Below are 72,089 nucleotides of genomic sequence, written 5' to 3' on the forward strand. Positions count from 1 at the left end.
GGCGGACGAGCAGCTGCATATGTACACGTCATCACCTAAGCTCTCCAACTCAAGGATGGTCCAGCTTCCTCTTGCCTTTACCTGCACCACATAGCACCCGTGAGCCGAAGCCCAGCAAGAAAACACAACATAACATGATATAATATCAACAATAATAATATTAGCCATTCAGGACCAACGGTCCAAAAATGATAGGTGACAATAGCCAAAAGTCACAGAAGTGGGTACAGCTTCCTCTAGCCATGTGACGATAGGGTCACCAGGGCTTATTTGATAAGTGGTTCCTTCATAAGCTTGGTTAGGATAGGTGCATGGTGATTAGTCACCAACATAACCATCCTCTCGACTCTAGAGTCGTAACTAAGGACAGCGTCCCCCAGCCATGTGACAAACAGTCACCGGGGTCATATACCTTGGCTGATGATCATCTGGTCTTAGACCAGGCAAGCGCTTATAGTTCTCATTGACCTTCCGGTCGGTCCAGCATTAATACCCCATATGAGTCATTCAATGCCAACCTCGATTAGATCTAATCTTTATTTGGCCCGGCGTTCACAACGCACTGCCACTTCTAACCCTTGGGTTAGTGAAACACTACCAGTGCCCAGCCCGTTGTGAACTTAACTAATAAGTCACAGCTTCACAGACGGATCTGACACCATTGTCGATTCTGACTAATAAGTCAGCGCCATACACAGGTAAGCCATGCCACCAAACATATATCACATGTCCAATATCCATAACCAAGGTATTCATCATGCTTACTTAAGAGGTATTAGAACAATTAGGACTATGCGTAAACACAGAGGCTCAAGCTCTGAACGATATCATACACAGTATACAAGCATGTCCTAATCACATGTTTCTCATGCATCATATGCATAATATTCCACAATCCAACATGCACCAATAATAACCATGCATGTCACGTTCAACATTCAACCAACATGCATCAAGAATAGCCACGCATGTCACATGTACATAGGGTGCAGTTTTCTTACCTCAAAGTCGAGCTAGAATGATTTAAAGAACGACCCTTGAGAACGATCAACTTTTAGTCCTTTAGCGGTCACCTAGTCATAACCAAATATAGGATATCATCAATAAAAATGGTCAACATAAGTTCCCCAACCAATATCCAGCCTCCGGGACATCTATCCCCACTTAACCGGGTACTAGGTTCAACCCCGAGGCCTATGGCAAGCATCCTTAAGTCAAAAACCCTATTCTGGCCAAATCTACCTCTATGGGCCGCGGCTCACCCTCCTGACAGAACCAAACCCTTCACAAAAACGCACGTAGGCCGCGGCTCACCACAGCCGTGCCGCGGCCCATTACCAAAACCAGCAAGCACCAGCTTGCTTTCCCCTGCGTTTTTCCCCGGAACCAACCCTTCAAACCAGTTCTAAACCTCAACCTAACACCCAATTTAACCACTAAATATTATCAACAACTCACCCACATCAAAACCCAAGTTAAACATCAACTAAACTTCCATTAATTCCAACTATTTACCATGAAATCACAAGCTGAAAGTTTAAACCCAAAACATAGAATAAACCAGAAACTCATGGCTGAACTTACCTCAAATCCAAGTTTGAACCTCCTTCAATGGCTGAACCAAATTCCTAAGCTTCCACCTTTGATTTCCTAGCTCAACTCCTCAATTTGGGCTCTCAAAATTCAAAGAGAAGTAAAGGAAGAAGCTTGTACGGGAAGAGAGGGAGAGATGAGGATGGGGCTCTCTGTTTTTGTTCTGTTTCTACAGCCTTCCAAACCCCAAAACTGATATAAATCCTTAAGGTCAAAAGACCATAATGCCCTTAAGCCAAATAAACCCCTTTAAAGGCTTCCAAGGGTAAAACCGTCCTTTCCTGCCTATCTCGTTAATTATAATTAACGCTCTCCAATTCCTGCTAGTCTCAATATTCCCAAATACCAATAAATCATATCCCATTACCCTTTAATTCCCAGTAATGCTCTAATCATTATATTCACCCCGAGACTCACCCTGAGCCCCGGACTTAAACCCGTTATGACTAGACCGAACACTTACATCTCATGATCGTCTCATGTCGAAAAGCTTGAACCAATCCACCTTATAATGTGGCTATATTAATTAACCACAATCACGCACCCAAAATATACAATTACGCCCATAGTGGCCAAATTACCAAAATACCCTTATAATATTAAATACTCCCGTATGCATGCATTCACCATCATATAATAATATAATTCACGTAAACATGCATATAATCATTAGATACTATAATAAACCAATTATGGCCCTTTCTGCCTCCTAATCAAGGTCCTAAACCTTATTAGGACATTTGGGGCATTACAACCATCCCCTCCTTACAGAAATTTCGTCCTCGAAATTTACTCAATAACTCGGAACCAGAATTCCACTCACTTGACATAAATTTTCCTTAAGTCATTCCTTGATTCAGTATTTCGATAGCCTTACCTCAACCCAAGGTACATTCTGCTCAATAGAACCTCATTACTTATGTCACAATCTGAACCGGCTATTCCTTACCGGAATACTTAACCTAACCTTTAGATCCTCATAACTCAACTCATAAGTTCCTTCGGCCCATGCCCACTACATGGAAGCACATAACTCGCTGTTACAACTGCCAGTGCCAAAAGAAGAGGCTGATCCAAAATCAACCTAACCAACCTATCCAGAATCCAACTGCTGAGACATACTAGGGCTTAACTTGTCTTAATTCCTCATTCCTTTCCCCATAGTGATACTTTAGAGAAGATACATTCTCCTACCTGGAATTCCACATTCCTACTGTCCAGTTCAACAATATTTCCCATTTATTCCAAGAAATGATCATCCAAGATTCAAGCTCCAGAAATCTCATAACTCCCCTGAACCACCTCAGGATCCAGACACATATATATATATATATATTTCCTCACTCATCTTATAAGATGTTCCTCCAATAATAATTGGATAACCCTCTCTCTCTGATTTACCACCAGTCTGAGAGTGATAAACTATACTGAGTTCCATTTATATATTCATCGCCTTTCTATTCCTTCCAGAACCTGGAAGTCACAATAAAGTCTTTATCTGATAAGATAGACCTTGAGTTCATGAAGGCTCTCTATCCTTCTCACAAGGAGACTCAAATATTGATCAGCTGTACTATTCACCTATCCTTACTGATGTAATAACTCACTTGGACTACCAGTCCACCATGAGTTAATGCCAATTCATACCGATCCATCAACCTGGGAACCCCACCGCGAAACTCATCACGATGCCCTCTTATTCCCACTATGAAATACCCAAAGGCTGTAATGGCCTTACTGTTTCCTGATATTCTGTCTTGACCTGATAACAGGTTAAGAACTTTACACGCATCTCAATATATCCCTTTTCATCTCAGTCCATCACTATAACGCTTCCATATCCCATTATCTTTCCACGATGCCTGAATGAAGCAAATAAGAGAATTGCATGAGATTCATCCAGAATCTCTCAGTTAATTTCAATGTCTATCGGATCCCAAACCCGATCTTTTATATCACAGTAAATCCACATCTGTCACTGTACAACTCCTAGCTAATCCAACTATAGTTTCCATTAAATCTTTCCTATTTGTGGCTCACTTAACCATCTTTCCTTTTATCCTTCTTGAGATAATAACCTCAACAATGAACTGGCCACCTGGCCCACCAGAAACTCTATTCCAGTCCTGGTCAGATTCCTTAGTCAACATGTTGCATAGGTAACCACTTTTCTCAATTACTGGGATGCCATAACAATCCACCAATTAAACCTGGTCTATAAAATACCCAGCACACTTTCCCAAGGCACCTGAAATATCTTTACCATCCATGGACACTCCTGTCCCCAAGGCACTCTTCACTCTTGGCGATTCTCCATAAAGAAAACACCACTATACCATCGTCCAAGACGATCATAAATCCCATTCAAGTCTACCCTTGAATACACTATTCATCTGATTCACAAACACTTAGCATCAAACCAATTCTCAAGATATGCTCGGCACTCGCAGTGCTCTAATCTGATGCCAGCACAATCTTTTACTCAACTTCCTCTTTTTGATCTCTAACTGGTCTTAACCAGATCCAAGATCCACCTTAAAGGATTCCATCTTACTCAACAACTAATCCGTTAATTCTTATAACCCCACTGAGCCACTCAAAACATTACTTATATCTGATTCTATTTCTGGAACTAAACCAATCACCATTCTAGTCTCTTTTCATAAAAAAAGAGCCCTAGCAAACCACCTGGGAACACATTCAGAACCCATAGACTAATCCAGTCTGTCCTGATCTCACTAACACAATCTAAGTGGTATCCACCACACTGGCTAAGAGTTCCATGCACCTCCCTGCACAAACTCCAGCTCTCACATCCGGTATCATAAACATATCAAATCCATGCACAGTGCCATTTGTCACAAGACTTTCCACTCACAAGCTCAAGAATTACTACACTTTCCTTGCCATTCAAGACTGCTCTTTAATTACTTAACCAATCCAAACTTGGATCAAACCAAAGCCAGTCATAACCGGCTTTATCAGAATCCCTGACGAGTCCTTGCCATAACTCAACTTATCTCTTAAGTTGCCAATACCGTATTACATTTCCCATCACAACGTAACCATGTGATCTACATATACCATCAGTATACCCTTCTCTATATACATACCAACAAAAGAATAGCATGGCGCCAAAGCCAAACGGCATAATTCAAAACTCAAGGCTAGTAAACTGACCTGTCATCCCCGAGGAACTAGTCTCGGTCTCAGACTCCGATTGCCCTAGAATAAACACTCGAGTTGAAATCGAGCTATCTATCCCCTTTTGCTCATTCTTTTTCTGCATTGGGCAATTCTTCTTACGATGTCCAAACATCCTGCATGAGAAACATGTCCTTGCTCGGCATACTCCAAGGTGATGCCTCTTGCACCAAGTGCATATCGGATATGTCTTCCGACCTTCCTTGTTACTTGTTCCAGTAAGTGGAGGTACCACTATCTGAGCTCCATGCTCTCCAGCACCCTGCTGCCCAACTACTATATTCTCAACAGCAAGAGCCTTCTTTACCACCTGAGCATAGGTAGAGACTTCATACACTGGGGCAACTCTAATGCCCTGAGCTATTCCAGGATTCAACCCCTGAATAAACCTTTCTTTCCGAGCTATATCTGTGGGTACCATTTCTAAGGCAAACTTGGCCAACCCATCAAATTCAGTAACATACTCGGTCACTGATGCATTACCTTGAACAAGATTCAGAAACTCATTCATCTTGGCAGTCTTAGCTACATCACAATAATACTTCTCATTAAAAAGTTGCATAAATTCTTTCCAGTCCATCACAGCTGTGTCTCGTGTCTGGGATACTACCTTCCACCATGTCCGGGCATCATCCTGCAGTACACATGTAGCACAGATCACCCTATCGGGACCTACCAGTCCCATACTGTCAAGAATGGAGCTGATCATGCCCATCCATTGCTCAGCTCTGAATGGATCTAGGCCTCCCTCAAAGATTGGAGGATAAAAATTCAGGAATCTTCCATAGAGAAATTCCCATCTGTTCTCAACCCTAGGCTGAGCTGAAACTGATGCCACCCCTGGCATAGGAGAGGAAGAGGTACTACCCAACAGACTCTGCTGTTGCTTCAAATACATGATCTCTTCTTCCTGCCTCTGCAATCTTAATTGCAAATCTGCAAGAGTCTGCTGAACATTCAAAGATGCAGACGAAGAACTGATACCCTGGCTGTAACTCCCAGCCCCTGTATAACTATCACCAGGCCTCATAATCTGCCTTGAATATAAACCTGCTGATTCAATCTGCAGTCAATAACTTGACCCATTAATCACAATAACCATGTCAAGGGATTTCCCCCACGGAATAAATCTTACCACACCACTTGCAGTGCTACAAACATGCCCATGGAACTCATACATACTCATAATCCCTGCTCTTCCACTACTCAAACCATGCCTCCAACCCCAGCATGCAAATAACACAATCATATATATATATTGACAGAGCAGGCAATCATATGATCACAGTCATATAAATATTCACGAAGCATATAATCATATAGTCAAGAGCCAGGCTCTATCAGAAGCTCGTGCTCCCTAATACAACGTGCAGGTAAAGCATTCACATTTTATTCAAACAGTTATGCACTTAGCTACAGAAATAGTTACCATTCCTTGAGTGAAGCTATCTTCAGTGATGAGTGTACATGCCCAGCTTGTCTTCAGGAACCATAAACCTTGGCTCGCTCTGATACCAAGTTGTAACGCCCCAAACACCAGGGACCGTTACGGTGTGCCTTGTAAACAGTGCTGAACTTGCTAAACGAGTCATTTGGCCAAAAACGTGTAACTAAGTATGATTAGCGGTTTAGGGATTAAACATTTAGGTTAGGGTGTAACGTTTCACTAAAACGTTTAATATATACATTGGGATCCCGAAAACAAAGTTTCAGAGTTTATTACAGAAAATATTTACAACAGGCCGTTCTAAGCAGCAAAACAGGGTTCAATCCTAGTTCCACTTTAAACCTCGGCCGTGGCGGACGAGCAGCTGCATATGTACACGTCATCACCTAAGCTCTCCAACTCAAGGATGGTCCAGCTTCCTCTTGCCTTTACCTGCACCACATAGCACCCGTGAGCCGAAGCCCAGCAAGAAAACACAACATAACATGATATAATATCAACAATAATAATATTAGCCATTCAGGACCAACGGTCCAAAAATGATAGGTGACAATAGCCAAAAGTCACAGAAGTGGGTACAGCTTCCTCTAGCCATGTGACGATAGGGTCACCAGGGCTTATTTGATAAGTGGTTCCTTCATAAGCTTGGTTAGGATAGGTGCATGGTGATTAGTCACCAACATAACCATCCTCTCGACTCTAGAGTCGTAACTAAGGACAGCGTCCCCCAGCCATGTGACAAACAGTCACCGGGGTCATATACCTTGGCTGATGATCATCTGGTCTTAGACCAGGCAAGCGCTTATAGTTCTCATTGACCTTCCGGTCGGTCCAGCATTAATACCCCATATGAGTCATTCAATGCCAACCTCGATTAGATCTAATCTTTATTTGGCCCGGCGTTCACAACGCACTGCCACTTCTAACCCTTGGGTTAGTGAAACACTACCAGTGCCCAGCCCGTTGTGAACTTAACTAATAAGTCACAGCTTCACAGACGGATCTGACACCATTGTCGATTCTGACTAATAAGTCAGCGCCATACACAGGTAAGCCATGCCACCAAACATATATCACATGTCCAATATCCATAACCAAGGTATTCATCATGCTTACTTAAGAGGTATTAGAACAATTAGGACTATGCGTAAACACAGAGGCTCAAGCTCTGAACGATATCATACACAGTATACAAGCATGTCCTAATCACATGTTTCTCATGCATCATATGCATAATATTCCACAATCCAACATGCACCAATAATAACCATGCATGTCACGTTCAACATTCAACCAACATGCATCAAGAATAGCCACGCATGTCACATGTACATAGGGTGCAGTTTTCTTACCTCAAAGTCGAGCTAGAATGATTTAAAGAACGACCCTTGAGAACGATCAACTTTTAGTCCTTTAGCGGTCACCTAGTCATAACCAAATATAGGATATCATCAATAAAAATGGTCAACATAAGTTCCCCAACCAATATCCAGCCTCCGGGACATCTATCCCCACTTAACCGGGTACTAGGTTCAACCCCGAGGCCTATGGCAAGCATCCTTAAGTCAAAAACCCTATTCTGGCCAAATCTACCTCTATGGGCCGCGGCTCACCCTCCTGACAGAACCAAACCCTTCACAAAAACGCACGTAGGCCGCGGCTCACCACAGCCGTGCCGCGGCCCATTACCAAAACCAGCAAGCACCAGCTTGCTTTCCCCTGCGTTTTTCCCCGGAACCAACCCTTCAAACCGGTTCCAAACCTCAACCTAACACCCAATTTAACCACTAAACATTATCAACAACTCACCCACATCAAAACCCAAGTTAAACATCAACTAAACTTCCATTAATTCCAACTATTTACCATGAAATCACAAGCTGAAAGTTTAAACCCAAAACAGAGTATAAACCAGAAACTCATGGCTGAACTTACCTCAAATCCGAGTTTGAACCTCCTTCAATGGCTGAACCAAATTCCTAAGCTTCCACCTTTGATTTCCTAGCTCAACTCCTCAATTTGGGCTCTCAAAATTCAACGAGAAGTGAAGGAAGAAGCTTGTACAGGAAGAGAGGGAGAGATGAGGATGGGGCTCTCTATTTTTGTTCTGTTTCTACAGCCTTCCAAACCCCAAAACTGATATAAATCCTTAAGGTCAAAAGACCATAATGCCCTTAAGCCAAATAAACCCCTTTAAAGGCTTCCAAGGGTAAAACCGTCCTTTCCCGCCTATCTCGTTAATTATAATTAACGCTCTCCAATTCCCGCTAGTCTCAATATTCCCAAATTCCAATAAATCATATCCCATTACCCTTTAATTCCCGATAATGCTCTAATCATTATATTCACCCCGAGACTCAACCCGAGCCCCGGAGTTAAACCCGTTATGACTAGACCGAACACTTACATCTCATGATCGTCTCATGTCGAAAAGCTCGAACCAATCCACCTTATAATGTGGCTATATTAATTAATCACAATCACGCACCCAAAATATACAATTACGCCCACAGTGGCCAAATTACCAAAATACCCTTATAATATTAAATACTCCCTTATGCATGCATTCACCATCATATAATAATATAATTCACGTAAACATGCATATAATCATTAGATACTATAATAAATCAATTATGGCCCTCTCGGCCTCCTAATCAAGGTCCTAAACCTTATTAGGAAATTTGGAGCATTACATACACCCTCCGCACAGGACGCGGCTCGGCCACTGAAAGTTGAGGTCAATTAAATAATCACTGAGCTCGACCTAAGCGAGTCGAAGTCAGTGGGTTAAATAGAGGGTACCCTGAGTATTGTATGATGAATATGATATGTTTATTATTGTTAATCTGACGTTTATGGCTTGTTGAATACCTGGACGATAAATTGATGATTCCTTGATTGTCATCACTGATTATGTGTATACTATGGCCTGCTAAATATTTGATTTATGTCTTGTGAATTATTTGATTGTCGTTGTTGTTTATGCTATGATGTTATGGTTTTCTTGCTGGGCCTCGGCTCACGGGTGCTACGTGGTGCAGGTAATGACAAGGATAAGATGGTTCAACCATGAGTTGGAGAGCTCTGGGGGCGAGGTGTACATTGTCAGCTACTCGTCTGCCACGGTCGAGGGATTTTACAGGAACAAAAACCAAAAATGCGTATTTTTCCATTATAATGTCCTTGATTGTATATAACTCTTGGAATTTTGTAAATTTATCCTTTAAACCCTGTTTTTGGGATCCCATGTATTAAATATTTATTTAAATGAAAGTTATCCGTTTATGACCAAAATATTTTAAACCTAACTTGTTTATGACAATAGGATCACATTTTCATTAAAATGACTTGATTAGCAAGCCTTACGCTATTTTAAACACACAGTGTAACGGTCTTGGTTATCCAGGGTGTTACACTTACGTGACGACTCAAGTGATTCTTTGGGTTGGGCTCTGAAACGAAGTCCATTGCGAACTTCATTACTTAGTAACCGCACTTAATGTCATCATCCTTCTGTCGGCACTACTAAACATAACAAAACAAATTTAAATTATATATATATAAATATATGTTTAAAGATAATTTGAAAACTTCTAAGTTGTGATTAAAAATTTATTACCAAAGGGTGGCAAAGTTTTGCAAATAGAGTATATAGGTTTATCAGCATCTTCCAAGTTGTTTTCAAATTTTTCTGAATCCACACGGGATTCATATTGTGCATCATCAATCATTTATGTAATGTAATCCTCTTCATAATATAAATCAACATTTTTATCCTTCTTAGAGGTTCCTTCATCCCTAAGATTATTTTTTCTACATGAAAAAACCAAACCTTATAACTCTTGTCTATCATGTTCCTGAGTAAGTGTTCCTGTAATAAGCTTAATCTTCACAACATTACCACAATTAAGACACAGATATGGAACAAATCTAGATTTTCTAAATTTCTTGCACTAAACTGCAAGAAATACTCAACACCTTCCCTATATATCATTGATAGCATATCAAAAGATAACCAATCTCTATCCATTGTCAATTTTCTAAGAAACAAAACAAACTAGCCAAAAAAATTCAAATTTTTGCAAATACTAGATTTACTATATTAAAAAATAATTGGGTAGCATCTCCCCTATTTTTACAGCACATCCCAAATTCATATAGTACATATAGAAATTACATAATACACGAAAATCAAACAATCAATCAACATGCATAAGTATCAATCAATATCAAACATGCATAACTATCAATGTAATTATCTTGAAAAAAATTATACATCATTTCCCCTATTTCTACAACATTTCCCAATTTAAAAAAGAACTTATACACAACATATAATACACAAATATCAAACTATCAATCAACATGCATAATTCCAACCTTATATCACTGCAACACACATTCCCAGAACATATCTTCACTAACTTTTCATCCTAAATTCCACTAAATTTAATATACTATATCTTTCAATGTATATATATACCATTAAAGTTTCAGTGAATTACCTCATCCAATAAATGCTTAGTCGTCAAATAGCATCACCACCACATCCAATCAATTGCAACAAAAAAAAAAAGTCAAACCTAACCACTATTTTACAATTTTAATATTATATAATTAAAATAAAACTATTAAAATTAACTTAACCAAATTTAAAAAAAAATAAAAAATTAACCTCACCTTTGTGGAGGTGGTGAGGGGCGGAGGCTCAGAGCTATCCACAAATGGGATCACCACAACAAAAAGCATCAAATTAACCACAATTAAAAATTTATAATTAACAATTAAAACTAATTATATTACAAAAATAAATTAAATTATTCAAATAAATTATAACAAAAACTTTCAATTAATTTAACCTAATTAAAAATATTTTTAATTTAAATTTAAACTAAAACTAAACTAAATATTATCTTCTTTATAATCCCTATACAATAAAATTTATAATCCTAATTCTAAAATCATAATCCTAATTCTAAAATCAATTTACTAACACTAAAATTAACATATAACTATAAATCTATACTTATATATATATTGATGAAAAAAATAATGAAATTACCATTGGAGGTCTCGGATTTGGTACAAGGCAGCGAAGACTCATGGGGGAGGGCGAAGCCGCGGGGGAGGGGCTCTCGGAATTGAGCCGAGAAGGCCGGAGACGGTGGGTAACCTCAGAATGGGAAGGGCGGCGGTTACTCATGGGAAGGGCGAAGCCGTGGGAATGAGGGGTTCTCGGGGGTGACAGAGGGGTGGAGTTCTAAGGTCGGGAAGGGCTCACGAGGGATTGGGTTTGCAGTCGCGATGAACACCTATGCAATTTTTGTTTTAGGGCATCAGGAGGGAATGAAGGAGACGATCCAAAATTTTGCCCTATATCGAGCTTAACGTCAGTTTAAAACCAACGCTATTGAGCATAAACTGACATCGTTCAGCTCAGATGCATCGGTTCTTAACCGATGCTATCGTTACAAATAATGAAACGTAGTGTTTCATTTTAACAGAAGTGTCTGTAATGAACCGATACTATTGAGTTTTCTGTACAACATCAGTTTAGTAATCGACACTAGTCATTAACAGTAGAGTCGGTTGTAAATCGACCCTGTTGACACCGTAGGCACTATTTGGCGTAGTGATAAATAAATATACTTCGAATTCCTTTATATCCAAGTAATATTCTAGTTCTTGATTTTTTTTAAACATCAAATCCATAAACTTTGTAAATTATTGGGATTAAGTCAATTTCTCGATCGATGCTATATAATATACTATACTTCGATATATATATATATATTACGATTGATATATATATATATATTTATATTACGATTGATCGAGTAGGATTTTCACAAACTTGTTATATATTAGTGATCTTCTAGTCCTAAACAATTGTTAATAAAAAGAAAAGGAAAATCTATATATATTTCCATAAATAGATAATAGAGGCATAGTAATCCATAATATACTTATTGTGTGTCCAAATAATATATAGTGAAGACAGGGTAATATACTTGTGATCCTTCTCCTTTGGGAATGGATGAGTGTCTTCCACATTGAGAGTGGCGGCCTTTTCAAGTGGGGAGCGCTGTGGGGGGTGGTGGTGCTATATCTATGTGATGGCCACTTGAGCTGATCCCACTTTTTCATTCCTAATTAACTCTTTACTCTTTAGGGCACACTCAGCATACATATCCATTATAATTAGATAATTAAGTATAGGGTTTATTATTCAGATCCTGTGTTTTATTTTATTATCTGTTTGTACCATGTGTTTTAAAAAATTCATTTTTAAACCTTATATTTTATAAAATAGTTCAAATAGACCCCTAAACTCAATTTTAATAAAGAAAAAATTGAATATAATAATATAATTTTTAAGCAGAATGATTTTATTTTTGTTCTGAATTGTTAGTTTGATGAATTATTTGTGATTTCAGTTGAAAAATCTTTGACCAAAATCGGGTTTCGAGTTCTATTTGAACAATTTTACAAAACATAGGGTCAAAAAACTAATTTGTCAAAACACAGAGTCCAAATAGCTAATGAGATAAAATACATGGTCCAAAAAAGTATAAACCCTTAAATATATATATCTTCTATATTAAAAGTGTATAGATACGACTTTTTTTATTGAAATGTTTGTTTCGTTAAATTTAACATAATATTTTAAATATTTAATAGAATATACCTTTAAAATTAATTAAAATATATATTTATTAATTATATTAATTTAAATTCAAATATTATAAAAAAAAATATCATTATTATAATAATATATAATACAAAATTAGATATTTTATAATTATATTAATATAAATTTAATTGATATAAAATATTATATATATTTTATAAACAAGAATGTTATAATATTATGATAATAATATATCATCCTAATTTTTTTTTACTAATTATACTAATATGAATTCAAATATTATAAAATAGTATTATTATAATAATAGTTAATACAAGAATAAATATTTAATACTTATCTTAATATAAATTTAAATATTATAAAATATCATTATAATAATATATAATACATAATCTTAATTTTTATTAAAAAAATTATCTTTAAAAATGTTATCATATTATATGTGTATTAAAAAAATCATAAATAATATTTTGGTTTAATTTTTCATTTAATATATTTATGTCATTCTTTTATATATAATATTATTTATTTATTTGAAATTTATGTGACAATAATACAAATTTAATAAACATAATTAATAAATTCTATAAATAAAACTAAGCAAATATGTATTGTAATTAATTAAACAATATTTTAATTAATTTAATCAAAATTTTAACTAATTAAAATTAAAATTTAGATATTAATTAAAAAAATATATAAGTTTTTCATGCACGTGGCCCACCTAGTATGTAAATAAGACCCTTCAAGTTCAACCACAACAATCTCAAGTATCGGAATGCATGTGTCCCTTTGTCACCGAACCTTAGTATTAATGTCTCCAGTTTTCAAGGGCAACAATCCAAGTGGTGTCCTAATCAGCCTTTTGTCTTGACAAAATGCGGGTTACATACATTTCCCACGGAGATAACTAATATATAAAAAGGTTAACAAAAAACTTTGTTATGGCAAGTGCCAGCAAAATCTAATTAATTACTATAATCAACAACCACTCTATTAATTACTTTATTGTTTTTATCTAGTACGTATATATTTTGGTCTTTTCTTATTTGGCCCCATTTTTGTGGTATGATGTTGCCAAAGTTACTACTTTTTTAACCATCAATCAACATATATTATATGGGGTATTATAAACGTTGATAAAACAGTTGCCTTTTTACAAATTAAACTAATATCTAATTTAATTAAACTAGTATCAATAATCACATATCTAATGATCTCCTTATTTAAAACCATTAATTCTTTATAATTTGGATTTATCCTCCTAGGCCGACTTCTGTTTGGTACTGTGTATCTCTTACAAATAAAATAAAGATATTTTTTCTTAAATATACATTTTTTTTTGTTTTTGTTTTTTTACTTTTTCACGGTTTTTTTTCTCAAAAATACGCACTCAAATTTTCAAGAATACGATTTTCAAAGTTTCATAATTACAAAAATATAGTTTTTAGGAAAAAAAACTTGAAAACACTCACTAGACTAACTAAATATCAGCAACAACAACAAAAACTTAAAAACAACGTGAAAACAACACACACAAAAAAATACAAAACGTAAAAATATAAAAATTTCCTTAAAATCGTAAAATTGAAAAAAAAAAAAAAAAACATATGTCTGGTCATAAAAATGTAATTTTTTAGTGAAAATTAGTATTTTATGTAATTTTCCCTAAAATAAACCGCTTAATATGATAGTAGTAGCTCTCGAAATATAATCAATTGGATTTATATATGGTATCATTATTTTTTTTAAAATTGCACCCTACTAATTTGTTATTTATAAGATAGTGTTTGGTTAGTGAAATGAAATTAGAATGGTAATAGAATGAAATAAAAATAGTAATGAGAATAATATTATCATATTTGGTTTAGTTTTGGAATGAACATTAGATTTAGAATTCTTTTGTAGTGTAGGAATGAAATAGAACAAGTGTTGTTATTGACAAAGATATCGCTATTTTACTTTTTCTTAATATTCAATAAAATGATTTGCAACAAAATGATCATTTCACTTTTTTTTTCCTAATATTATTTTGGAAATGTTTCATTTCCAATAGTTTGGGATTGGAATGAAAATTCCACTAAATATGTGAATTATTATTCTTGTGACATTCCATTGCCAAATTTCAAACTCTAAACCAAATATAAAAATATGAATCTTCATTCCATTTTGTTATCCCTAAAAATTCCAGGGTAGACGTGACGAATGAAAAAGCGACACGTGACATCACAAATTAGGAAAAAACGACGAAGTATTGAAAAAAGACCGATAAGCAAAAAAATAGGTCCATGACCTATAAGAAGTCGACCAGGCCTAAACCTCCTAGTGGTGGTCGGCCTAACATTGGCCCCTAGGGGTGGTCGGCCTAAGCATGCCAAAGAAACCCTTGGGTGGTCAGCCCACCCTATTCTTCATAGGGTGGTCGACCTACACTCCCAAAGACACTTCACTAGGTAAAACTTACGCTCGTTCAAACTGAGATCATCAGGCCTAGCACCTAGGTGGTCATCAGTCCTAGCACCTAGAAGATCAATAGGCCTAGCACCCAGAGGGTCATCAGGCCTAGTACCCAGAAGATCAGCAGGCCTAGCACCTGAGCTCTAAAGGGTCATCGGGCCTAGCACCTAAGTCTCATAGACCAACCAAGACTTAACATTTTCCCAAAGGTTTCAATTGTGCATCGTCAACCACGATCCAGAGAAATAAAGAGAAGACCCGACGATCTCATAATCATGGGGAGGTGGACACGTATCTCCACTCGCAATGATCGTGTACCAAACCACGATCTCCAGTACTACTGATCATGTAACAACCCCTGGGTACTATAAATAAAGGACCCAGGGCTTCATAAAGAGGAATTTTTGGGGACTATTTTCCCTATGGACTCTTTTTCTAGACTTTTTGGATCGATCTTTTGACGAACTTGTGAGGTGTGAACTCTGAGCTGATCTTTGTAATTGTCTATCGAGTGATTCAATACTAAATACTAAGTGACTTAGGTTTATACTGTTCAGAAGAACAGGGCTGAACTACTATAAATTCATGTGTATTTTTATTTAGATATTTGTACTCTGCCGTATATTAATTTCATTCCGTTCAAAAGGTATCGTATATTGTACACATGAACGTTGGCCAATTTCACAGGTCAACATTTTGGTGCTTTCATTGAGAGTGTGAAATCAAGAAACACACTTTCATCAGTTTTACGATGCCTCCAAAATCCAGTTAGACAAACAAGACGACTCTCAGGGATTCCACCACTACGGATCCCATCAATCCCATTAACGAACCTTAGGTGGAGGTTGGAGACCAACTTGATGTAGAAGATCCACAGGATGCTCACCAGGAGGAGATGGTGCAATTTCTTGCGAGGTAGGAGGCCTTTGCTGCAGAAATTGCCCTCCAGAGGGCGACTATGGAACGAAAACCATGGGAGATAGATGAGCAGGTCCAGAGGATGATCCAGAGGGAGCAAGAAGCTGACCGGAGGCACCAGGAGGCTGTTGTGGCCATAGAGGCGGCTAGCCAGTTAGCCTGAGCTAACACTGAAGCTGTTGCTCAGGCAGTAAGGGAGGCTCAGGGCAAAGCAGCAGGGATGCGAGACAGCAGTAACAGGGAGTCCCAGGGGAGGAGTCGAACCCCAATTATGCTCTCAGAGCCACTTTCCTAGAGATAGGTTGAAGAGGCCAAGTCCAAGACTGCCTCCTCCATGACTAAGAAGAATAACACTATATCTCAGAGTAAGAGTGTTACCAACCCGAAGCCCCCTCCCAGGGGGACATATGAAACGACACAGGAGAGGAAGGTCAAACATCTGAAAGGCATGACAGTAATGGAAATGGCCACTCAAAGTCTCAAAGTCATGTAGGAGGAGAGGCTCGGGGGAAAGGTCGCACTGGCAAGGGCAAGGTGGACCTACCACCCTTCACCCTCAGTCTTGGAAGGGAAAGGAACCGATGAACAACACCAATACCGTGTTCGATAGACTCAGGAAAGATGCACAACCTCAAGATCTGAGGGAGGTCATCAATAGGAGGACCAGCGCTCAGGAGGGGGTACCAAGGATGTCTGCCCCACTGGAGCAGCGATCCCACCAGCAGTGCAAGCTTAAATAGATGCACTTGTCATGGCTGTCCAGGGTCTGACAAAGAAACCTTCTGATATCGAGCTGGTTCATAGAAGTGGGAGTCCCTTCAGTGCCAAGATCCAAGCTGCTCAACCACCACCGAAATACAAGACCCTGAAACTTCCAACATACACTGGGAAGGAGGACCCAGTACAACACATTGGAAAGTTCGAGGATCAGATGGAGTTACTCGGTGTAGAGCATGATTATAGGTGCAAGGTATTCCCTACCACTCTCTCTGACTCAGCTCAGGAATGGTATTGGAAATTCAAACTTGGATCCATCACTTCCTGGGAGTAGTTCAGGAAGGAATTTTGCAAGGTCTTCAATGCCGGACGGATTCAACCAGTTTACGCCAATCAGCTAGCTGGCATCAAGCAAGGGAAGGATGAATCCCTAAAGGACTACATCCAAAGATTCATGAGAGAGGCAAACCGAGCGTCCACAATAGGAGATGAGGGGAAGTTCATTGCCATCTCGGTAGGAATAATTTATCATAGTCCCTTATGGGATAGCATACATAGGTACCCCATCAACACCTTGCAGGAGTTCCTGGACCAAGCAGATAAATACATGAAGCTAGATGACGCTATCATGAAGGAAGAAATATTCATAAACCATCCGACCACTATCAAGATAGACAAGAACGGTGCAAACCCTCGGGGTGGCAATGGGGGCAATGGTAGAACGAGGAGTACCTCAGGAGCCGAGCAAGGTGGAGAAAAGAAATTTAAGTGAGCACCAGCCGACAAACAGCCTAAGCATCAGCCCTACTAGCCCAGGTTCACCAATTATACCATCCTAACTACATCAAGGGTTGAGATTTACTTGGCAACATACTAGGAGGTACCATACGAAAATCCACCACCCTTGCATTCAGAAGGAAAGAGGGACAAAAATAATTTTTGTCGTTTCCACAATGATTAGGAGCACGACACAAACGAATGCAAATAGTTGAAGGATGAGATAGAGTTTCTCCTCTAATTAGGAAAACTCTCGAGGTATCGAGTCTATACCGAAACCCCGAGCAGGAATCTAGAGTTCAAAAGGCAGAGGAGTCCACCACTGGAGCCAGCGGCCATAGACTTCACATTGGATACCATATGTGGGGGGGGGGGGGGGGGGCACATAGCAGGCAATAGTAACAATGCTTGTGAGTGATATGCAAGGACCCTAAGACATGAGGTAGGGGAGTCTTCCCAGTGCATGGCAGTCGAGGAGTGGTCTCCAAAAAATATGAAGTATGAAAGTAAAACTCTAACTTTACGGAGGATGATGCCAGGCACGTGAGGTAGCCCCACAATGACCCTCTGGTCCTTACCATTCAAATTGCCCCGAGTGAAGAGATGCTTGGTGAATATGGGAAGCTCAATAGATATCATCTACAAATCATCCCCTAGAAGATGAAGCTCACGGTCAAGGACCTGAAACCATGTTCCCAAGTGATATATGGTTTCACAGGAGAATGCCTAGTACCAGCAGGAATCATCAAACTACTGGTCACGGTAAGGGATGCCCCCAGGCACGAGACTGTGATGAAAGAGTTCCTGGTGGTAGATTTCTCATCGGCTTACAATGTAGTGCTCGGGAGACCCCTCCTGATGGCATTACACGCAGCAGTGTCTATCTGACATCTATCTTTGAAGTTCCCCACAAGCGCAGGGCAAGGATGCGTACATGGTAACCAAATTGAGGCAAGAGAATGATATAGTGCGCCAGTGGTCAAGGCAAAGAAAGGACCATGCGTAAACAACATGGTAGTAACCTGCTGTGAAGAGAATGAAGGAACCAATGAGGTCGTCAACATGGAAGTTGACGTTGAAAGAAACATTTTACTAGAGTTGGGGGGATCCTTTTAACGAAGATTTGTTATTATAGCAAGTTTCCTAAAGCGAGGGAAACGACATCGATCCTTGCTTTGGGGATGACGTCATGGGGGTATGACTAGTCGAAGATCTTGGCGAAGTCCTACTAGATGAGGAGGACCCAACTAGAGTAATTAAAGTCGAGAATGAGCTAAAGGTAGAAATTAAGGCATGGTTGGTAGAATTTTTGAAGAAGAACCAGGACGTCTTTTCCTAGTCACATAAGGACATGGTTGGAATTTCTCCATCCGTGATAGGCCATGTCCTCAATGTGGACAAGAACTACCCACCAGTCCAATAAAAGAGAGAACTTCTTGATAATGATCGATCTCAAGCCCTGAAGGAAGAGGTCGAGCAGCTCAAGGAAAATAGTTTTATAAGGGAGGCCTACTACCTAGATTGGGTATCAAACCCCGTGATAGTCCCAAATCCAAACGGGAAGTGGATAACAGGCGTGAACTTCATAGATCTAAACAAGGCCTGCCCCAAAGACTGCTTCCCACTACCCAGAATAGACCAACTGGTCGATTCAACTGCAGTACATGAAATACTCTCATTCATGGATGCATATTCTGAGTATTCAAATAATTATGCACCCTCCCGATGAGGAACATACCAGCTTCCAGACAGACAAGAGATTGTACTGTTATAAGGTGATGCCATTCGGCTTGAAGAACGCAGGAGCCACATACCAGCGTTTAGTGAATGACATGTTCCAAGACTTGATCGAAAAAAATATGGAGGTATACGTCGATGACATGTTGGTCAAGTCCAAAGAAACTGGAGGGGATGTTTGAGACTTGGAGGAATGTTTTGCAATACTTAGAAAGTATAGCATAAAGTTAAACTGTAACGCCCTGGTTAGCCAAGACCGTCACACTGTGTACTTTAAATAGTGTTTAACTTGCTAAACGAGTCATTAGGTCATAAACGTGAATCTAAGTGTTATAGGCCAGGGTGAAAACCTCGGTCAAAAGGAACAGATATATTTTACTTAAAACATTAAACTGTATATGGGATCCAATAAAAGTGTTTACAAAGTTGTTTACAATCCAAAATGGTCATTACAATTCAAAAGTTACAATCGGCCGACCTAAGTGGCAAAAATAGGGTTAAACCCTAGTTCTCCTGAGAAACACCTTGGCTGTGGTGGTCAAGCGGCCGCATATGTACAGATCGCCACCTAACCTCTCCACTCAAGGCTGTGTGAGCTTTTCTTTTCCTTTACCTGCACCACATAGCACCCGTGAGCAAAGGCTCAACAAGAAAACTTATTACTGCATGTATTCAATATAAATAAATGATCATGTAATCATTATGCGGCTTCATCCCTAATCAGATGATGACTAGTAAGTCAATCATGGGGTCCTGTGCCCTAAATAGTTAAATAATGAATCATTTTGGGGTCCTGCACCTTGAATAGATGACTAATAAGTCTCTCTGGGGTCCTGCGCCCTAAGCCATGTAACTATCAAGTCACCTGGTCCTTTTGGGTCCTGGCTCTAAGTAACTAGTCATAGACTAGCCAAGCGCTTAGTTTTCTTCGACCAATTGGTCAGTCAAGCATTTAATGCTCATGTTGATTAAATCTAATCATTTCGCCCTGCAGTCAGAATGCTAATGCTGCTCTTGACTCATAAGTCAATTCTATACGACCAGCGCTCAGTATTATTGCCGATCATGACTGATAAGTCGGAACTTCCCGACCAATACTAAAGACCATTGTTGTTTCTGACTAATAATTCAGTGCCATTCACAAATAAGCAACCCTTCCAGGCATTTACAATGCAACTAGTATCCAAATATAGAGCACTCAACATGCCTCATCAATGATCATGTATGTCACATACTAGGTGCAGTTTTCTTACCTCAGGTTCGAGCGTAAAATAAATAAAGAACGACCCTTGAGAACGATCTTGTCCTTAATCCCTTAGCGGTCACCTAATCATAACCAAATATGAAAATCCCATCAATAAAATAAGTAATAAAAGGTTCATGAACTAAAACCTAGCTCCCGGGACCTCGAATCATACTAAAACAGTTAGTAGATTTGATTCTGAGCTAAGAGAATAAAAAAAAAACCCGCGCTTAAAACTTGTTAAAACCCAACCTGGCACAAAGAAGACAGGCGAGCCGCGACCTGCCCCCCATGGGCCCTGCCGCGCCCCCAAGACAGGAAGCTCCTTGTCTGGGTGCCAGGGTCGGGCCGCGACTTGACCCTGAGGGTTGCGGCGCGCCTACCAGACAAAGCCCAGGGGATGCTCTAGGGTTCATTCAAGTCGCGACTTGCATGAACTCGGTCACAACTTGACCCCGCGAACCTAGCTCCCCTACATTTTCTTCAATTCTAACTCAGCCAAATCTTCAACCAAACAATCCCAAAATCACAACCAAACCTTAATACAACATTATCACCATTCTAACATTTAAACCCAAGCTTTAAACCACTTGAAACATCACCAAATACACAATTCCAAAATCAAACCATCAAGCTAAAAGAATAACCTTAAAACAGAGTAAAACCATATATTCAAACTGAAAATCCTTACCTCAATTCTTGAATTAACACCTTCAGTTATTGCAATCCAATCCTAAACTCTCAAGCCTTAAATCCTTAAGCTTCAATTCTTAATTTGCTTCAAAACTCCAAACCGAGTGAGAGAGAGAAAAGGAATTGAGAGAGAGAAGAAGAACACTTTGTTTTTTCCTTAGTCCTTCTACAACCATCTTAACTTCAGCCTATCTTATAGCCAAAATGACAGAAATGCCCCTAAGCCATACTAATCCTTCAAAGCCACCCCAAGGGCATAATTGTCATTTTCACCTACCCCGTTAATCATAATTAACATCCTCAAATTCCCATTATTCCTAATATCCTCAAATAGTTATTAAATCATATCCCATTACCCACTCATTCCCGGTAATGTACTAAACATCAAATTACCCCTAGGCTCGCCCCGAGCCCAGTAATTAATCCCATTATGACCAAACCGCTAACTTGCTTCCTAGGATCGTCTCATGTTGAATAGCTCAAACATATCCACATAATAATGTGGTCTCACCCATATATCACATACATGCACATAAATATACAAATATGCCCTTAACGGGCCAAAATTTTGAAAATGCCCTTCTAATAAGAAGTGGGCCCACATGCATGCAATTATCATCATATAATAATATAATTCACATAATCATGCATATAATCACATAATCACATATTAAATCAATTATGGCCCTCCTGGCCCCCTAATCCAGGCACTAAGCCACATTAGGGAATTTGAGACATTACACAAACCCTCTTAAGTGCTCGTTTGGAGTTGGTTTTGGTAAGTTTCTAGGATACATAGTCAATTCATGTGGAATCGAGTCTAACCCCAAGAAGATCAAAGCATTGATCGACATGAAGTCTCCTACCACAATCAAAGAAGTGCAAAGCTTAACAAGGAGAGTAGCTACATTAAGTAGGTTCATATCGAAGTCAATAGACAAGTGTGTCCCCTTCTTTAACCTACTGAGGGGCAGCAAGAAGATCCAATGGACCGAGGATTGTGAGAAAGCTTTCCAAGCCTTGAAGGAGCATCTCGCTCAACCTCCCGTCCTAGCGAAGCCAATATATGGTGAAGTACTATTCATCTATTTGGCAATCATCGAGCATGCAATCAGCGTTGCTTTGGTAAAAGAAGAGAACAGGGTACAACACCTTGTGTACTATATCAGTAAAAGGCTAGTAGGTGCAGAGTCTAGGTATCCCCCTCTTGAAAAGCTAGCCTACTATTTAGTGATCGCCTCTCAAAATTTGCATCCATAATTCCAAGCTCACTCGATCCGAGTCCTGATCAATCAAACGCTGAGACAAGTTCTTCAGAAACCAGAGGCCTCGGGATGATTACTCAAGTGGGCTGTAGAACTAGGATAGTTTGATATCACTTATCATTCGAGGACGACAATAAAAGGACAAGCATTGGCAGACTTCATAGTCGAAGGCACCAACCTTGAAGACCCTTCCTACCAATCGGAGAATGAAGATACCGAGAAGGAAGGAGATACTCCCGTATGGAAGCTATATGTTGATGGAGCATCCAATGAACGCAACTCAGGCGCAGAAATCATACTGATCACCCCAAAGAATCATCGAATTCGCTGCGCTCTCAGATTTGGATTCAACGCTTCAAACAACGAGGCTAAGTACGAGGCATTATTAGTAGGATTACGCTTATCTCGGGATGTGCATGCACTGTAACACCCTGGTTACTCTAAGACAGTTACTGTGAACTTTGAACCGTGCTTAACTTGCTAATCAAGTTCTTTGGTTATAAACATGCATTTAGGTGATATTAATAGGTTAAGGTGTAAAACCAATCAAAAGGAAAGGATATATTTTATTTAAAACATAAAACTTTTAGTGGGCCCATAAAAACATTTACAAGTTATTTACAATACAAAATGGTCATTATAGTGTAAAATTTACAACCCTCCGACCTAAGCGGCAAAATAGGGTTAACCCCTAGTCCCTCTGAGAAAGTCCTTGGCCGTGGTGGTCAAGCGGCCGCATATGTACACATCGCCACCTAAGCTCTCCACTCAAGGCTGGGTGAGCTTTTCTTTCCCTTTACCTGCACCACATAGCACCCATGAGCCAAAGCCCAGTAAGAAAACTCAATATTGCATGTATATAATATCAAATGATGATCATGATAATCATCCAGGACTTATAGCCCTAAACAGAGGAGTGACAGTTGTAAAAGTCACTAATGTGGGTTCCGTACCTTTTACAAATAAGTGATTGAGTCACTATCTTAAACAGGATAAGTGACTGATGAGCAAGTCACCAATGTAAACCAACTGAGTGACCATGGAGTCACTAATGTGGGTTCCATACCCTTAGCCATGTGACGATACGGTCACCTGGGCATTTTGGCCCCAACTCTGAGTAACTAGTCATGGAACTAGGCAAGCACTTTTAGTTTTCATCGAACTTGGGGTCGATCCGGGACTAATGCTCATGATGAGTCATTCAATGCTGATGTCGATTAGATCTAATCTTTATTGGCTCTACATTCATGACACTTATGTCGCTCCTGACTCATAGATCAGTAACATACAACCAGTGCTCAGTACCATTGTAACGACCCAAAATCGCTAATAAGGCTTAAGGGCCTTGATTAGTGTGCCAGGAGGGCATTAATGGAATAATTGTGATTTAAATGAGTAATTATATGTTTAGTAATGTTTATATGATAATTGATGATATTATGTGGTAATGTGATATGTATATATATGTGATAAATGTGAGAACCACATTATTATGTGGTAGGTTTGTAGGGCACGACTCCAGACGATCCTAGGGTCAGATAGCGGGGGAAGAGTCACAACGGGGCTTAAGATGTGACTTTGGACAAGTCAGGGGTATTTTAGGTATCAGGTAGTGAATTGGAGTATCAGGTAATGAAAATAAATATATGGAGATATATTTGAGGTTAGGATGTCTAGGAGGGAATATTGGGGGATTTTTTCCATTTTGGCCTCGGGGACGATTCCGGCACCCCGAGCCTCGGGATTAACTTAACGAGTAAGATAGACATAAGGAAGCCTTTAGAAAATATAAACCGACCTTATTTTCTCAGCCTTACCTCTTTATTCTCTCTCAAGGAAAACAAGGGGAAGAAACACAAAAACTTAAAGAGAACTTGCTAGAATTCAGCTGGAGTTTGGAGGATTGAAGGGGGGGGGGGGGTGATTTGGAGGCTTAGCTAAGGAGTAAATCAAGAACTAAAATAGGGTTAAGGTAAGCTTTTAATCTTCTTCTCTGTGGTTAGAATTCTGGGTTTTGGTTAAGTTTTGAAGCAAACATGGTTTTGATGTCTTAAGGCAGAATTGAGGAGGAAACTTGGGGACTTAGCTTGGCTTTGGCTTGGTGAAGTGGTTCATCAGAAGAGGTAAGTTTCAACTCATGGTTTAGAAGTTTTAAACTGGATTTGAATGGCTGGTTTGAGTGTTTATAGCTCTTGAGTTTCAGAAATTGAAAAGAGAAGATTAATGTGTGTTAGGCTGTGTTTTCTGTGGAATTATGTTGTTTAAGTCATGCTAAAGGAGTTGGGATTAATTGGTTATGAGTTGGGGAGCTTTGGGATGGTTTAAGGTGAGGTTTCAAGCTTAGAAATGATGGGTATTTTGGGCACGAAGGGTAGGGCCACGGCTATGTTCTAGAGCGTTGCGGCCCTTGGATGAAAAAGGGCCAAGGAGGCTTGGCCATGGGAGGGCGCCGTGGCGCCCAAGGCAAGGGCCGCAGCGCGTGTCTTGTTCAGGATGGGCTTGGTTCTGTTTTGAGGCTAGGGCCGCGGCTAAGCTTCAAGGGCCTCATCCCTTGGTTGCACACATGAGTTTTTTAGGGTTTTAGGCACGGGAAAGTGGTCTAGTATGCTCGGGATTGGTTTCACCACCATGCTTGGTGAAATTCGGATTCCTGGGAGTTAGTTTTGTAACCGGAAACCTATATTTGAGTATTAATGGAACCCTATACTTTGGTTGTGACTAGGTGATAAAGTCTTAGGCTTGGGAACGGATCGTGCTTGAGGGGCATTGCTTGTAATTCAATAACCGTACAGACTAAAGGTAAGAAAACTGCACCTGGTTGAATATATGTGACAGGACTAAGGGCTCCCTATTGTAAACGCTTGACAAGATGGTATTGTGCCATGCAAGCCATTAAGTGAACCAAAGGCCTAAGGGTGCCAAGGGTTTCACTAACGCACAGGCGCGGCTTGGCCACTGGTAGCCGAGGACAGCTTATTATGCACTGAGCTCGATTTAAGCGGGCCGGAGTCAGTGGGTTAAACAAAGGGTGCGGTTTAAGTCGTCGGCCCTGAATATTATGTGATATAAGTGTAATATGTGATAGATTGTATCTTGAATCTGAATGTATGTGCTGAATGTCTGTTGTGGATTATCTGATGGGAGTACATGCCTAATGAGTTAATTGTCTGTTTTCATTGATTGAATTGTATAAGATGTTTTCTTGATGGGCCTTGGCTCACGGGTGCTACGTGGTGCAGGTAAAGGCAAGGGCAAGTTAGATTAGCCTTGATTGGAGAGCTCAGCGAGCAGAATGTACATAGCCAGGTGCCCGGCCACCACGGTTGAGGTTTAGGCAGGGACGTGAGACCTGAAGACTGTCTTTTTTGCCTTAATATGGCTAGTGACTACTCATGTACTTTTGGGAGTCTATAAACTTATTTCAACTCCGTTTTCTTATGGGATCCCGTGTTTATAATAGTTTAAATCTATGAAATGAGTCTTTTGAGACCAAAACCTTTTTAACCCTAGCTCTTACATGTTTAGTGACACGTTTTTAAAATAATGACTTGATTAGCAAGTCTTGCACCTTTATAAGTACACAGTGTAGCGGTCTTGGCTATCCAGGGCGTTACAACCGTTGTCGAATTTGACTAGTAAGTCACAGCTTCACAGACGGATCTGACACCATTGCTAATTCTGACTAGTAAGTCAGTGCCATTCACAAGTAAGCAAGATTTGCTAAGCATTTGATATGAAATCAATGTCCATATTTAAACACTCATTATGCCTCAATTATAACCATGCATGTAACATATAGGGTGCAGTTTTCTTACCTCTAGTTCGAGCGAGAAATAGTAAAAGAATGACCCTTGAGAACGATCAACCTTTTAGTTCCTTGACGGTCACCTGGTCATAATCAATTATGGGATTCCATCAATAAAATGAATCACAAAAGGTTCTCGGACCAAAACCTAGCCTCCAAGACATCGAATCCTACCAAACCAGGTAGTAAGAATGATCCTGAGGCCTAAGGTTTGATTCCCCAAGCCAAAATCTCAATTTTGGCCAAAATGTCACTAAGGGCTGTGGCCCTACCTCACCATGCCGCGGCCCACCTCCTTAACCAGAAGCGGCCGTACATCCTTTCCCCAACACAGGTCACGGTCTTCCTTCTCCATGCCGCGGCCCAACAGCTTCTCCCTTCCTCTTCCTCAAGCTTGGGCCGCAACGCTCTAGAACAGAGCCGTGACCCCACCTGAAACCCAGCCAAAAACCCCTATTTTTCCCCTTCGAACTCATTTCAAAACCTCATTAAGACTCTCCCAATATCACCAAGAAAAACCACCAACTATTACCACAACTTATCTACCATATAAGCATCAAAACCCAAGCCTTACACTAATCAAAACTTGACAAAATTCCCATTTCCATGATCAAAACTCCAAACCTTAAAACCAGCACAAAAACAGGGCAAGGAACTATAAAATGGAACTAAAACCTTACCTTAAGCTTAGGTTGAATCCTCTTCAATGGATGAATACTAGTCTAAGACCTCAAGCTTCAATCTCCAAGCTTGAATCCCCAAACTTGCTTCAAAATTCAAAGGAAGGAGAAGAGAAAGATGATGATCGAGAGAAGGAAAGAGAAGGCTCTATTTTGGTTTCAGTTTCTACAGCTTGAATGGTTAATATATATCTTAGGGGTGAAAAGACTATTTTTCCCCTAGGTCATTTAAAGTCTTCTAAAGGCTCCCAAGGGTAAATATGTCATTTCCTGCCTATTTCGTTAATCATAATTAACACCCTCCAATTCCCGCTATTCTCAAATACTAATAAAATCATATCCCATTACCCTTTAATTCCCAGTAATGCTCTAATCATCAAATCACCCTGAGACTCACCCCAAGCCCCGAATTCAAACCTGTTATGACCAAACTGATAATTTGTATTCAAAGATCGTCTCATGCCGAATAGCTCAAACAAATCCACATTATAATGTGGCCTCAACAATAGTTCATCGACATGCATACAAATATACAATTGTACCCTCAACGGGCCAAATTACCAAAATGCCCCTATAATGAAATGCGGACCCACATGCATACATTTAACATCATATTATAATATAATTCACATAAACGAGCACGTAATCATTTAAGGGTATAATAAACCAATTATGGCCCTCCACACCTACTAATCCAACCATTAACCTCATTAGGGATTTCAGAGCATTACATGCACAGTCCCTGGAGATATTCAATGATTCCCAGCTAGTGGTGTACCAGGTACTGGGGGAGTATCAAGCCAAGAGACTTAGGATGGTGCAGTACCTGAACAAGGTGAAGGACTTGTTGACATAGTTCAAGAGATACTCAATTACACAAGTCCCGAGGGAGCGGAATGTCAATGTTGATGCCTTAGCCAAGATTGCTAGTGCCAAAGACGCGGACACCCTGAATGTCGTTCTTGTTGAATACTTGGCGGAAAGAAGCATAGCCGAGTAGGAGGCAAATGTATTATTTTTGAATTATCTATGTAATAGCCATTGTGCTTCAATGAATGAATGAGTTTAACTTATTAAGTTTCACTTAATTCTTTAAATTATGTTCAACAAGAGATAGGTTCTAGGACCTTGTTGTCAAATCATTGGATAATGTTCGATTCTGGTCCTTGAGGGACCTATCGACCCATACGATCCAAAAGAGAGACATGTTTGAGGACCTTGTCACTAAATTATTTGATCATGTTTGATCTTGGTTCTTGAGGAACCTATCGACCCACACGATCAACAAGAGAGACAGGTCCAAGGACCTTGTTGTCAAATTATGGATCATGTTCGATCTTGGTTCTTGAGGAGCCTATCGACCCATAAGTTCCAAATGAGAGACTGATCTGAGGACCTTGTCGCCAAATTAATGGATCGTATTTGATCTTGGTTCTTGAGGAGCCTATCGACCCATACGATCCAAAAAAGAGATAGGTCCTAGGACTTTGTTGCCAAACTATTTGATCATGTTCGATCCTAGTTCTTAATGAACCTATCGACCCACACGATCAACAAGAGACAGGTCCTACGACCTTGTCATCAAGTTATGGATCATGTTTGATCTTGGTTCTTGAGGAGCCTATCGACCCATACAATCTAAACAAGAGACAGGTCCTAGGGCCTTGTCACCAAATTAATAGATCATGTTCGATCTTGGTTCTTGAGGAACCTATCAACCTATACGATCCAAAAAAGAAACAGGTCCTAGGACCTTGTTGCCAAACTATTTGATCATGTTCGATTCTGGTTCTTGAGGAACCTATCGAACCACATGATCAACAAGAGAGACAGATCCTAGGACCTTGTCGTCAAATTATGGATCATGTTTGATCTTGGTTCTTGAGAAGCCTATCGACCCATACAATCCAAACAAGAGACTGGTCTGAGGACCTTGTCGCCAATTTATTTGATCATGTTCAATCTTGGTTCTTGAGGAACTTATCGACCTATACAATCAACAAAAAAGACTAGTTTGAGGACCAATCGACATTATTTGTTCACGTTCGATCCTGGTTCTAGAGGAACCTATCGACCCATATGATAAAAAAAGAGACTAGTTCGAAGACCAGTCGCCATCATCAGATCATAATAGAATATGGTCCTTGAGGGACCGATCAATAATTTGATCTAAGAGTTGTTACAGGCTCGATTAGCCCATCTAGACCCGGTTGGTCCAACTTAGACACTTATATCTACAATCATTATAACGAGTACACGAGAGATTACGTAGATTGTGATTGACACTTGCTACATAACTTGGATCTGTGTATAGATATTATTACTACCGAGTATGAAACCATCACCTGACTACCAATGAGGGACAAGCATTTGCTGCTTGCATCATTGGGTGAAAAGGATACTACTATGTCTCTAAACGCTCGAAGCAAGGCATGGTCAAGTAGCAAGTGACCAATGCTTTTAAACCCACGATCACTTGGGGGCATATATTACATACTGAATGGGATATACACAAGCAATGAGGGTGTGACCTTAAGTACTAAGCAAGTTCAACTTTTTCTAGGACATTTGTTCAACATATGTTCCGAAAGTGCAAAATACAAAAACAAAAAAGGCATTGGTGAGGAGACTCCTAGCCATGTCTGTTATAGGGTGGTCGACCAATCCATCAACCCTATAGGGTGGTCAGCCTATCACCCATGGGGTGGTCGACCTGACCTGTTTTGTTCATGGTACTTGGTGAAGTATCATACTACTCACATTACCATGGTTATTAGCATGAAAAACATAAAAGAGTAAGGTTAGTATGGCACGTGAAATACATGTGTTCAGAGTATACTGATACCTAAACCAATGAAGGTTGTTAGTTGATATACTTAGTAAGCATTGGAAATAAAAAATTTCAATCGATACACTGAGTACTCATAACAAAAAAAGCATAAAGGCATAAAATGTCATATGTAAAAATTGTCAAGTGCAAGGTGCCCCACCAATGGCATGAAAGGAAAGACAGAGTAAAAGACCAAAAGAAGACTAATTAGGGTGAGGCCTAAGCTCTTTCGCTCGCATCTTCTCGGGAAGGAAATGCAAGTTCAGATCTTTGTTGGACTTCCAAATCAAGTAGAAGCAAGAGAAAGCAATCTTTGAATACTCCTCTCGAGCCTTGTCTCAGACAGCCTTGGCCTCTTGCTCATTCTCAACAAGAGCATCCTTCCACAGTTGGTCCATGTCAGCAATCAGCTTCTCTTCCTTAGCTTCAGACTGCTGGAGTTGATCGGCAAGTTTCCCCTCCATCTGGGTTATCCTGAGAGTCAACTCGGTCACTTCCTACTGTTTGAGCTCCACGGTACAATAGAAAGTGTTAATATGTTCATCTTTCAAAGCAATGTCCATATCCCTAGAGCCAAGAACTCTCCTAAGGTCCAACACCTCATGGCAGATAGTTTCAAGCTCAGAACGAAAGTTGGACCAAAATAATCTGACACGCTCTGGAAGTATGGATGAAGAGGAAGTAGGGCACCAGACTTGATGGCAGAGCGTGTCCACCGGAACCTGTGAATAGAACGCTCCTGAGGATGAGTAGCCTGGCAATGAGAGCCCTTGGAATGTTCTCGCTGAGAAGAAGAGTGATGGGGATCCTGACTGGTATCCCAATGCAAAGGGCGTTGCAAGGAGTCTCGCTGACTGGGCAGACTCCACTGAGAAGAATGACTTCATTGGGATGTGCCCTGAGAGCCACGGGAAGTACTATGCTGAGAAGAGATCTGAGAAGAGTCAGGCGAAGAGCCTTGCATGATGTGTCAAGCAATAAGAGGATTATCTTCAGAAGCTTTCCGAATGTTTGTTTTACTCTCGCCATTGGGCTACACCTTTTCAAGAAATCTTCCACACTGAACAAATATAAAGCGGAGCGAGGGAAAATCCTTTTCACCCTTTCCAAGAACGCCTGTAGAGTATGCTTACTTACAAACTTATCTGAAGAAGAGGAGCTGAACATCTGCAACGAAGGAAAAATAAAGAGTAAAGTTAGTACATCAACATAACGAAGGTCCCTACCACGGACCAGATAAGCCAATAGTTGGGGGCATATCCATTAACTAAGAAGCAAAAACGAAGAAATCAGGGGAAAAATATGTATAGGGGGTCGGCCCAGTGAGACTAAGCTCAGGCCGACCACCATAGGACTCCCCTAGACTTGGAAAAATTGATCAAAGTCACAAAGAAGGGTTAACCTAGGCCCTAAGCTTACAAAACGTGAAAGAAAGGGCATAGGTGGTCAGCCTACCACCCTAGAGATGCAAACCTAAGAAAAATACCAGAGGACTAAGGTTCAAGTCTCCAATAAATTGTACAGTACAAGGAAGACCCCAAAGAGATCAGTAAAGGAGGAGAGAAATTTTTTTTAGGGTCCCAAGTGGTCAGCTTATGCTTGGGTCGACCACCCTAGACCCTAGATCCCTGAAAATCGCCCAGGGAGTGTGGTGGTTGGCCCACTATGTAAATCCTAAGGTGTTCGACCCATGATGGGGTATGTAAGCCTAAAAGTCGCATAAGGCAAGGAAAATGCAAGGGAAGTCCTAGAGGTGGTCGACCCATGATGGAAACCCTAGGGGTGGTAGGCCCATGATGGAATTTACATCCCTAGAAATTGCCTACGCCTGGATCTGAAACCCTGAAAATTGCCCAACCCTAATGTTTATAAGCCTGGAAATCACCAGGCCAAGGGAACTTAAGGATGGTCGGCCTAGGGTTTTACAAGCCTGAAAATTGCCAGACCAAGGGAACCTAAGAGTGGTCAGCCTAGGTCAGAGTTTTACAAGCCTGAAATCGCCTATGGCTAGATGGGGAGCCCTGAAAATCGCCCAACCCTAATTTCCTAAGCCTGGAAATCACCCAAGCCAATGAATCTAAAGGGTGGTCAGCCTATAGGCTAAGAATCATGCAAAAAGAGGCAAGGAACAAGCCAATTTTTTATTAAGAACAATTTTTTATTCAAACAAGTCAATTATTTTGAATCAAAGTAGAGTAAAGTAAGGAGATTTAAAAAGATTCATCAAAGACGTAAATATTGGGAAAGAATACTAACCAAAGAGGGGATACGCAGAGTTGATGAAGAATTGGAGAATTCCACAACTCATAACTTCCTGAAGGAGGCACATGGGTCAGGAGTCTGATAAGCGAGGCCCTACTTATAGCCTATCAAGCTAACCATATTTTTAGGAATTCAAAATCCCTGAAAAATATCTGGTTAAAAATTCAAATTCCTTGAAAAATATCTTATATTTTTAGGAATTCAAATTCCTTGAAAAATATTTTGTATTTTTAGGAAATAATATCCTTGAAAAATATATTATGTTTTTAGGACTTCAAAACTCCTTGAAAAATATATTATACTTTTAGGACTTCAAATTTCCTTGAAAAATATACTATAATTTTAAGAAATTAATTTTCCTTGAAAAATCTAATTATTTTTAGGAATTACAAATTATCCTTGAAAAATTTGTACTGAGCAAATTATCGATAGTTGATAAAAGTACTACGTAATGTCCCGAGGGACTTTGTTGTTAAAGTACTGCTACAATATGTTTCTAGGGCTAGATCAAGCTTACTGTAATGTTGAACACATTACGATGAACTTGGGGGGAAAATGTTATCCCTCAAAAATCCAGGGATGATGTGGCGAATGAGAAAGCAGCACGTGGCATCACAAATCAGGGAAAAACGACGAAGTATTGAAGAAAGACCGATGAGCAAAAAGGATAGGTCCAGAACCTATAGGAAGTCGACCAGGCCTAAAACCCCTAGGGGTAGTCGGCCTGACATTGGCCCTTAGGGTTGTCGGCCTGACCCCAACCCCTAGGGGTGGTCGGCTCACCCTATCCTTCATAGGGTGGTCGACCTACACTACCAAAGACATTTCACTGGGTAATATTCACATTCGAGATCAATAGGCCAAGCACCCAGATGGTCATCAGGCCTACCACCCAGAAGATTAACAGGCCTAGTACCCAGAGGGTCATTAGGCCTAGCACCCAGAAGATCAGTAGGCATAGTACCCAAGCTCTAAAGGGTCGTCGAGCCTAGCACCTAAGTCTCATAGACCAACAAAGACTTAGCGTTTTCCCAAAGGTTTCAATCGTACATCGTCAACTACAATCCAGAGAAACAAAGAGAAGACCCCACGATCTCATAATCAAGGGGAGGTGGACACGTATCTCCACTCACAATGATTGTGTACCAAACCACGATCTCCAGTACTACTGATCTTGTAACAGCCCCTGTGTACTATAAATAAAGGACCCGGAGCTTCATAAAAAGGACTTTTTGGGGACTCTTTTTCTGAAATTTTTAGATCAATCTTTTGGACGAACTTGTGAGGAGTGAACTTTGATTCGATCTTTGTAATTGTCTATCGAGCAATTCAATACTAAATACTAAGTGGATTAGGTTATTACTGTTTAGAAGAACAGGGCTGAACCACTATAAATTCTTGTGTGTTTTTGTTTAGATATTTGTACTCTGTCATATATTAGATTCATTCTGTTCAAAAGGTGTCGTATATTGTACATACGACTGTTGGCCAATTTCACAGATCAACACATTTCAATCACTTTTCATGCAAACCAAACATTGCAAGAATAACCCATTTGACAAGTATTTGGATATGAACAATTAGTTATTTTGCCCCCTAACTTTTGTAGGCAGTATGCATTTGCCCCCTCACTTTTGACATTGTCTTCAAATGCCCCCTAAATGGAAAAGTTAGTATTATTTTACCTCCTCACTATTAATCTTAATATGAATGTACCCTCTAAACTTTATTTGTCATTAAATATCACATAGATTGATAAAGTTGTTTCATTTTTACCCTCAAATTTGACTTTTTTATCTATTAAATTTTTAGTCTTAATTTATTATATTCAAGTATTATTTAAATATTAAGATTTTTTTTATTTTTCAACCCTAAACAACATGATATTAGAAAATATTTATGTGAATATATATTTACTTATGTAACAATATATGATTAAGTAAAATTGATTAAAAATACGGAACATATTAAACTACTTATAATTTTATCAACCATCATAAAAGTAAATAATTTACCTTGGAAAATTAAATTAATGAATAACCAAATAAATAATATAAAATTTTTTAATTTTTTTAATTCTTATTTTCATCATTTTTTATTTCTTATTTTCATCAACTAATAATATATTTGTTTTGGAAAAAAATAAATATTTTAACAAACTTTAATTTAATTGATGGGATAGATTTTTAATACTTTTTAGTCTTAGTTTTATTATTATTATTTTATATTTTTAGTTCCTTTTATGTGTGGTTGTTGTATTTTTCAAGTTGTCATTTGTTAAATGGATATTTGAGAAATATTTCAAAATTTATTTGAAATATTATCTTCAATCAAGAGAAAAACAATAAAAATATATTTAATTGAATTAATTGGAGAAGATAAAGGAAAATTCAAACTTAAATTGTTGGAAAAATCTGAGATATTTTGATTCCGAGATAGTTTCGGTATTTTGACCATATCTCTCGACTCACTTATTTGATTTACGTGTTCGTGATGGTGTTAGAAAGCTGATTCAAAGACCTACGAAAGTTTGTTTCAAAACAAAAGTCAAATTCGGACGTTTACATGGTGATATTCGACCTACAAGATTACCCAAGCTAGAGCTAAGAGATTTGAAATTCAAATAAAGATATTTTGGAGCATTATCAAGTAACAAATGGAAACACCTAGAAAACTCTTTTCACAATCTTATCACTATAAAAAGAATGCTTTAGACTATTTTAGATATCTCTTTCTTCTTGACCTCTCTCTATTTTCTCTCTTTCTTCTTTTTCTATTCTTTTCCATGAACTAACTTTCTTATATAGGGTTTAATGTAGTCACTTGGATTTCTATTTAATGTTATTGTGATGTTCTATTGATTCTTCTTTTTTTATTCTAATTTATATAATGTTTGCTTAATGCTAGTAAATACTTGATCAATATTTTCTTGATTTATGATTTTGATTCAAAATTCGAAAGATGAGAATTGAATATGATATTGTTATATAGACATAGGTTACATATTGGACGAAACTACCTGTATTGCTTGTGTAGTAATTAGGTTTCTATGCTTAATGTCTGCTATATGTTTAAGTTTATCACAGAGATGTAGAAAACATACATATATGTTGAGATCTTATATCTTGAAAATAATAGGAATCAATTTTTGTTAACTTGCTATTAGAATAGGAATAAAGAAATTTAGAACTGATTAATAAAATTAATAAAATGGAAAGTTGATGAAGTTAACACCCTAGGCTTTTAATTATTGAATCAATCTTTATTCTTGCAAAGTTTATTTTAATTTTAAGTCTTAGTTTAAAAATCACTCTATTTTTGACAGCCAAATAAAAATTTAAAAGCATTTATTGGTAATTGGTTGATAGCCATTGTGAGAATGATACTTTATTTATTATCTATATTACTTGAATCGATTACGTATACTTGTGTATCATATTTCCACGATCATTAATGTTATTAAAACAAATAACACAAAACCATAACAAAACTATATAAATTTAGGCATTTTCCCAATTTTTTAAAATTATAGCTAACAAATATATTAATAACATTATTATAAATAATTTATCTTTATTTAATTTTTTTCTAACCATTTAATTAATTATATAATCCAATAAAAAACTACACATTCAACTCCTATAAATTATTAGTAAAAACTAAATAATTTTTTTTCTAAAAACAACTCCATGGTCAAATTTATAATAAAAATAAACTTTGAGGGTAAAATTGAAATCACTTTATTATGTGTGTGATATTTAATGATGGACAAAATTTTTTGGGATAAATTCATAGTAAGAGAAATAGTTGGTGGGTAAAAAAATATTAATTTTGTCATTTAGGGGTATTTAAATATCAAAAGTAAAAGGTAAAATCACTAATTATTCTTTGATATATATTTTCACCATTAATAAAACAAAAAAAATACAAAACAGTATATTCTTTAAGAATCTATAATATATATAATACTACTCCCCGAATTAGGGTAATGTATTAAATCATATTAAAAGCAAAAATTATGATTACAATTATTCACTATCGATTATTTAAATTTTTTTAAATGCATTTTCTTTTACTTTTATATTATAAATATATATAGGAGAGAGAGAGCTAACACATAATTCCTCGAACTGTTTAGATAAAATAATAAAATAAATACCATAATTGTTCCACTAACTAGAATACAACTGATTTTCTTTTCTTTTTAAACGTGCACCTAAATGGATCATCACAATCATTAGGGCCAGTACCCAAAAAGTAATATCACGTAACGCCATTTCCTTATATTTGAATCAAATCCAATCCAAGTGAGTGTGACACACTCACACGTATATACATACGTATTTAAAAATTCAGATATCCTTATCACAATGAATAGTTAACCCACGTGCGCAAGAATCCATGATTTCACCAAGCCAAACTCACTTAATTTGGTATTAACTAACAACTTCCCTTCCAACTGTCTTAACTTATTCTAATTAATTATTAGCTAATAAACCATGGTTTAGTTATTAAGTCTTTGTGGCCTAGCCAGGCTCCTCCTCCTCCTACCAGTATTCCTGGCCACCGCTAGGTGCTACTTCTCAGTCAACCGTCTACTGTGCTATTAACAGTCGGACCGACCAGGATTACTTTAATAATTACCTTTTTTTCTGATTTATTTATTTAAATAAATACATGATACTTATAAGGACTCGCGCAGAAGCGCACGTGACAAGCGGCAGACCCGTGAGCAGCTTATACGTATGGGGCTGGCATGGCAGTCACGCACGTAACACGTGCGCCTCATGAACGTCTTATTCTATTATTATTTTTATTTTGATAAGGTCACAATTAATATTAATATTATGGGAAGTATCATATATATATCTATGTCGGTTTTCAAGAGAGGGAAGAGTCACTGCCAGCTCATCATCCACGTCAGAAAAAGCTGAAAGGTAAGGCTGTTGCAGCGGTGTCGTGTGATTCTGATAATAATAATATTAATAATAAAAACAACAAACAGTCTTTCATTTTATCAAACACAGCCAAAATGTTACACATAAATATAATAATATTTTTTAACGTTATTTATCAAATCCTAAACTTAGACTTACTAGATTAGTATAATATTGTTAATAAAAAAGTAAATATATACATTATTTATTTATGAAGTCAATATAACCAAATCAAAAAAATTATAGCTAATAACAATCTTAAAAAATTTCAAACTTAAACGCAAACACAAAAGTCTAGGTTGTAACATAAATAGTAATGTTCTAATATCTCAAAATAACTATTAGGCATCATTTTGCAACATATTCATAATATATTGCATTTTCACCTCATCTGACATTGCATAAAACACTCGCATCAATGAGGGCTTTTCTGCTAACATGTTGGTGACTTTAATACATTGTATTGCAGTTAGGCTGTCAATCTTGCTTATTTCTGTATATAAATTGGCTTGCATATCAGCCACTTCTTTATCATTTGATAATGCATTGATCAGTCCTTGAAGCTTGGGGACGATTTCTGATACAGATTCTGCTAATGCACCAATATTAGCTGACATACCATCCATTACCTTTGACCTTTTCTTTTTATTACGTTGTTGGGCACTAGTAGTACTCTCAGTGGATCTACAACGCATATTACTAGGGTGTTGAGTATTTGAGACACCATCAAACTCATCTATTTCTTCATCATCCCCTCCATCAGCTATATTATCATCAACTCCAAAATCCACACCAATTGTATCCTCTTGTCGTATTTCCTCTTCATCATCATCAGCATTACCAGCATTTGTTCCAGTAGCACGATCTCGACCATATATTTCTGCTAGCTTGTAATAATAAGGAAATGGTTTTCCATATAATCCACTTGCATATTTACGTTTCTGTGTATTCACAAAACAATGCAATCACATGTTATCATAAATAACAGACATTAATATATATATTATTATATATAAATATATGTCAAACTATATTGTATTTACCTTCACCCACTCATCAAATGCACTTTTTTCACATAATAACATCATATGCTCATTGTCCCAACCAAAACCACTTAAAGACAACAATTCAGTCAAGCAACAATACTTTCCCTTCAAAGTTTTAATACGAGATTCAATATGAGGTGAGGCCTTCAATCCAGAACGCTGTAATTTTGTTTCTAACATAATCTCTATTTGTTGCAAATATCCATTTTTAAATCCACAATTAGCTCGCCATGTAGGATTTTGGCTTAACTCTAGAAGACAGTCGATCAAAGCATTGTCTTCCATTGGAGTCCAGTAATGTTTATTTTGACCTCTCCCTCTTTGACCTACATTAGAGTTAGAACTCATCCTGTACATTCATATAAGACTTCTCATGAGTATAAAAACAAAACTCAGAAGAATTAAGTACTCATAAATCAATATGAATGAAATTAAACTCAAACAACTTGGACAAAAAGTACGAACATTTCAAATTAATGTATATATGTCGTTAATACATCAAAATATGATCAAAGTGCTCAAATACAAATAGTAGAATAATAAATACTAAAAAAAATTATCCTAAACCTCTATTTGCTCGCCATGTATTCCACATTTCTTCTGCCAAATTTTGTCTCCATGTGGTCCAAGAATTTGAAGACTCAACACTATTTATATAATTATAATTTGTTGTAGTATGATTTTCTGGAAAATTATTCATCTCATTTTCCACTGGATCAATGTTCATCTCTTTTCGAATAAAATTGTGCAACATACAACAAACATAAATTATACGTCGTTGTGTTTTCAAGTCATAAAAAGATGGACTTCTAAGAATTGCCCATCGCATTTTCAACAATCCAAAGCAACGCTCAATTACATTCCTAGCACTTGAATGTTTCATATTGAAGAACTCTTCCGGTGTGTTTGGAAGGTGTCCATCATCCCAATCATTAAGATGGTATCGTGTTCCTCGAAAAGGTGCAAGAAAACCTTGACCATTGGTGTATCCAGCATCAACTAAATAATAATAACCTACCACCAACATAAAATAAATTTTGTTATTCGATGGAAAACTACATTATTAGTTTGAGATTAAACTTTTACAAGTTTACTATAATTTATTATTTTACCGTTAGGGACTTTTAACCCATTTCTCCTAGTCACGGCATCTCTCAATACTCGTCCATCATGTGTTGAACCTTCCCAACCTGGTAAGACATATATAAACTGCATGTCTTGTGAACAAACCCCCAAAACATTGGTTGCGATCTCTCCTTTTCTTGTCCTATATCTTGGTTTATCAGCTTCACGTACACGCACTCTTATATAGGTTCCATCTAATGCTCCCAAACATTTCTACATCAAATTCATTCCACTTATTATAACAAATTTTAGTTAACAATCAACAACTAAATTTTGTAATCCATAATTCATACCTTAAACCACTTCCACCTTGGATCGATTGAGGTCTCTAATACTGGCTCAGGTGTTTTCCAAAATTCTTTTTGGCAGCGAATCATTGCTTTTAAACATTCATGAAAATATTTACTAACAGTTTTTCCTGATCTCTTAAAACTAAAACCAACAACACGATTCTTATGGTGGTGTGCTAGAATATATAGAAACATTGCTACCATCTCCTCAATCGATACATTGCGTGTCCTTCTTAAATTTCCTCTTGTAGTGAGTATGCTACATAATTTTTGAAAAGTTTGTCTATCCATTCTTAATTGTGAAACACATTTGACATCACTTTCATACACTAAATCATGTAAGTTTTCTAATTGTCTATAGACTCTCATAATAGATAACGGATAATTGAGACGTTTTTTGTAACCTATCCATGCATAAGCACATGTAGTTGTACATACACTCAAAATAATTTGTAATAGTACAATCAAATTTTGTACTACAACAATAATCTTTTGTTTCCTTGTCAAACTTAACGAAGTCATTCGTCTACAAAAAAAAAAAAACATAAATTAACAAAATGTTTTGGTATAAAAAATAAATATTCAAATTCTCTTTTCAAAATATAAAGATAGCAACCAATTAATTAACAACATACATATATATATATATACTATGTATATATATATATAAATAATTTGGTTATCAACATTCTTTTATCGTTTTCTTTTGTTTTGTTATTATTTATTTTTATTTTTTTAATTGTTTTTTCTCTTTTCTTCTTGCCACTATATTGTACATAAATGAGTTAGACTTCTTTTATTAAAAAAAAAACTACTGTGCCACTTTATTTTGTTGTAACATTTTGTAATAATTAATTAAATAATAACTTTAAAAAAAAACTATTATTTCTTTAATAAAAATATCTTACATAAATACTATTATTATAATACAATACATTGCCTATTATTCTACTACTTTCATTATTATTATTATTTTTAAAAAAGTGATATGTTCTTAGAGCAATTTAAATATTTTTATTAATAAAAGTTAGTTTTCTATTATATATTAATCTTTTCACGTCAAATTTTTTATCTTTCCTTTTTTGGAAAACACGTCAACTACATTTTTAGAACAAAAATAAAATATAATAAGTACAGTATATATAATATATAAATACATACAAACAGTAATTTGGTACAAAATAATAATAATAATAACTTAAATTACTAAAAGCTATTTAAATTAATAAATTATATTCCACGAAATATGAACAAAAAAATCTATCATATATACATTATCACATATGTTGGACCTATCAATAATATTTATGCAAAGTTGTTGCTTATATGAAAACATTAAACACCACCTACCATGAATACATGAATAGGCTTAAGAAAAAAAAAAGAATCAATCATAAATATGTCCATCATTTCTCTAATAAAATAATTAAAAAAATAATAATTTAACATTCTTTTGCAAAAAAATCAAACTTAAAAATTAGTTACTTATGAAGTATAAATAATAAATTTGAATGTTAGTTAAATATTAATTATATATTTCTTAATTTTAAGATATATGGAATCTTTATACTTTGTATGCTATGCATGATGCTGGAAACATTATGATATTGTATGTATGCTTTATATGGTCCAATTATGATTATGAAAGTCTATGTATGCGTGATATGTTATGAATGGAAATATTATGCCATGTCTGTTACAGTTCTGAAGTTGTGAGTAATCAAATAAGACTATTTTAATAATAATACAAATATAAATAACATCATCATTATATAAATATATATATATATATACTAGTTAATAGGAACGTGCCTAAGGTAATTTTAAAAAATATGTTTTTGTTAATTATTATTTTTTTAACATTTTTGTAAAAAAAGTTGTCATTTTTATTTGTTTAGATTATATTAATTTAGTTTTAATTCAATTTTTGAAAATGAGAAATTATAACAAATAAAATGAGTAATTATCTAAATAAATAATTATCAATTCAATTATTACAATTTTTCATGTTATTATTGATTTTATTTATTTATCCATCTCTTATTATTAGTGTATTACTTATACTAATTACATAATATTACTCAAAATGTATATACCTTACTTTATAATAAATTAGTAATTTATTTTATTAGGTTATTTGTAATTTAATATTTATATTATATAAAAAATTATAATAAACAAAGTCAAACCTAAAAAATACTGCATAGTAAATGTAAAGTTTGTTTAATAATATATATCATTAATAACTGAGTTTGAGATTGTAGATTAAAAATTTGAGAATGAAGCATAAAAGTAATATCTAATCCCAAATTATAATTTCTTTCTATTTTATTAAGAAAATAACAATCGTGCATTTATATATAGTAAATTATAAACATAGTAAATTAATATATAAAAACAAATGAAAAAAAAAGATAAAATAAAAAGAGCATATTTAAAAAAAAAAAGTACATTCAATTAGAAAATAAAATACATGACAAGTCAGTGAGATATATCATCATAAAAAAAATTATATGAACTAAAATGATGAAACAAAATTAAATATTTTTTAAGAAAGTTATCTCTTTAATTGCCTACACAGTCTTAAGAAGTATAATAAATTGTGCACATTTTTCATATAATAATATTTAAAAAAATTATATAATAATATTTATATAAAAGTTTTATTTTTTATATAATAAAAACAGTTTTAAGAAGTATAATGAATCAGTACTTGTGCATTTGTATATAATAGGTATATAGAAGTTTTATTTGTATGTGTATCTAATATATATATATATATATATATATATATATATATATAAGAAACTCAAGTGGGTATCTAATATATATATATAAATATATTCAATATGAAATACATAAAAATATTATATTTGTATGTGTAGAGGCATTAAATATTGTGACGTGGGTATATATACAATACTTGACCTGTTGTTTGCAGTGGGTATATATACAATACTTGACCTGTTGTTTGCAGTCAATGTTATTCGGATAGAATTAGTTGATCATATCACAAATAATAATAATAATAATAATAATAATAATAATAATAATAATAATAATAATAATAATAATGTGAAAAGAAAAATTCGAAAGAAAAAGTAAAGTGTTGTGTAGTGTAGTAATATTATTATTAATATTTGTTTGGAGTTTGGAAAGTTCTGATCTATACCATTCTCATTTATTTGTCCACTTGATCCATTAGTAGAAATTTGCTTAGATATTTTTTTTTTGAAACTAACGTGCCTACCAATAATTTTTTGAATTTATTCAAAACAAAACTCATTATTAGTTGAGATTTTATAGCATTCTAGTTATATATGCATCTTTATTTAAATTTCTAACAAAATATTTATCCTAAATAATAATAATCACAATAACAATAATAATAAAAATAATAACTTTTTAAATTCAAATTCTTAAATATCAGTTTGAATATCCATATGTTGATTTTTTTTCTATTTTATTTTTTTATATAAAAAACGAAGTAAATTAGTTTTGATTAAGATCATTTAAATTTACTTCTATCATGTATTGTTTTGAAAAGTTGATAATAAAAAAAGATTCATAGAATTTAATGTTCATTATCTATATATGTGTAAATAATTATAACGAGTTAACATGTTGGGAATTGAAACTATTTATATATGTATCATAAACAAGATGCAAGAAGATTAATTACAACTAAAGTGAAAAGCACAAACACAAATCTATACCATAACATAATATATCTTTAATCTAAAAGAATTAAAAAATAAAAAAATACAATATGTTACCTGAATGTGAAGTGCACGTCTGGAATAACCACAATGGAAGTAATTTGATTGTGTAAACAGAAGTCAAGAAGAAAAATAAGAAGAGAAAAAAAATGATGAAAGTACAATAACAATAATGAAGAAGAGAAGAAGTCAGAAGAAAAACGATAAGAAGAGAAAAAAAATGATGCTTCCGTTAGATAAATTAGACTGATACTTATAGGGTAGAATTGTCTATTAATTTTTAAATATAAAAAATAAAAAGTAAAAAATCAAAATAAATTTTCAGCGTAATGACATTCATTGAAGAGATGGGAGGAGAACATTTCCCTTACTTTTCTCCTAAATTTATGTGGGTCCTATTACTCTTTCCCATTCCTAAAATTTAGTAAACATTTGAATGGAAATAGTTAACATAAAGTGATTCCCATTCTCTCTAAGTAAACATGCCATAAGTGTTATAACCAAGAACTCTAAAAGTGGCATCATTAGTTTAAGAATGAGGTTTTGCTCTCAAGTCGTTCGGGTGGTCGTTCTGATATGAATGACCAAGGAGAAAGTAATTCTCTCAAAATAAATGAAAAATAAAAACCTTAAGCAAAAAATCATTAAAAAAACATCATTTAAGTTTTTATTTTTGTGTGATCATAAGTACTGGGGGAAATATCTAGACATGGAAAGGAAAAAAAGTGCTAAAAAGCTGGTCTAATGTAATATTTATCACATCTTATAAAAAATATAATTTTAATATTGTTCCAAAAAGTGTATCAAATTTAACGCATGCTAAAAATTATACTAAATTTGACATAAAATATAACATGAGTCAAATTTATCATATTAATAAATGCTACTTTTTTATTTAACATATTTCTACTAATTATTATAATTGAGGAGTTTACAATTAATAACCAATAATATATCATTTTTTATTTATTTTTTTAATGACAAATTTTTTGGAGTATATAATTTGGATAATAAAAAAATTATGTTTTCAATAAATATTAGATGAATTATTGACTTATTTTGTGTTAATTTGCATATTGTGCATTGTAGTACAATTGCAAATATTGAGCAAAATATAACATGAGTAATGATATGTGCACACACAAATTACACACAAACACTACACACTTATGTGACAAATTATTTCAACCAATCATATTTAATTAAGATGAGTCTCACTATGTAAAAATGATTTGTCACATAAGTGTGTGTAGTGTTTGTGTGTGCACATATCATTACTCTTATATTGACCCATTTTTTTTTATTAAATTTGACACAAAATTTATATATTGCATTGAAGATGGGCGAAGGATGAAAAATAGGCCTATCAAAATTTTAAACAATCCCAAAATTAATAAGTAAGAAACAATGTATTTCATCTATTAAATAATGATTACCCACTTGCCATATCGATTCTTTTTTGTGGTTACTTTTTTTTTTTGAAAATAAAGGAAAGCTTTATTAACTTAACGAGTCCTCCAACAAGAGGGACAACAAACTAGAAGGAACATCACTCCCTCTAAAAATACAGTCAGCTTGAGAGCAAGACGCTCGAGCAAGATAATGAGCAACCTTGTTGGCAGACCGTTTTACAAAAAATAGATCAACATCACAAAGACTATTAAGCAAGGTTTTACAGTCATTAATTATTAACCCAAAAGCTGAAACCATTTTCACTAAACTACGAATAGCTTGGACTACATTCAAGCAATCCGTCTCCACCACCACTGACTGCCAAGATCGTCTCTTAATCCAACTAAGAGCTTCTTTCAGGCTCAAAGCCTCGGCTTCTAAAGGCTTTATTCTCCCAACCTTCAAGGACGAGAAAGCTTCAATAAGATGCCCCGCAGAATCCCTCGCCACGCAACCAACACCAAAATTTCCGTCAGGAGCAAAATAGCTGCATCAACATTCACCTTGATCATCTCAGAATGGGGTAAAGTCCATTGCTCAATACCATCACCTTGCCGCCAGTTTGCAAAAGATGGGGCCGAATTATTAGATTGAGCAGCTAACCATTGATCAAGTAATATAGAAGCTGATAGCACTACCTCTTCAACTAAAGATCTCTTCTGGTTCCAAACTAAATTGTTCCTAGCCTTCCAAATCTCCCAGCATAAAACTCCTACTTCTGTAGCGATCTCAGAATTGCCTTTAGAGAACACCTCTTCCAACCAATCACCAAATTCAGTGAAAGGACCTGCTAGGACCCCAACCTTAGCTCTAGTCCAACAGCCATGAGAAAAATTACAAGTCACCAAAGCATGTAGAATAGATTCCGTCCTAGAGTTACAGACAGAACAAAGAAGCGGCACATCCACATGACGAGAACGCAATTGCAAACTAGTTGGAAGACACCCAACTGTCGCACGCCACAGAATATTTTTAGCCTTTGGCGGAATCTTCAAATTCCATAACTTCCTCCAAAAGCCTGAACTGTCGGAAGGTGCCCATCTACCATTGGTCTCTTGAATCAGCTTATAAGCAGAGCGAACATAATAGTTTCCAGATGTTTCCTTTGACCATTGCCAAGCATCCCCGTCAAAATAATCACTCAGAGGAATGCTTAAAATGAGATCAATATCCCTCCTCACGAACAGGTCAGAGAGGACTTCCAAATCCCATTCTTTCCTATCAACTCTGAATAAACTGCACACGTTTTTATCAATTAAACCAGGATGATCAGAAATGACACATGGATTACTCACGTCTGGCAGCCAAGGATCATGCATAATTGAAATACGTTTACCGCTTCCTATACTCCAACGAGCAGCCTTAGCCACTAAGCTCTGGGACTCCAAAATGCTCCGCCAGATGAAACTCGGATTAGACCCCAATGAAACACTAAGGAAGGACCCTCTAGGATAATACCGAGCCTTGAACACCTTGCCAACAAATGAGTTGTCTCTCACTAGCAATCTCCACCCTTGTTTCCCTAAAAGGGCGAGATTAAAGTCCCTCAGGTTTCGAAAACCCATCCCACCACAGTGCTTATGATAGCACATCCTTTTCCAACTCATCCAGCTGATACCTCTCCGCGCTGTAGATGATGAATCCCACCAAAATTTACTCATCATTCTCTCCACATCCTTACACACCTCTAAAGGGAGAAGAAATACATTCATAGCGCAATTTGGAAGAGCTTGAACAACAGTCTTCAACAAAACCTCCTTACCTGCCCTTGATAAAAGCTTCCCATCCCAACTCTGTATTCTACTCTTGATTCTCTCCTTAAGAAAGCCCAAGAGGGCAGATTTATTTCTACCCATGGTATTAGGCAATCCCAAATACTTACTGTAAGCATCGGCATCTTGAATCCCCATCATTAAGCAAACTTGTTGGCGCACATCAAAACTAGTATTTGAGCTAAAGAAAACTGAAGATTTAGCTAGATTAACCTGCTGCCCTGATGCCCTTTCAAAAATCCCCAGTAGATTCAAGACATTCCCGGCCTCTCGTTCAGTAGCCTTACAATACAAGTAGCTGTCATCTGCAAAGAACATATGGGAAACCATAGGAGCTCCTCTCGCCACCTTACACCCATGTAACCAACCTTTAGCCTCAAACTGCTTAATCAACGCTGAAAGGCCCTCTGCACAAATAAGAAATAAATAAGGGGATATAGGGTCTCCCTGTCGGATCCTTTTGCCTGGATAAATAGGGCCCACTTCTCTGTTCCCACAAACCACCCTATACCGAACAGTTGATAAGCAACAATCAATAAGATTAATCCATTTCTCAGAGAAGCCCATCTGGGAGAGAATAGCTTTCAAATAAGGCCACTCAACACGGTCATACGCCTTGCTCATATCAAGTTTCAGAGCCATATACCCATTATTGCCACTTCGCTTCCTCTTAAGATAGTGCAGAACTTCAAACGAGACCATGATATTGTCTGTTATTAGATGGCCAGGGATAAAAGCACTCTGGGAGTCAGATATAACCTGATCCAAAACTTGTTTCAAGAGATTAGCAAGAACCTTAGAAGCCAATTTATACAAGACATTGCACAGAGATATTGGTCTCAAATCACCCAACTGTTCAGGATTCTTCTTTTATGGAATAAGAACCACATTTGTATCATTGATACCTTCAGGAAGAGACACCATATTAAAAAAATTCCTGACAAAACTCACCACATCACAACCCACTATTCTCCAAAATTTCTGGTAAAATGCTGGGGTCATTCCATCTGGCCCAGGAGACTTATCGGGGTGCATCTGAAACAGAGCAGCTTTCACTTCTTCTTCTTCCACTGGTTTCAGAAGCTCCATATTCTGTTGATCAGTGATGCTAGGCTGAATGCAATTAGTAATCGTACTCCAGTCTGTATGGTTGGCAGTGAACAGTCCAGTGAAATAACTGCTAATAGTATCAGCTAGGCCCGAGTTCCACTCTACCCACTCACCAGAGGCATTCCTCAATCTAGAAATGTGATTCTGCCTTTGTCTTGCACTTGCTCAAGCATGGAAAAACTTAGTATTTGGATCTCCTTCTTTTAACCAAAGTTGCTTTGATCTTTTCCTCCAGAAGATCTCTTTTTGAGTAAGAGCTTCATATAATTTTTGTTGTTCCTCCTTATATCTTTGTACTGCCCCAACATCTCTTCTACCTTTTAACCGACTAAGCTTCTTCTTGCACAAATGAATTCTATGGTTGAAATTGCCAGTAACTTCTTTTCCCCAACTTCCCAACACCTGACCATAGTGAGCCAGCTTACCTAGAATATCCCTATCGATACAACTATCCCAAATATCACTAACAATTTGCTGACAAACTGGCTCTCTCAACCAAGCATTTTCAAACCGAAACTTTTTCTCTTGAGGGCTAGATTGAGTGAAAATTGGATCCAACAATAGAGGGGAATGATCAGAGGTAGAAAATTCAAGATTGAAGAGCTCAGCCATTGGGAACATGTGTAACCAACTATGAGAAGAAAGAGCTCTGTCTATACGGACCTCAACCCATCTGTTTGTACCGAAACCCATCTCCCACGTAAATTGATAACCATTTAAGTCCAAGTCTATTAAGCCACACTCATTGAGAACCTGTTGAAAACCTTTCACCAGCCAATTAGGATAAGGAGCACCACCTTTTTTTTCTTAATGACTGAGCACATTGTTAAGGTCTCCAATCAAACACCATGGCAGCTCTGACTGTTCATGAAGCCTTCGAATTAGGCTCCAAGTTCTTCTTCTAAGGGCTCTATTTGGTTCTCCATACATCCCTGTAAGTCGCCATTCTCGAGCACCTTCCTCCTTCACCATCACGTCTATATGATTTAGAGAGAAGCTTAACAATTCGATGTCATCTTACATTTCCACTGCAGAGCAATACCCCCACTTCTTCCTCTGGCATCTACAGAGAAGCTACCGTCAAAACCCAGCTGAGTTTTCACTCTGTTTATTCGGTCTCCTCTACTTAAAGTTTCACATAAAAATACATATTTGGGCTTCTTTTGATATACTATATCCTTAAGGAATTGTAAAGCCCGTGGGTTCCCAATGCCACGGCAATTCCAGCTGAGGACACTCATTGAGATAGGCGAGCCCCAAGTCCAGGACCCGCCAGCTGCCCATTTTTTGAAAGCCCATTTGATGCTTGACCCGTAACCACCTCCATTTCCTCATTTGGCCCAATAACATCTTCCTCAGTCGTACGACGTCGTTTAGGGTCATTGATAGTTAACTTAATATTGGGGATATCTGCCTCATCTGCAACCTGATTCATACGGGTTCCATCTTCCTTCCCCAATCCCTGATTTTCCTCCTCCATAAATGAATTCTGACCTCCAGCAATCCCACTATTACCGCTCCCGTCCATCACTCCTGTTCCCCGTGAATCCAGCCTGGTCAAAATCCCCCTCATAACACCACCTTCCATATTTAGATGAACCCCTCTGTTCCCAGCGTCGGAATGACCACTATCTATGAACGGTGTCTGAGAAGACGAGCCCGACCGCAGCCATTTAGAGCCAATCAATTTGTTCTGTCGCCGAGACGCTGCACACATCCAGGCCCCATATGGCTTCGCAATCTGCTCAAATGGAGTATCAAACAGCTTATCGCAAAACCTCTCGGAGTGACCAATGATCCCACAAATAAAGCAAAACGTGGGTATGTATTCGTACTTGAAAGTCACCCAAAACCAGTCACTGCCAATTTTTCGAATCTTCATTCTCCTTTTGATTGGGATATCAATATTGAGTTTAACTCTCACTCTAAGATAGTCCCGCCAGACCCCTGTAAAATTATTCGGATCAAATTCTACAAACGTACCCACACTATTCCCCACATCCTTAACAACCCTTTCAGACATGAAGCCTGGTTGCAAATCATGTATCTGGACCCAAATATCAAGCCTGTTCAAGGTGATTTGCCTCGGATTATCTCCCTCCTTCAAGCATTCAAATATTAATTGCATCCTATCAAACGTCCAAGGACTCCCTTCGATGACCCTTTTTTATATCAACTTCATGATAGAATTGGAAAAGATAGAGGTTATTTTCCAGCTCCTTAACATACATACCCCTCCCAGGTCGCCACAACGCAGCCATCATATGTTGCATTGGTTGAAAATCAATAATTCTCTCTGTCAAAAAAACGGCCAACAAGGCACCACCTTGTATCCACCCCTGAGTCATCGTTTTCAACAGAGTCATAAGATATCCCACCCTCATTCTCCTCTTCCAGATTAATCATTGAGTACCTCGCTTCCAACTCCTTCATAGACATATTGCTAGCTGACATTCTTTCTTTAGAGAAAAACTAGCATAGACTTCATACAAACTTTCCGATCAATAGACTTACAAAGAGACAACCATGTCAATAGACAAGACTACTATGTACTTACATAGCGTTTTTATTAGACCTCAAATGAATAAAACTCTTTTTGTGGTTACTTAATTATCACCATAGTTATAAATAATCTCAAGATTAGATTCTTAGTTCTATTTCTTAGTATTTGGTTGATAAGTAATTAAGTATAATAAAATTAGGTTGCAGTTAAAAATAATAATTATAAATATTGATTAAGGCTGAACTCACAATCGATTTATTTTAAGGAATATTATTGTAGCTTTTTTTGTTACATGTGACCTAGACAAAGACTTTAATTTTTCTTTTGTTTTCTTATTATTTTCTTTTATAAATTAATTTAGATAATAGGAATTAAATTATATTAAAAGAGCAAATGCAAAGCGAAATTAATGAGATAATCATTTAACAAGTGATTGTTCATTAGTTGGTATAAAGAGAATAAGAGGGTGGCATGTGAAATGTTTGTTCTACCTCTAACTTAATTCCAAAGAATTAATAATTTAGTTTTATTTTATAAAGAAAAAAATAAAAGAATCTTTAAGAGTAAGAGTTGGCAGATCTGTCGATTCTTTTTTATGTTCTAATTACATGTTTACATGTAGGCATAATCTTTCATCCAATGCTTTCTATTCACTCTTTATAAAACTTGTTAAAGGAAAATAAAATACATCACATTTTACCAAAGACAACATATCTAGCTATAAAACTTGTTAATGTAAAGGAAAATATCATATATTACTGTTGACCAAGTTTTTCGTTAACAAAAAATAAGAGCAATTAAGCTTATTCAAGAAACTAGGAAGAAACTAATTGAGATTTTTTACGTGGTTCAGTAGTTAAATTTACCTAGTCCACGAGTCACTATTATTTAGATAATCCACGTTAAAGCCTCAAGAAAATTTCAGAGAGTTTTAGTCCCAAATTTGTGTGTGCTTTACAAATAAATAATCCTAGTATTTATAGACTGGGTTCAAATACTTCTTCCCACATTTTTAGGGAAATTACAAAAATATTCAATATAAATTTGAAATATAATGAATCTCATAAGAATCAGGTTGACTAAACAAATACATAACTAAGCCCACGAATGTAGACTTTTATTATTTAAATGCAATTGCTTGCTGTACCAAACATTCGCTTTCGAGCCTACATCACAATTCGAGCTGGCAACTGCAACACTATCCAAGTCACTATCTTTCGAGCTTTCGAAGTAAACCTTTGGCATGGTCCGATCCTTTCGAGCTAGACTGGTGACGTGGCACCAATATTATTGACGTACACACTTGATCATATAAATGCGTGCATATAAATACATTATTTCCTTGAACCTTATCCTTGCGAGCCTATATTTCGAGATGACTTAATAAGTCTAAAAATTTGGGGTATAACATTTTGCCCCCTCAGAAGTCTCTACTTGAGCAATGAGAGAGAAACTTTTGAACTTTTCACTCAGGAAACATGGCCACCTACCACACTCGAGTGGGCACACATGTCAACTTGATAATGGATAACTATAGTACTCGAGTACTATAGCCTCTGCCCACGTCCTTTCATATGCTCAATTACGGCCACTATCGAGATTGAACATGGTCCGTTGGATCAGTAATAAACTTGAATTAATGGCCTTGATCACTCATCAATTACCATATTTTGCCTATTTAAGACTTCCTTCTCCATTTTCTTCTATTCACATTGTGGACACTCAATATTCCACGCCCATAAAAGAACTAGGACAGGCGCTAAGGTCCCTCGGAGGCCCAAGTGCATACTTGAGCCACGAGGCGATCGAGCCGCCACCTTCTCACAACGGCCTAGCAGGCCTAGGATCATGCCGCGCAAGGTGATCTCGCGCACATAGGCTCACGCCCCATCACCTATAGGCTCGCGTCCAAGCCCGCATGGCCTCGCTGGAGTGCCCTCGGCGTCGCGCCCATGGCCTCGCTGGAGTGCCCATGGCGTCGCGCCCATGGCCTCGCTGGAGTGCCCACAGCGTCGCACCCGTGGCCTCACTGAAGCGTCTCGGCGTCGCGCCCGTGGCCTCACTGGAGCCTCTCGGCGTCGCGCCCATGGCCCCAAATATGGCCTCGCATGGCCTCACATGGCCTCGCCAAGTATGGCCTCGCGCGGCCTCGCCAAGTATGGCCTCACATGGCCTCGCCAAGTATGGCCTCACATGGCCTCGCCAAGTATGGCCTCGCCCAAGTATGGCCTCGCGTGGCCTCGCCAAGTATGGCCTCACATGGCCTCGCATGGCCTCGCCCAAGTGTGGCCTCACGTGGCCTCACCCAAATATGGCCTCGCACGGCCTCGCCAAGTATGGCCTCACATGGCCTCACCAAGTATGGCCTCACATGGCCTCGCCAAGTATGGCCTCGCCCAAGTATGGACTCACGTGGCCTCACCAAAATATGGCCTCGCATGGCCTCACCCAAGTATGGCCTCGCGTGGCCTCGCCCAAGTATGGCCTCGCATGGCCTCGCCCAAGCATAGCCTCACGTGGCCTCGCCCAAGTGTGGCCTCGCGTGGCCTCACCCAAATATGGCCTCGCCAAGTGTGGCCTCACATGGCCACGCCAAAGTATGGCCTCGCATGGCCTCGCCCAAGCATGGCCTCGCGTGGCCTCGTGAGAGGAGGGGGGGCCTCGTGAGCAACTAGGGAGCCGAGTCACCAAGGGGGTCGCAAGGAGGGCGTCTCGCTACGCATCCTTAGACATCCATCAAGGCCACATGCCTATCAACCAGACTCGTGAGTGACCTCGGAAGGCTTCAGGCATCTCGTGCCAAGGACCCAAGATCTCCACCTCACGCCAGGACCATAACACACACCAAGGGTCCCATTCCTTACACCTTGAGACCCCTATGCTTAGAGGCTCTAGTACGTGTCGAATGGGACGTACTTGTACGACCTAGTACTGAGTACGGATACCAGTGCCAGTGGGACTGCTGGGATAAGAGTCATGGTCCGTACGTCTACGGCCAAAGGTCAGAGCCGACACCACTACCTCCTGCGCCACTATGCCTGCCATCACTCATCAGACATGGGTACAGACAAGTAGTGGAGGCATTCTCCTGACACCTGCTCCTGTACTGGATGTACAACCACAACCTCTGAAGCCACTCCCCTGACATAGTACTTATGTACCCCATGGTCTCCTAGACCACTATGTACCTAAGGCCATTAGAGCCTACTATAAAATGAACTCTAAGACCACCTGAAAAGGGGTTGGGAGTTTCACTGTAGCAAACGCTTGAGAGTTAATGAAAGATTGATTGATTTCACCATTGTTATTCTGTCATAATTCTTGAGTTATTGCTTTGATTTCTATAGCTTTTTTTTATTGACGATCCTAACTTGATAATTTCTTCCAACTAAACTTAGTTGACGAGTTCTCACCGTCAACACACATCTTTAATCGTTTGCATGTTTTCTAAAAGGAAAAAACCAGACCTGTAATGTCCCAAATCTGCTAATAAGGCTTAGTGCCTTGATTAGCGATCTAATGTCACATTTATAAATCACATGGTAACGAATCTAAGGTAATAGGGCATTGCAACTTGGTATCAGAGCGTACCAAAGTTTATGGTTTCTAGAGATCGACCAAACATGTACGCTCGCTGCCAGTGACAAGCTCGACTCAGGGTTGGTCGGTATTAAATGAATTATGTGCTTAACTACTTGTTTAAGTTGCCTTGTTTGCCTGAATGTTATAGATAGAGCATGATGAATGTGTTTATATATATGAATGATGCCAGGGCACGACTCCCTTTATTGTTGTATGTTTATGTTGTGTGTGATGTGTTGTTCTAGTTTTCGTGACTGATTGATGATTTTGGGAGGTGGTTTTGGATGTTGTTATCATGCCTGATGTGTGGTGACATTGATTGCAGGCATATTGCAGTTATGCCTCGGCAATGGATCAGACTCCGCGGCAGTAAGGCCGAAGATGACAACCAGGGTCAGGACCCTCCACCTGCCCCACAGAACTGGCAACAACTATTTGCCAAAATTGAAGCAAGGCTTCAGCGAATGGAAGCTGAGCTCTGAGAATTGAGACAGCAGGCCCCTCCTTGGGGTGTTGGGATACAGATTCCATAGGCTGTGACACCAGTACCCAATTAGCCTGTGATGGAAAACAGGTGGGAGCCCTTGTATGAAAGATTCAGGAAGCAGCATCCTCCCACCTTTGAGGGTGGTCTAGAGCCACTACAGGCAAAGTAGTGGATGAATAACACTTCTTCCATCCTGGATTTCATGAGGGTGGAAGGGAATGAGAGGGTGGCCCATGTCAGTTACACGCTGAGAGAAAGCGCTCACATCTGGTGGGAAGTTTTGTCCCAGAGAAGGGACGTGGCAGTTATGACCTGAGAGGAATTGCGAGATATTTTCAATGAGAAATCCTATAGTGTTGCAGTCCGAGCTGCAAAGGTGGACGAGTTTGTCAACCTGACTCGGAACCGATTGACGATTACGCATTAAAGTTTGACAGGTTGGCGAAGTTCACGCCGGACTTGGTGCCTACTGATATGGCACGGAGGGATCGGTTTGTTTGGGGATTGAATGTCATGATAGCACGTGACATCAAGATAACATTGGATCCAAGGACTACAACCTATGCCTAGGTAGTGGAGAAGATTTGTCTTTGAGAATACAATCTTACCCTACAATTGATCAAACATATCATCTATCCTTGGCAAAGGATACTTGTTTTTAATTGTCAACTTATTCAGTTCTCTGTATTCAATACACATTCTCAGAGAACCATCTTTCTTCTTTACAAACAGGATTGGTGCACCCCATGGTGAGAAACTCGGTCTAATAAAACCCAAGTCTAACAACTCCTGCAACTGTACCTTTAGTTCTTTTAATTCTATTGGGGCCATTCTGTAAGGTGTCCTAGACACTGGCTATGTCCCTGGTGCCAGTTCAATCATAAATTCAATCTTTCTGTGTGGCGGTAACCCTGGTAAATCCTCTGGAAACACATCCAGAAACTCAAAGACTAATTTGGTCCTCTGGTCCCACTGGCACGACCTGAGTGGTATCTACCACACTGGCCAAGAATCCTATACAACCACCTTGCAATAGATCTCTAGCCCTCAATATAGATATCATAGGTACATGGGGTCCATGCACAGTGCCAACAAACACAAAAGGATTCTCACCTTCAGGCTCAAAGGTTACCATTTTCCTTCTGCAATCTGTGGTTGCCCCATACTTCACAAACTAGTCTATACGCAGAATCACATAGAAGTTGGTCATAACCAACTCTATCAAATCAACTGATAACTCTCTGCCCTCCACTGTCACTGACAATGATCTGACCCGTCTCTTGGATACTACTAACTCCCAGTGGGTAATAAGGTCCCGAACCCTACAGCATAATAATCACATGGTCTACACAGTCTATTAATAATTCTATTAGCAATAAAAGAATGTGTATCACATGAATCAATCAAAATAGTATAAGGGGTTCTAGCACTAAAAAGCTGACATGTGACTACTGAAAAACAAGCCTCAGCTATCGTCTGTATCAATGCAAACACTCAAGCTGGGGCCGAGCTGTCCACCTTTCTTGGTTCTCCCTTTCTTGCCTTTGGGAAATATTTCTTTAAGTGTCCCACTATCCCGCATTAAAAGCAAGCCTTTGCCCGTTACTCCCCTATATGGTGCCTCTTTCATCTGGCGCACTCTAGAAAAGTCCTCCAGCCCTCATTGCCGCCTTGGCGGCCTATTGTAATACCATGTGGTCTCCTATCAAGGCCTAGAGCTGGAAAGGCATCATGAGCCTTCCTTTTCTGATCATCGGGGCCCTCGCCCCTACCTGAACTCACAAATGAAGGTCCCACCCTCCTAGTATCTATCCTGGCTGCATTCTCACGCTAGATTTTGTTCTCTGCGCTCTCAACTGTGAGGGCCTTCTCAACAACCTATGCATAGGTAATCACCCCTGACACAGTGGTAATGCGAACATCCTGAGCTATCATAGGTTGTAGCCCTTGGAGAAACCTCTCCCTTTTGGTCCCATCAGTGGGCACCAGTTTCCTGGCAAACTTTGCAAGTCTATCAAACTTCAAGGCATATTCAGTCACTGATGAGTTGCCCTGAATTAATCTATTGAACTCTTCAGCCTTTGCCGCCCTAATGGCATCGTTGTAATATTTTTCATTAAATAGAGTTCGTAACTATTCCCAATCCAAGGCATTGACATTTCTTGTCTGGGATATCACCTCCCACCAGATTCGGGCATCCTCCTGAAACATATATTGTAACGCCCTGGTTACCCCAGAACAGTTACGGTGAACGGTGGACCGGAAAATTGACTCGCTACCCGAGTCCTTTGGTAAAAAACGTGCTCTAAGTGTAATTAACGGGTTAAGGTATAAAACTAATAAAAAGGAAATGGATATTTTCATTACAAACTGCTCTGCAGAGCTAATCAAAACATGTACAAGTTGTTCTCAGTACAAAATGGTCATTACTGTTTTAAATTTACAATCCCGTCGACCTAAGCGGCAAAAATAGGGTAAACCCCCTAGTTCCTCTAAGAACTCCTTGGCTGTGGTGGTCAAGCGGCTGCATATGTACACATCACCACCTAAGCTCTCCACTCAAGGCTAGGCGAGCTTTTCTTTTCCTTTACCTGCACCATATAGCACCCATGAGCCAAAGCCCAGCAAGAAAACATAACACAATACATAAACATTATCAAATGATTATCATTATAATCACATTGAGCATAAAGCTTTCAAACAAATGAGTGAACATCACATGAGGTCTTGACAAACCATACTGAGTGACTGACAAGCAAGTCACTAATTCAAATGGAAGAGTGGCTGCTAGGTAAGCCACTAGCCTTCAACAGGTTCTGATAAACCATACTGAGTGACCGACAAGCATGTCACTGTTTCATGTGGGAGAGTGGCTGCTAGGTAAGCCACTAGCCTCCAAGAGCTTATTTCATTCATCAACCCTCGGGTCGGTCTAGCATTAATGCTCTTTGAGTCATTCAATGTTGATAGTCAATTAGATCTAATCTCTGTTGGCTTGCGTGATACACGCTAAGGCCGTCCTGACTAATGAGTCAGCGCAATGTGACTAGTGCCCAGTACCACTGCCGAACCTGACTAATAAGTCACAGCTTCACAGTTGATACTAGCACCTTTGCCAAATCTGACTAATGAGTCAGTACCAAGCACAAGCGAGCAACATATGCTAAGCATTCTATATTCAATCCATGTCCATATTTATACAACCAACATGCCTCATAAATATCCATGCATGTCACACTTGGGGTGCATTTTTCTTACCTCTGGTTCGAGTTAGAATGAATAAAAGAACGACCCTTGAGAACGATCAACCTTTTTGGTCCTTTAGCGATTACCTGGTCATAACCAATTATGGGATTCCATCAATAAAATGAATAATAAAAGGTTCCCAAACCAAAACCTAACCTCCGCGACATCAAACACTACTCAACCGGGTAGTAGGTTTGACCCCGAGGCCTTAGGCTTGAATCCCCATGCTAGAAACTCCATTCTGGCCAAAATTGCCCTAAGGGCCGCGGCCCTCCCCAGCTGCGCCGCAGTGCGCCCCTTTAACAGAGGCAGCCCTCTTTGCCAGACGCCAAGGGCCGCGGCGCACCACAGCCATGCCGCAGCGCCCAGCCCAGACCAGCCAAAAAGGCTGCACGCACCAGCAATCCTCCCCTGCGTTTTTCCTCTGAAACCAGCCCTTCAAACCAACCCAAAACCTCCTCCAAACACTCAATTTAACCTCTAAACATCACCCATAACTCTCCCTCATCAAAACCCAAACTAAACATCAATCAAAACCTCTTCAAATCCACACTTCCATCAAGAAATCAAAAGTTGAAACTCAAAACTAAAACATGGTATAACCAGAAAGTTAATGGATAAAACTTACCTCAAACCTGGAATAAACCCTCTCTAATGGCTGAACCAAGTCTACAACCTCAGCCCCTTGATTTCCTAGCTTGAAACCTTACTTCGAGCTCAAAAACTTCAAAGGAGAGATGATGTATGGGTTGGAGAAGAAAACTCTGTTTTTGCTCTGTACTTTCCACAGCCATCTAAAGTCATATAAATCCAAACTCAAATGACTAAAATACCCCTAGGTCTTTTAAGGCTTCTAAAACCATTTCAAGGGTAAAATTGGTACTTTCCACCTATCCCGTTAATCATAATTAACGCTTCCCAATTCCCGCTAATCTCATTATTCTCAAACACCAATAATTCACATCCCGTTACCCTTTAATGCCCGGTAACACTCTAATCATTAAAAACACCCCGAGACTCACTCCGGGCCCCGAGCTTAAGCCTGTTATGACCAAACCGATAATTAACATACCATGATCGTCTCATGCCGAATGGCTCGAACAAACCCACATCATAATGTGGTCTTAAAATATATCACCAACATGCATCCAAATAAACAATTTACCCTCAACTGGCCAAATTACCATCACACCCCTGTGATTAAAAATATGGACTCACATGCATGCATTTCACATCATATTATAATATAATTGACATATACATGCATTTTATCAATTAATAACATAATTAAGCAAATATGGCCCTCCCGGCCTTCTATCACACCGTTAAACACATCGGAGAATTCGGGGCATTACATATATGTAACGCCCTGGATAACCAAGACCGTTACACTGTGTGTTTGAAATAGTGCAAGACTTGCTAATCAAGTCATTTAAATCAAAATGTGTATCTAATGACATAAACAAATTAGGTTAAAAATAATTTTGGTTATAAACGATTAAATTTGATGAAAATACATGTTTGATACATGGGATCCCAAAACAAGGTTTAAATAACGTAAATAAAAAATTCTCAATAACAAATAAATAACCAAGCCACTCTAATGTAAAAATATACAATTTAGGTTCCCGTCCCTGTACAATTCCTCGACCGTGGTGGCCGAGCAGTTGACAATGTACACCTTGCCCCCAGAGCTCTCCAACCCATGGTCAACTTGCCTTACCTGCACCATGTAGCACCCGTGAGCCGAGGCCCAGCAAAAAAACATAATATCATAACTTAACATTATTAGCAGCTAAACAGTTCGTAGAGCATAATCCAATAATTACAAGGCATTAATTGTTGGAAAAAGCTTATACAGGATCTTTATTTATTTTCATGTATATCTAATATTAAACAAATTAATACGAGATAGCCTAAAACATGTTTCTAAATTGAATTCTAAGAGAAACAAACAATATAATACTTACAGTATACGCAGCGGAATTAAGAGTCCTTCCTTCAGTTTCTCTAACTCTAGTATCCTCTCTGTCGCAGAGTATTATCAAGAAACTGAACCGATCTTCTATTTTCTTCACGATCTTCCAATGTATCCTTAGAACCACCTAGACTAGTGTGGGCAATTCTCAACACATGAGATAGATATAGAGAGAAGAAGAGAAAATACAAAGAGGCTTAGAAAAGGACTTGTGTTTAGAGAGAATATAAAACTATCAGAAAATCTGACTTATCAAAAACCTTTTTTTTTACTTCTCTATAAGCACTCCTTTTATAGACTCAATTAGGCCATTTAATTTAATTAAAAAATCAATAAAATAACAGCCATTTTGAAGCCCTAGGTCGAAATTATCATGGGCTATAGGCCCGTGAAATTTCCCATTTGATTATAAGCCCATTGGACTTAAAATCAAGGCCTGTATTATTTTCTATTGATTTAATTAATTAAATAATTATTTAAATCCTTTATCAAATTAATTATTTATAATTTTAACCTTGATTTAAATTTATTTATTAATTTAGATACCAATTTATCTTAATTAATAAATCTGCCATAATTTCTCTTTTCTTCTCAAAATTACACAACTCTGTGAAACTATCCAAAATTGACCTGGTCAACTTTGATAATTCTAATTGATGATTAAATCAATTAATTGAGACTATCTAGATGATTTTATCCAAGGTACAATGGGAACCATGGGCCTATGAAATCAAGCTCCAATAAGTTATCATAAATCTAACAAATAAATTTACTAACTTATTAATTCCTCGTGACTCCACTATAGACTTGGAATTGCACTCTTGAATTCATAGAACGCTCTATAACAAGTATAGATACGCTATTAATTATCCATTGTTACAACCATAATTGTCACTCAATCCTCTATAGACGGTCTACAATGAGATAGGACTAAAATACCGTTTTACCCCTCATTGTATTTTATCCTTAAAACACTTAGTTCCTTGTAAATGATATTTCAGTAAACTAATTTAATTACTGAAATGAGATCTCTATCATTTAACACCTTGAACCAAACTAAAAGGAAACCATCGTTTCACTTCTTCATCAGAAGCTATAAATGTTCATATCTATGATTAACACTCCCACTCAATTATACTACCGAGTTCCCAAGATGTAAGTATGGGCTAGTCCGTAGGGTAAGCTGGTAACGAACAAGTCAAAGAACTCAAATAATACAATCGGTTAGAATACTAACCACTCAGAATTGAGATTGAATTGACCTATGGTCAACTATATGATATGACTAGAATAGATAATAACGGTATGTTTACTTATCTTATCAACTGTCAATATCGGTCCTGTCCGATGTAACAAATACATCCGATCTTATCTACTTTGCTAATGTTCTGGAAAGAACATAACACTGTAATGTGTAAGTAGATCATATCGTAGATTGGCAAGTCAGTGTAAATCCGGTGCACTGACTAATCTTAGGACTAACTTATTTTTGAACATATAATCATATTTATATTCCACTGTGATTACGTCACTATAAATAAGATTAGCTATATGCTCGGGATTTAATAGAAGTTTATATTAAATAAATAATCATGAAAATAGAACATGTGAGCAAAGTGATTGACCAAGTCAAAAAATGATTTATATTCTTTTATTGATAATAAAATGAGATTACAAAGAATTTGGGTTTTAATTAGGGCATAAAACCCCAACATTAATCAGTTACTAGCAAACCATAAAATACATTCAAGGCAGCACACTGGTCAATTACCAATAATTCAGCTCCAGATACTCATCAAGTCATACACAATAATCAACGATAGAACACATGTCAAGAAATAACTAGGGTTAATGCCCGCAGGCCGTACCCTCTATTTAATTCACTATCTTTGGCTCGCTTAGGCCAAGCCCAGTGACATACCCACTGACTCCGGCTAGCTTAACCGAGCTCAGTGATTAATAAACTGTCCTCGGATACCAGTGTCCGAGCCGCACCATGTGTGCAAATATTGATTTCGGCACCCTTAGGCCGTTTATCACATGCCCCAGTGGCATAATACAACCTCATGACATTCATACAATTATAGGGAACTCTTAGTCCCAACATATTCACATGGTTGATCACAATCACAGAACAACACATACAAATATAGGGAACACTTAGTCCCATCCTATCCACCTACATAGGTGCAGTTTTCTTACCTTAATTCCAGGTGCTTTAATTAGAAAGGACGACCCCCGAGCACGATCCATTTCCCGAGCCCTAGCTTATCACCTAGTCACAACCAAGATAATGGATTCCATTAATATTCAAATATAGCTTTTCGGGTACAAAACTAGCTTCCGGGAAATCGAATTCCACCAAACACAGTGGTGAAATCGACCCCGAGCACTTTAGGTTAGATTCCCGTGCTTTAAAACCCCGAATGTTCAAGTATACATCTAAGGGTTGCGGCCCTTGAAGCCTAATCGCGACCCTGCCCTAAAATAGAACCTAAGCCCTCCTTGGAAGAAGACACGCGCCGCGACCCTTGCTTTGGGAGCTGCGGCGCTCACCCCTGGCCGAGCCTTCCTGGCTCATCTTCATTCTAGGGCCGCAGCGCTCTAGAACAGAGCTGCATCCCTTCCATTCGAGCCCAGAATTTCTACCATTTCCAACCTCTAAACCTTACCCAAAATCATCCCAAAGCTCCCTATTTCAATATCAATCGTTCCCAACACTTTTAAGATAACTTTAACAGCATAATTCAACAGAAAACCCAACCTAAAACTCATTAAAATCCATGTTTCAATCTCTGAAAATCAAGAACTTCAAACACTAAAACCAACCAAAAAAAACTCAAATTTAAGCTTCTAATCATGAATTAAAGTTTACCTCTTCAGCTGAACCCCTTCTCTAAGCAAAATCCCAGTTAATTCCCAAGTTTATCAGCTCCAATTTAACCTTAAACATCAACAACACAATCATCTTACTACTCTGTCAAAAGCTCAAAGTTTCTAACTTCAAAACATAGTTTAATTCTCACCTTGGCTTTGATTAAAGATTTCTTGGATAATCCTTGAACTGAGCTTATAAATCCCCATTGAATTCTCAGCAATTCCCAGCTCAATCCACTTGGTTTTCTCTTTTTTTCTTTCCTTGTGGTTTTGCCTAATTTCCTTGAGAGAGAGAGAGAGAAAAGAGATGAGAAGAAAGAAAAAGGTCGGTTTATTTGTGTTTTACTATTTTCTTAAGTCTAACCTTATCATTTAGGTCAAACCCGAGGCTCGGGGTGCCGGAACTTTCCCCGAGGGCAAAACGGTAAAATTCCCCAATATTCCCGCTTAGACTTCCTAACCTCAAATATATCTCCATATATTTATTTTCATAACCCGATAGTCTAAATAACTACCCGATACCTAAAATACCCCTGACTTATCTAAAGTCAACTATTAAGCCCCGTTGTGACTTTTCCCGCTATCTAGCCCTAGGATCGCCTCGTGCCGAAAGCTACAAACACACATGCATATATATATATATATATCTACCTATCCACATAATAATGTGGTCTCAACAATTTATCACACACACAATCACGTTTATGCCCTAACGGGCCAAAATTACAAATATGCCCTTACCAGCCAAACAGGGCCCGCATTGCTTATCCAATACCCATATTCATGCTTTCTTACCATTAATTCTCTTAACCTCCAATTGTGCCCTCCCGACACACTAATCAAGGCCCTTAAGCCTCATTAGTAATTTTGGGTCGTTACAATATATGTGGCACAAGTCACCCTCTCATTACCAACCACCCTCATAAAGTCTAGGATGGTAGTAACCATGCTCATCCACTGTTCGGCCTTGGACGGATCTGAAATACCCTCAAAGATTGGAGGGTGCTATTTCCTGAACCTTTCATAAAGAGGTTCCCACTTATTCCCAGCCTCTGGCGGCTACTCAACTGTTGGCACCATCACAGGTGGTGCTTATGGCAGAATGTTCCCGATAGGAACCTGTTGTTTTCTTAGGAGGCAGATTTCTTCTTCCTGCCTCAATACCCTGGCTTCAAAATTAGCAAGCACTTGCTACCAGTTCTCAGAAACCGGCGGTGGGGTCTGACCCTGTCATTATCCTGACCCAGTCTATCATTCTGGCCCTGATCTTCCTGGCCAGCTGAAGATTCATTCTGCCTTGGAAGCATACATCCAAGCTTATACCTTGCTACAATAATCAATTCATCCAGTTAGGTAGTGATAACTAAACCTCTTGCCGCCTCATGGTCAAAGATCAAGCATATAATTATTCACAATCAACAGTCATGCTAATAAGCACGTCGATTCATATTCATATCCATGTTTGGTGCTAATAAGCACTTCTTGATATTCATTACAATTAACAATGCTAATAAGCATTTTTTGGCATACATATATCTATGACATCGCTAATGAGCGTGCCCTGACCTACATGTCCATATTACAATGCTAATAAGCGGTTCCTTTACATTCACATGCAATACCAGTGTTAATAAGCACATTTTTATATATATCATGCAGCAGTCAAGAGCTAGGCCCTATCAGTCTATCTCATGCTACCTAATAAGACATGCAGATAAGGCATTTATATCCTATTTAAGCAGTTAAACACATAATCACATAAATGGTTACCGAACCCTGAGTCGAGCTTGTCTTTAGTGGTGAGTATAAATGCCTAGCTTGTCTTCAGGAACCCTTAACCTTGGCACGCTCTGATACCAAGTTATAACGCCCTGGTTAGCCAAGATCGTTACACTGTGTATTTTAAATAGTGCTACACTCACTAAATGAGTCATTAGGCCATAAACATGCATCTAAGTGTGATTATTGGTCCAAGGTTTAACATTTCAGTTGAAAGGAATGGATGTTTCATTAAAACATTAAACTATACATGGGATCCCATAATAACGTTTACAAATTTTTGTACAGTTCCAAAATGGTCGTTACAACTTAAAAGTTACAACCTGCAGACCTAAGCAACAAAAGTATGGTTTAACCCTAGTTCCTCTGAGAAACCTTGGTCATGGTGCTCAAGCGGCTGCATATGTACATGTCGCCACCTAAGCTCTCCAACTCATGGCTAGTCCAGCTTTTCTTTCCCTTTACCTACACCACATAGCACCCGTGAGCCAAGGCCCATCAAGAAAACTTAAACACACTCATAAGCAGTGAATAACACATTTCCATATCACAATAAACATGCTAGTAGTAATAACACTACCCATGCATGCATGCCATTCATATAAATGACGACACATCATATGGGATCAAATGTGCTAATTAATTGATTAACAGAATCATATCAGGGCCCGTTGCCCAAGTACATGACTAATAAATCATACTGGGGTTTAGTGCCCTAGGATCTGAGACTAATAAGTCACCCTTGGGCCTATTGCCCCATTCTCTGAATAACCAGCCTTGGAGCTGGCCCAGCGTACCTGGCGCTTTAGTTTTCTACGACCATTGGGAGAAATAGGCGTATAATGCGCTCCTGATTAGATCTAATCATATCGACTAGTGCTCAGTGTCCTATTGTCGTCCTTGACTAATAAGTCAACACCTTTTCCAATTATACAATACTAGCATGCATTCATCACATAACAAACATCCATATATAGAGCACTTAACATGCTTCATCAATAACCACAGACATAATCATAATCATGTGCATTTACAGGGGCCAATGCCCAATCAAGACTATATTCTGCATTCGGGCGAAGCCCTAATCATGTACATCACATAATGGGTGCAGTTTTCTTATCTCAAGTCCAAGTGTAATATAAAATAAAAATGACCCTCGAGCACGATCCTGATCCATAGCCCCTAGTGATAACCTAGTCACAACCAAGTATAGAATCCCATCAATAATGAGTAAATAAAGGCTTCTAGATTGAGTCCTAGCCTCCGAGATGTCGAATTCTACTAAAACGGATAGTATGATCGATCCCGAGCCCTTAAGTTTGAGTTCCTATAACTAAAATTGCATTTTGGCCATTTTTCCCATTTTGAGCCGCGATCCCAAGCACTTGAGACACGATCTGCTTAAGTCAAGGGCTAAAACCCCTTCTCTGCCTGTGCCTCGCACCACAGCGCGCCTACCAGGCATCGCGACCCTAATTCCCCAACAACATAATTCATCTTCTTCGTCAAGCCTGGGTCGTGGCGCCTAAGAACAGGGCCGCAACCCGACCTGAAACCCAGCCATAACCTCCGTTTTTCCCATTTCAAAACACTCCATAAACCTATCCAAACATATCCAAATCCCAAAAACAAGGTTCCCAATCATCTCAATGGCCCAAAACTATCAAAACCCAAGCTTCAAACAACTCAAAAACTCATCAAAACATAGAATCCAAATTCAAAATTTAAGAAACTTTAGGAAATGGAAACTTGGAAATTCAAAGCTTAAATTACCTCTGATTATGTCGTTTCTCACTAAATCCTTCGACTAACATGCTTCTAATCATTCTTTGAATCGATATGACTTAAACCTTGCTTGAATCCGAGTCCTAAAACTCGAGTTTCCTTAAAAAATGCAACAAACAGTAAAAAGGAGAATGGGAGAGAGAGAGAGAGAAAGTGTTTTGAACGTATATTTGTCTCTGTCAGGTTACTTCGAACCCAAGTAACCTTAAGTAAAGCCCAAGGCTTGGGGTCCCAAAACTGCCCCCGAGGGTAAAATAGTCAAAATTCCTAGAATTTCTTCCTGATCTCACTAACTCCCAATATATCACCAAATAATCATTCCCATTACCCAATATCATGGTAATGTAATAAATACCCAAAATACCCCTTGACTCACCACGAGTCAAGTATTAATCCCGTTGTGACTTTCCCACTAGCTTGCTCCCTAGGATCGCCTCATGTCGAGTAACCCAAATATATCCACATAATAATGTGGTCTCATACATATATCGCATATATGCCAAATATACCCATAATGGACCAAATTACGAAAATTGTCCTTCTGATAAGAATTAGGTCCACATGCATATTCAAAACACCTAAGCATGCATATCAAGTTGTATGATAATATAACTAACATAATCATACAATGATACACATAAATATCACATAAACACATAATTTTCCATAGTTTTCCAACTTGACCCCCTAATCAAGGCCCTAAGCCTTATTAGGTAATTTGGGACGTTACAAGGTGTGAGTACTCTAGTGAGGATAGGAAGATCGAAATACATACGAAAATATTCAAGGATTCTTGATAGGCTACAAGAGGTAAATCATTTTGTATTTTTTTTATATACATATTATATATTGATTAACATATTTCATATTAAAGGAACCTCATATAAAGTTGTTTATGTGAAATATTTTTGTTGTATACAATACTATCATTACCGCAATTTCTGCTGCGAACTAGGAACTATTCCTAACAATTGGTACCATAGCCCTTTTTAATCACTGCATATGTTAATTACTGTGTGGGTATCATATGCATTTTTTATATTATGTGTAATATATGAATGGATGGATGTTTATGTATGAATTGTTTATGTTCTTAAGGGTTGGTTTTCAGGGTGTTTTTGGGTTAGGAAAAGTTCTTAATTTTTTTTTCTAGATATACAAAACTTGTAAGCCATTTTGGGGCATAGGAATTTCGTAATTTATTTATTTAAATTATGGATAAAATTTTGTAATGGCTCGAGCCCCGAGCCCCGAGCATGAATCCCGAGGCCCGAGTCGCTGCCCCATACCATGTTGAGCCACCGCTTGCGTCCAGCGCCCTTACGTGCTTGCGTCCAGCGCACCTACGCCTAGTGCCCCCTCGCGCCTGCACCACCCGGCTCCTGCGCTCCTACGCACTTGCACCCAGCGCCCCTGCGCGCCTCTGTGCCTACACCCTGCGCTCTTGCCAGCCACTTATGGCTGCTAGTCGCAGCCAACCATTGACACACCCATTAGGGTTTGTGTCTTGCAAACCCTAATGGATGTGCAATTATCCATTAAAAGTGTTTTAATTATAATTTTTGAGTTAATTGTGGTGAGTCCAAATTCCAAATGGGCCTCAATAACTTGTTGGGTATTAAAACCCAAAGTTTGATTAGTTTACATTTATTTAAAATAATTAAAAGGTTCTTTAATACATAATGGATAATTAAAATTGTAATGACCCAAAGACTAAAAGAGAAGGTCCAAGATCAAAGGAGTCTTTATTAGACCTTAGTTAATTTGATTATTTTTGTGTATTTTTTGCAAGTGTTGTAATTTTCTAGAAATACCCAAAGCACCCAACCCACATTTATTTATTTACTCAAACATGATTAAATTTTTTAATATTTTATCATACATTATAACATGCCATACATATTACTCACATAATACATATTAGGCATGTATTTTTGAAACATGCTTAGGAATGATTATATGTTCTTATTTGATAACTCATATAATTAATTTAGTCTTAATTAGTTAAGATGGTAAAAAGAATTTAAAGTTGTCTATATTCTTATTTAAAAAGGCAAAATAAAATCTAAGGCACGATTATTTATTTTGCATAATTGGATTAGTATTTATTATTATATCATTTGGTAAAATTAATTTAATTAGTTTTACAACCAAATTGAAAAATATTGATTTTGAGAAAAACACAATTTTAAAAGTAGTGAGTGGGAGAGGTAATTATGACAATAAGTCTCATAGTCTCCATTAATGGTTGAACACCGAGAGGCATAGGAAGTGCCTCATGTCGCCTCCGTTTGCGGGCTCCCTAAGGAAAGCCTTTCGAATATGTTTATTTTATCTCAAGGTTGACTTCTCATAAGAGAATAAGATTAGTGATGTATTTCAAGTTTGACTGACCCTAAGACACACTCTTGAGTTAAGTCATTGATCGAAAAATAATGGGTTACACTTCGAAGATGTATCTAGGCTTTCGAGCATGACTAGTGAATCTTGACCCAACTAATTGTAATTCATAAGTCTAAACAGAAAAAGGAGTCTTTAAGTTTTCACTTATGGAGTTAAGATCTTGTCTCACGATTAATTTGTGATTAGTTTGACCTACCCTAAGGGGGTCCATTAATTTTCAAATTAATCTATCGTGGACTAGTAACTATTTTGTGTGTGTTATTTTATGTGTTGCATTCATTCATCATATTTACTATTCCAAATATACAATGATATTTATTATACGCATCAATTTATTATATTTTATTTATTTAATTTTTAGCAATATGTCCAATCCAAACCCTGTAAATGCTTTACTTGCTAACGAAAAATTGACTGGTGATAACTACATGAAATGGAAATCAAACATTAACATTGTTTTGATATGTGAATACCACATGTTTGTCCTTAATGATGAATGTCTTGTGGTTCCTGCTATCACTGCTGCAAAAATTGCTAGAGAGAAGTATGACAATTGGATCTAATCTAACGATAAGGCCAAATGTTATATGCTTGCTAGTATGAGCAATGTGCTCACAAAGAAGTTTGAAACTGTTGAAACAACCTATGAGATTTGGGAATCTCTACAATGCATGTTTGGCCATCAATCTGATAAGTGCAGACATGATGCTACTAGAAGCTTCATGAATATGAAAATGAAGAAAAATGTTTCTATCAGAGAACATGTCCTAGACATGATCAACATATTGCAGGATGCATAAATCCATGGTGCGACCATTGATGAGAGAACTCAAGTAAGTGTGATACTTGAATCTCTCACACCAGCTTTTGCGGCATTCACTGCCAACTATGTTATGAACAAGTTGGAGTACAATATGACCAATTGCTGAATGAGTTGCAAACTTTTGAGTCTCTAAACAAAAGTTGCACCAAGGTTGAGGAGGCAAATGTTGCTGAAACCAAGCCTTCCACTTCAAATGGTAATTCAAAGAAAAGGAAGAGTGGTCAAGGAAAGGACAAACAACCAGAATGTTTATTTTATTCCTAGATTTACTAGAAATTTGAGTTCCTTATCAAAATTGCATGAACAAGGTTTAAATATTTCTTTTAATAATAATTTGATTGTTATTTTGAAATATTGGTTTGACAATTGTTCTGCAAAGTCTAAAGGTGGACTTTACAAGATAGAGTCCAACGTCGAGCATGTTTATAATTCTGAATTATTTAAAACTGCAAATCCCAGATCTATTAAAAGACAAAATACAAATTCCGATAGTGAAACATATCTGTGGAATTTGAGATTGGGACATATTGGTCTAGACAAAATTAACAGACTAACAAAGGATGGTCCTTTAAGAGAACTATCTATTGGTTCTCTCCTAGTCTGTGAATCCTGCCTAAAAGGAAAAATGACTAAGAGACCTTTCTCCACTAAAGGTTCAAGAGCCACAAAACCACTAAATGTCCAAGCTAGAGGAGGTTATGAATATTTCATCACTTTCATTGATGGTTATTCAAGATATGGTTACCTATACTTAATGCAAAGGAAATTTGAAACCTATGATAAGTTTAGGGAATTCCGAGCAGAAGTTGAAAAGCAATTAGGTAAATCACTAAAAGTACTTCGACCAAATCGAGGTGGAGAGTACTTAGATTATGAATTTGCAGACCATTTGCATGAGCATGGAATTCAATCCCAACTCACTACACCTAGAACACCACAACAAAATGGTGTTCCAGAAAGGTAGAACAGAACCTTATTGGATATGGTTAGATCGATGATTAGCTTCTCATCATTGCCTTTGACATTCTAAGGTTATGCAAAAAAATGTGCTCTATACATACTCAATGTTGTTCCATCTAAGTCTATTCAGAAAACACCATTGGAATTATGGAATGGTACTAAACATATTTTACGCCATTTCTGTATATGGGGTTGTCCTGCACACATGCTTAAAGGAAAGACTGGGAAGTTGGAATCACGCACTAAAGTGTGCATGTTTGTAGGATATTCCAAGGAAACAAAAGGTGGTATATTTTATAGTCCCAAAGATAACGAAACGTTTGTATCTACAAATGCAACTTTTTTGGAGCATGACTATATAAATAACCACAAACCTCAAAGTATAGTCGTACTTGAGGAATTGGTCTTAAATAAACAAGACCAATCACCAGTAGTGGTAAGAGAAAAATGGCCAGAGGATATTGCCAGGGTTGGTAAAAAACCAGTACGCTATGAACATAAAGTTCAAATGCTTGTGTCTGACACAAACAAAGATGATCTATTGACTTATAAAGATGCAATGGAAGATTCTGACAAAGAAAAATGGCTAAACGCCATGGACCTTGAAATGGAGTCGATGTATTCCAATTCTATCTAGACTCTTGAAGATCCACCTAAGATTGTTAAACCTATTGGTTGCAAATGGATATACAAGAAGAAAAGAGGAGCAGATGGGAAAGTAAAGACTTTCAAAGCAAGGCTAGTGGTAAAAGGGCTACACACAGAAAGAATGAGTTAATTATGAAGAATGTTTTTCACCTGTGGCCATGCTCAAATCTATCTGCATACTCTTATCCATAGCTGCATGCATGGATTATGAGATTTGGCAAATGGACGTTAAAACAACTTTTCTGAATGGCTATCTTGACGAAACCATTTACATGTCTCAACCAGAAGGGTTTGAAGTTAAAGGTTAGGAGCAAAAAAATTTCAAGCTTCTTAAGTCTATATATGGACTTAAACAAGCTTCAATATCTTGGAATCTTATATTTGATGAAACAATTAAAACGTTTGATTTTGAACAAAATGTTGATGAACCTTGTGTTTACAAACAAATCAAAGATAAGATTGTGGTATTCCTCATTCATCACGTTGATGATATTCTACTCATTGGGAATGACATAGAAACATTATCAAAAGTAAAGAAATGGTTAGATGAGCAATTCTAAATGCAAGATTTGGGAAAAGCCAAATATGTTTTGGGAATTCAGATCTGTAGAGATCAAAAGAAATTATTTTTGGCACTGTCTCAAGCAACTTAGATTGATAAAGTGCTAGAACGTGTTGGCATGAAAAACTCCAAGAAAGGCACTATGCCTACCTGGTCAGGAGTTAAATTGTCTAAAGAACAATGTCCTCAAACACCTTAGGAAGAAGAAGACATGAGATAGTATCCCTATGCCTCTGCAGTAGGCGGTCTAATGTATGCAATGTTATGCACCAGACCTGACATCTGTTATGTAGTAGGGATAGTCAGCTGTTATCAATCCAATCCTGGATTGAGTCATTGGACAACAATAAAGAATATTCTCAAGTGTCTTAGACATACTAGAGATTACATGCTTGTGTATTCAGGTGGAGACCTCAACCCCATTGGATATACTGATTCTGATTTTCAATCAGACAAAGAAAGTCGAAAGTCGACACTTGGAGGAGGTGTTGTAGTTTGGAGAAGTATTAAACAATCCAATATTGCAGACTCCACCATGGAAGCCGAATACATAGCAGCTTGTGAAGCAGCTAAAGAGGCGGTGTGGCTCAAGACGTTCTATATTGATCTGGAAGTTGTTCTAGGCATGGATCACCCATTGTTCTATTCTATGATAACAGTGGGGAAATAGCTAATTCAAAGGAACTTAGAAGTCACAAGAGGGGAAAGCATATCGAGAGGAA

General features: G+C 37.8%; 3 protein-coding genes across 3 annotated transcripts; all 3 read right to left on the reverse strand.

Annotated features, from left to right (window-relative positions):
- Window positions 1-37,561: 37,561 nt before the first annotated feature.
- Window positions 37,562-38,614, reverse strand: LOC133824466 (uncharacterized). Its single transcript, XM_062257352.1, has 2 exons — window positions 38,264-38,614; window positions 37,562-38,161 (listed from the first exon to the last, which is right to left on the reverse strand). Exons 1-2 carry the CDS (start codon window positions 38,612-38,614, stop codon window positions 37,562-37,564), a joined length of 951 nt encoding a protein of 316 aa, XP_062113336.1.
- Window positions 38,615-38,822: 208 nt separating this feature from the next.
- Window positions 38,823-39,885, reverse strand: LOC133824467 (protein ALP1-like). The gene is made up of 3 exons (XM_062257353.1): window positions 39,685-39,885; window positions 39,379-39,604; window positions 38,823-39,280 (listed from the first exon to the last, which is right to left on the reverse strand). The coding sequence occupies exons 1-3, from the start codon at window positions 39,883-39,885 to the stop codon at window positions 38,823-38,825; spliced, it is 885 nt and encodes a 294-aa protein (XP_062113337.1).
- Window positions 39,886-47,899: 8,014 nt separating this feature from the next.
- Window positions 47,900-48,706, reverse strand: LOC133824468 (uncharacterized). The gene is made up of 2 exons (XM_062257354.1): window positions 48,557-48,706; window positions 47,900-48,487 (listed from the first exon to the last, which is right to left on the reverse strand). The coding sequence occupies exons 1-2, from the start codon at window positions 48,704-48,706 to the stop codon at window positions 47,900-47,902; spliced, it is 738 nt and encodes a 245-aa protein (XP_062113338.1).
- Window positions 48,707-72,089: the final 23,383 nt, after the last annotated feature.

Source organism: Humulus lupulus, chromosome 3 (assembly GCF_963169125.1).
Source record: "Humulus lupulus chromosome 3, drHumLupu1.1, whole genome shotgun sequence".
Lineage (NCBI taxonomy): Eukaryota > Viridiplantae > Streptophyta > Magnoliopsida > Rosales > Cannabaceae > Humulus > Humulus lupulus.

Bases quoted from the DNA above. Each gene is read 5' to 3' on its own strand.
- LOC133824466 (XM_062257352.1), bottom strand. From the start codon at position 38,614: ATGAGTTCTAACTCTAATGTAGGTCAAAGAGGGAGAGGTCAAAATAAA. The intron at 38,162-38,263 runs GTAAATACAATA...GTGAATACACAG, and splicing joins CATTTGATGAGTGGGTGAAG to AAACGTAAATATGCAAGTGG.
- LOC133824467 (XM_062257353.1), bottom strand. From the start codon at position 39,885: ATGGTAGCAATGTTTCTATATATTCTAGCACACCACCATAAGAATCGT. The intron at 39,605-39,684 runs GTATGAATTATG...AATTTGATGTAG, and splicing joins CAAGGTGGAAGTGGTTTAAG to AAATGTTTGGGAGCATTAGA. The intron at 39,281-39,378 runs GTAAAATAATAA...TGTTGGTGGTAG, and splicing joins TGGGTTAAAAGTCCCTAACG to GTTATTATTATTTAGTTGAT.
- LOC133824468 (XM_062257354.1), bottom strand. From the start codon at position 48,706: ATGGTGAAGGAGGAAGGTGCTCGAGAATGGCGACTTACAGGGATGTAT. The intron at 48,488-48,556 runs GTGCTCAGTCAT...GGTTTTCAACAG, and splicing joins TGATTGGAGACCTTAACAAT to GTTCTCAATGAGTGTGGCTT.